This window comes from Symphalangus syndactylus, chromosome 7 (assembly GCF_028878055.3).
Source record: "Symphalangus syndactylus isolate Jambi chromosome 7, NHGRI_mSymSyn1-v2.1_pri, whole genome shotgun sequence".
In the NCBI taxonomy this organism is placed as follows: Eukaryota; Metazoa; Chordata; class Mammalia; order Primates; family Hylobatidae; genus Symphalangus; species Symphalangus syndactylus.
In genome coordinates this window covers 83937658-84009746 of record NC_072429.2, presented here as the reverse complement: position 1 = coordinate 84009746, position 72089 = coordinate 83937658, and the positions used below count along the sequence as shown (strand labels likewise).

General features: G+C 39.1%; 1 protein-coding gene and 1 long non-coding RNA gene across 3 annotated transcripts; one reads left to right on the top strand and one right to left on the bottom strand.

The window, feature by feature from the left end:
• Positions 1-41635: 41635 nt before the first annotated feature.
• On the bottom strand, positions 41636-58817 carry CA2 (carbonic anhydrase 2). 2 transcript variants are annotated; one of them, XM_055286670.2, is made up of 7 exons: positions 58555-58817; positions 57219-57416; positions 48608-48726; positions 48005-48097; positions 46594-46656; positions 45190-45345; positions 41636-41783 (listed from the first exon to the last, which is right to left on the bottom strand). In XM_055286670.2, the coding sequence occupies exons 1-7, from the start codon at positions 58586-58588 to the stop codon at positions 41664-41666; spliced, it is 783 nt and encodes a 260-aa protein (XP_055142645.1). In that variant the 5' UTR covers positions 58589-58817; the 3' UTR covers positions 41636-41663. The 2 variants fall into 2 exon arrangements, with proteins under 2 accessions (XP_055142645.1, XP_055142647.1); XM_055286672.1 differs by lacking the exons at positions 48608-48726; positions 58555-58817 and having other exon boundaries at positions 57219-57404.
• A 774-nt stretch (positions 58818-59591) lies between these two features.
• Positions 59592-66152, top strand: LOC129486568 (uncharacterized). The gene is made up of 3 exons (XR_008659020.1): positions 59592-59714; positions 59845-59910; positions 65777-66152. It is a non-coding gene; the product is annotated as an uncharacterized lncRNA (long non-coding RNA).
• Positions 66153-72089: the final 5937 nt, after the last annotated feature.

Sequence of the window (72089 nt, the reverse complement as noted above, 5' to 3'; positions counted from 1 at the left end):
GATCCATCTTGATTTAGGCAAAGCTTTACACTGTCCCATTTGGCATGTACTGGAATAATCTAGGAAAATATGCTCTCTAGAATTCCACTGACTGCAGAACGGAATGTGTTCACTGATTCATTCATTTAGTCAGTCAGTCAACAAGCATAACTTGTGCACCTATTGCATGCCAGGCACTGGGCTTGGTGCAGTTGTCTACAACTTCACCAATCCCAGAACCAAATGGAAGTTGCAAAAGAAGACAGTGAGGGATGGAAAAAATTGGGGGCAGGAGAGACGGAAGAAGAAAGAGAAGAAGAGAATGAAGAAATGACAGGAGAGAAGAGGGAAACAGAAAAATGTATCTGTTAATGACCAATTAATGTTGCTGGACAGACTTGTTTCCTGGCCAAGCCTTTGTTTAGTGAGAATGAACAGGAGAAAAGGGAGAATGGGGTGGACGCAAAATGTGAAGGGGAGGAAGACCTGCCTTAGAGGTCTCTACCACACCCATTCATTAAGTCTCAGTGTCATTCTTAATTGTCACATCAACCCACCTCCTAGATTCAGTGTCATGCCTCTTAACACTGGTTACCTTATCCCAGGTTGTTGGGAAGACAACTCTAGTGCCTTGAAACCATCAGTGATGAAACAGAAGATGTAGGCCTATCTCCTTGAGGCATAAATCTGAGCAAATATTCCAGTGATGTCAGCTAGAGTCTCTATTACTGCATGCTGTAGTCCTGTAGAGTTATTCTTTAATTCATTCACTCATGCGTTGAAGATCTACTATTTCCAGTCGCTGTTTCAGGCTATTGAAGGCAATGTTGAACAAGACTTTCCCTCTTATGAAACTTACCTACTAGCTGGGGACACATAGAATGCACAAGGAAATTAACAAGAGAATATCAGGTGGTAGGTTTTTTTTGAGCTATGCAAAGAATGGAAACATGATAACATGTTTAATAGAATGATTAGGTGGCTAATCTACCCTGGGTGTCAGAGTAGGTTTCAGTAGGTGTCAGTAGCTAGGCTCAGTCTACTAAGCAGGTGCACCCAGTGACATTTTTCTTAATGTCTGGAGGAGAAGGAGTCAGAGAATTGCATTTTAAGTGAGAAAACAACTTAGGCAAATGCCTTAAGGTGAGACTAAATCTGACTTATTCAAGAATCTTGTGGAAGACCAGTGTGACTTGAGCACAGACGGTTAGGGTACAGTGTTGTGAGATGAGGTCTGCAAGGAGGCAGAGGATGCCTCATGAAGGACATCATGGGATAGGGCAAGGGATTTGAGCTTTACTCCTAGGGTAAGAGGAGAGTATTGCAGTACACTGGCATTGTACACCTTTAGCATTGTCTGTACATACTGCAAACATACAACATGATAAAGAGGTTTGTGGGTGTTTCCGGGGTCCAAACCACCATATGAAAAATTGTTTCTATGAGAAATGCCTTCTGAATGCCAAACAAAAATTCTCACAATTTATTCAAAGCCTGATCAATTTATCATCAGTGCTGAGATCTTTTTCTAATATGGCTTTTATTCCTGATGATAAATTTGGAAAATGGAGAACTGCTGTTTGAATCTTCCAGGCCTCAAGAAGAAGGTGGCTTGTCATTTGTCTCTCTCTTCCAGTGTACAACAAGGCTTATCACTTGCAGAATCCGTTTCGGGATGGTCATTTATATTATCTACTACCGACTCCACAATTCTTAGGCCATTTAGTTTGTATTTGAAATGTTTTCTGACAAAAAATTTAATTCACAGCATCTTCTCCTTCTTGATCTTAATTAAACCAACTTTCACTTTGAATTTTTCTGTAAGCCTTTTTGACCTAAAAAATATTAGAAGTAAATCTTTACCATTTTGAAAATTTCATTAGTAAGCAAAATGTGAAATGCAATTATATGTTTAGTTATTTGTGAAAATTATTCTCTAGGGTTCAGTTATTTTATTTTGGGAAATACATTTCTTCTAGGATAAGAGATTACTCTAGTATATATCACGGGCCACATCAAATAACTTGAAACAAGTTGGAACTTAAATAAATATATAAATGTAAAATGCTCATGCACAAAAGACTTCCCTTCAAGCAAGTTACTAAGACAGAAAATGATTATGTGTTTTATTATCATCTTAAATTGAAGCTCACTGTATCCTTACTGTAAATTACTTTCTGTAGGAAGAGATTTGGGGGAGTGTCTTTAAGACCTTAGACAGAGCCTTGTAATGGAAGCTTACCATGTAAATTTCACAGACCCAAAAATCCAAAGGCTAAATAAATTGATAAAGTAATATAATAAAATTAAAATAAATTTTATTTTCCAGTTATAGATACTCACCACACAATATTATCAAAATACTTTTTTTAAACTTCATTTTATGGAAAAGTTCAAACACTTCCAAAAGTAGAAAAAATAGTATAGTGAACCCTCATTTATACACCATCCAGTTTCCATAATTATCAGCATTTTGTCCATTTCTTTTAGTAACTCCTCAACCTTTGAGAACATTATTAAGAGCTGAAAATAATTATATGCATAAATTGGTCGTTAGTTTGAAGTCAACTACAAGATCACTCTCTTTTCTAACACCGTATATCTCTTTATGGTTTTTCTATTTTTAATCATAATTATTAGATTTAGTTTTAATTTCTTAAGCAAAAATATGGTCTTTAGTGACTTCCTGTCATAGTTTTTCAGAGCATCACATCTTTCAGTGCCTCATAGGAATTCAGTAAAAAATAAGCATTAATGGTTTTGGTGTTTCACAGCCATAGTGCTTAGGTTAACAAGAGAGCAAAGGTGTGAAATAATACCTGAAAAGGACAAAACAGGAACTCCTTTTTGTTTGATAATTGTTGAGTTTAGGCCGTGATGGCGTTAATGACAGGAGAGCAATCTCACGAAATGAGAATCAATGTAAAACAATGTAATCTTCTTTTGTGCTTTTGCCTAATGAATAATCTTAGATTTGTTTCCCATACGGTAGAATCCAGTTTAATAAATCTTCACCTCTGCAGCATTATTTTATTTAGGATTTCTGTTATTTCCCCCTTGCAGCTCTGCACTGGTACATTTGTGCATACTCTCTACCTTTAGTCGGGGAAAATATTTATAAAACTCAATTTTAAACATGTCGAAATCCTGCAGAGGTTCCTCATTGACTTCAGGATAACAGCCATCATTTTAGCATGACTTAGGTGAACATTTCAAATCTGACTCCAATTTCTCTGTCTGCCATCATAGTATGTTGAACTTGTTGCATGAACTGGAATGACTGTCCAGAATGCCCCTTTCGGGTGAAAACTAATCACACCGTCTATTTATTCTTCAGATATTCCTTCATTTAGGGGCCCTGAGTTGTCATCTGTATGAAGTGCTCCCCCTCTGCTCTCACAGAACTGAGCAGGTTATGTTTGTTTGTTTGTTTGTTTGTTTGTTTGTTTGTTTGTTTTTTGAGACAGAGTCTCACTCTGTCACCAGGCTGAAGTGCAGTGGTGTGATCTCGGCTCACTACAACCTCTGTTTCCTGGGTTCAAGCAATTCTCCTACCTCAGCCTCCCGAGTAGCTGAGACTACAGGCATGCACCACCACGCCCAGCTAAATTTTTGTATTTTTAGTAGAGACGGGGTTTCACCATGTTGGCCAGCATGGTCTCGATCTCTTGACCTCGTGATCCACCCATCTCAGCCTCCCAAAGTGCTGGAATTACAGGCGTGAGCCACCGCGCCTGGCTCTGAGCAAGTTATGTTTTAAATGTCCATTTACATCCTCATTCCCAACCACATAAAATACTCCCTGAGGCCAGGGATGGTGTTGTACTCATCTTTACATCCTCAGTGTGCTTCCCATTGCTCTGCATGTACTAAATATCCAATAAAGAGTTGTTTAATAAATGGCTGAAGTAATGAATGAAAGATGCACAATTCTGCTTTTATTTAGTAAAAGCATTTTACCAAAAGGAAAATGGAAAAGTCATCATTTGGAGTGTCATTTTCTGCCATAAAAGTTATGGTGGCAAGTTACTTCTAGGCAAATATAGGATTCTAGATCTATTTCTTAAATATATCTATTCCAGATCTATAATCCTAAAATATTATTCATTGATAACAGATCCATGTTAACAATGTACCCCATCAAGATTTCAACGGTACATGTGAGTTTAATAAAAGTCCTTTGCTCTCTCATATCACATGGATTGGTGAGCCACAACCCAGAAAGCTATAGGTTCCCTAAGAGAGCTCCAAGGAAACAACAGTGAGTAAGAAGAAGTTGAGTCTATTTTTTCCCTCAAGAAAACAAGCAGACCTTTCCCAGAAACTGATAGACAAAAGTTACTTAGGTTTCTTGTGGGATTTATTGAGTTATGTTATGAGTGTGTATCATTGCAAATTTAAAACGTGTATTTTTATACACTGTCTCAAGTCCTTTCAGAAACAGACAGGAGCATAAATTTAAAATAAATAACAGTACAACTTAATCTATATATAACTACAGAATTGTTGGCACATGCTACATGATATGCTGGCATCCTTGTTTCATATTTGTAAGATTAAATTGATCAGTGTTATTACCTGCAGTATGGCTATATTGCTTTGCTTTATTTCTAAGAGATTTGAACCTTATTACTTTAAATAGAAAATGTGACTGCATCATTTAAATTGCTCTGATCGTAACCCAATGCAATGCATAACAGAAAAAAGATTTGAAAAACTGTACCCTTTTTAAGAACCCAGGGAATATGTAATTCTTTCCAATACATTTAAGAACAATTTGTCTTGAATGTTGTAATTCAAGTTACAATTTATTCTTACTCTTTCTTATATGCCTTGTACAAAAATAAAAATAAAAACAGTTTGCATCTGTCTCTAACAATGGGTGTTTATAATAAGGCTATGAAATAACTTTCAGATTTAAAGTACACAATATTTTTTTAAAGTTCTCTAATCTTTGTTTTTTGTTTTGCTGTATTTTGTTTTTGTTTGGAGACAGGGTCCTAACTCTGTTGCCCAGGCTGGAGCGCAGTGGTGTAATCACGACTCACTGCAGCAGTGACGTCCCCAGCTGAAGCGATCCTCCCACCTCAGTCTCCCGAGTGGCTGCGACTACCAACGTGGGCCACCACGCCCAGCTGATTTTTTGTACTTCTTGTAGAGAAGAAGTTTTGCTATGTTGCCCAGGCTACTCTCAAACTCCTGGGCTCAAGCCATCCTCCTACCCTGGCCTCCCAAAATGCTGGGATTACAGGCATGAGCCACCACACTTGGCTTTAATTATCCAATCTTAAGTCTATGAATAATAGGAAAAATTTTACGATTCAGATTCAGATTCCACAAACACATTGAAAAGCTACTACAGGCTGGGCACAGTGGCTCATGCCTGTAATCCCAGCACTGTGGGAAGCCGAGGTACAAGGATCACCTGAGCCTGGAAGATTGAGGCTGCAGTAAGCCATGATCCTGCCACCGCACTCTGGCCTGAGTGAAAGAGTGAGAATCTGTCTCAAAAAAAAAAAAAAAAGAAAAACCTACTACACGCCAGGCACTGCACCAAGTTCTTCCTATGGTATCTCATTTGCTCTTCATAACAATGTGGTGAGGAAGGTATTATTACCATCTCTATTTTATAGACGGGCAATTGAGACGCATGGGGTAAGATGCTTACTATCACACAGGTAGAATGGAAAACGCCCTGGAAACAGTCCAGGGCACAGTAGGCATCAGTAAATGTTTGCTAAATCTGAAAATACACTGCCTTTTAAGACAAATTTGCTGCTTTTCAGCATTCTGAGGTCCTATCACAGTGGATGAGTAAACATGAGGTTTGGCAATCATTTTGGCTTTTTGTGTATTTATTTTTATATGTGTTTTCTTTTATCTGAACAGGTTATTAAACTGTCTGCCAAATGTTTTACACTCTTTAAACATGTTTGAAGTCAACCTTTTCAAATTATATTGTATTATTAACCCACTACATTTCTCTGCCTTGTTGTTTTATAGAGTATCCAAGAAATTGAAGTAAAGTAGTTTGAGTTTATTTTGATAAATCTGGGAAAACATCCCCCTATGTTCAATCAATGTTTATATGTTCTAACATTACAATTTGGACATGAAAATGGCAAATTGCTTTAAGGTCAACCTTTACGTTTTACTAATTTCTTGTCCCCTCAGCACATTCCACAGTGCCTGTTACATCATAAATATTCAATATGTTTATTTATCAGATAAGTAAAATAATGAATGAACAACTCTTATATTGAATGCCACCTACATATAAAACAAGAAATTCTTTCCTGCAATGTTTGTTTTGGTTGCATTCAATCTGGCTATTTAAAGACAATATTCAAACTCTGCCACTTACTAGCTGTGGAAACTTGATCAAATCATAGAAAGAGGCTAAGCCCCAATTTTCTCCTCTTTAAAATGGGGACAATAAACTCTATTTGCAGAATAAATTATGAAAGTTGATAGAAGGTAGTTTTGAAGTTTGTACCTGTTGTGGATTGAATTGTACACTCCCCGCAAGAATCGTATGTTGAAGTCCTAACCTAGATTGCTTCAAAAGGTAAACTCACTCAGAGATAGGATTTTTACAGAGGTAATGAAGTTACAGTGAGACTAATATAGTGGGTCCTAATCCAAAGTGCCTTGTGTCCTTACTCAAAGGGAAGTTTGGAAACAGGCGCACACACACACACACACACACACGGACTATGCTACGTGAACATGAAGGCAGAGATTGGAGTGATGCGTCTAGATGCCAAAGAATATCAAAGATTACTCCAAAACCGCTAAAAGCTAGGGAAGAAGCATTGAACAGATTCTTCCTCACTGCCTCAAGAACAAATCAACTCTCCTGACACTGGATCTTGGACTCCTAGGCTCTAGAATTTGTCAGACAATAAGTATATTGTTTAAGCCACTTAGTTTGTCACATTTTGTTATAGAAGCTCTAGGAAAGTAATACAATGTCTGATTATGATTATTTCCTGAGTTAGGAAGTTATAATCGCCAGGTGAAGTGGCTCAAGCCTGTAATCCCAGCACTTTGGGAGGCCGAGGCGGGCGGATCACTTGAGGTCACAAGTTCGAGATCAGCCTGGCCAACATGGCGAAAACCCATCTCTACTAAAAATACAAAAATTAGCTGGGTGTGGTGGCAGGCGCCAGAAAGCCCAGCTACTGGGGAGGCTGAGGCAGGAGAATCGCTTGAGCCTGGGAGGCGGAGGTTGCGGTCAGCCGAGATCGTGCCATGGCACTCCAGCCTAGGTGATAGAGCGAGACTCAGTCTCAAAAACAAAGAAGTTAAAATCACCTTCTGGGAGGAAGGAGTTGGCATAGAGCTAAAAGCTTGAGAAGAGAGACTCATTCTACTTGTAGTTACTGGACATCTCCCATGCGTCAGCTACTATGCTTTGTCACCAGAGATAGAACCGTGACTAAGAGTCATGGCTACTACCCTCACAGAGCTGATTGCCCAGCAAAGGTTTGAAAGTGCTATGGTGTTGCCGGGCGCGGTGGCTCACGCTTGTTATCCCAGCACTTTGGGAGGCCGAGGCGGGCGGATCACGAGGTCAGGAGATCGAGACCACGGTGAAACCCCGTCTCTACTAAAAATACAAAAAATTAGCCGGGCGTGGTGGCGGGCGCCTGTAGTCCCAGCTACTCAGAGAGGCTGAGGCAGGAGAATGGCGTGAATCCGGGAGGCGGAGCTCGCAGTGAGCCGAGACTGCGCCACTGCACTCCAGCCTGGGCGACAGAGCAAGACTCCGTCTCAAAAAAAAAAAAGAAAGTGCTATGGTGGAGAACAGGTAAAAGAGGCAACTTGGGTTGAGTAAACTCATTGTTAAACCGTACCAAGTTCAAACTGTTGATAGGCACAACCTTTTATGACTTAGATTTTGCCTGCTTCTTTTACTTCATTTTCAACCTTCAATTGATTCCTTCCCCATCACTCCACATATTGTGTACATATGTGCTTGTGTACATATGTGCTTGTGCACATGCGCACACAGACACGCGCACACACACACACACACACACACAGAGGTTATGCTGCCACCACACTCACTTGCATTTCCCAAAACTCCAATATTTTTTGTCTCTCACCTTTGCACATTCCATTCTCTCTGCCTGAAAGTCCCCTCTCCCATTTTATTTACGTGGCAGGTTACCAAGTTTTCCTGTATTCTGAACTCAAGCATTATCCTCACATTTTAAATTTTCTGACCAGAGCCTGAGTTAGAGGTGTCTCTCCTGCTTCCATAACACCAGACACTCATTATTATACTGGATTGCAATTGGCTATTGGTTTGTTTGAAACCAGAGGCTGAGTGTTTTTCATCTCTCTCCTTCATGCTGAGCACAGTACCCGGAACAACATAGATATGCAAAGCACATTTCTTGAATCAAATGAATAATTAATTAATGCAGAAAAATGTCATACGCAAAGATATTCAGCAACCCATACACACATGGCGAAATACCCCTAGGGCTGATTTTTGGTATCACAGGCACCTGTTCCCTGATCCTATCTCACACTGTCCTGCAGGCTTCTGCACCCACCCTCCACATCCTCAACCACCACAAAGGTACTTCTCACCACTAGCCCAGCTTGCCATCAGGTGCTGAATGTGTGTCTCCACCCTTCACCATTCACTAGGAAAGCCTCTGGAATGCCAGCATTTATCTTTTGAAAAGTTGCCAAGCACAGCAAAAAAGCTGTGTGGTATTTTTCAACTGTGCAACTTTAACATGTCTCAAGGAGGCTCTGAAAAAGTCGTAAAGTATTAAGTCCCTCCTTAGTGATATTTCAATCCCTTTGGAAATAAGTAAATGTGTAAAAATAAAAGGAAAATAAAGTCTGTTGAAAGATTTCAACTGTTTTCTTTATTTTTAAAAATTTATTTTATTTTACTTTTAATTGACAAATAATTGTAGATATGTATGATTATAGTGTGATTGTTTTGATATATGTATATATTATACCACCACATATCTTCAGTGGTAGATACAAACAAGTGCTTCCTAAAACAGTGATGCGAGAATTAAGAACTGTAAATCCTAATTTTTTACTCTGCTTCCTCATTGGATTGTGACTTGGCTTTAATCTCTTACATTTAGAAAATTTGGATTTTCTCCTATTTATAAAGTAATTCAGGTATTTCTCCTACAATGCATGTTCACCTCTGCAAAATTGGACACTAAATATAAGAGAGCTTATAGAAAAAATAGAATTGGGGCAAATTCCTTGTAAGCTATGGAATTTTGCAACCAAGACACTAATGAGAATAATTAACACTCCTAATAGAAATACCAGCATTGTTAAATCTCTCTTTGTATTTATGTCCAATCAGTTAATCTTCGCAATTTTAACTCCTGGTTCTGGTGATTTCCCTTTGAAGGAGAGATCCTAGAGGACACGCTCTTCTAGTAGATTATTTAACAAATATTAGAAATCTTATCCAGAGTGTAACTTTTTTTTTAATAAAAGGGAAATGTCATTGCAGCTTTGTTATCTGCAATAACAGTTTACCCAAGAAGCTTGGTATAGTAGAAAGGGTAGCAATTCTTGAAGCCACTAACCTAGTCTCCAGCTGAAGTTCTGCAGATTTCCAGAGTTAATTCACAGATTGCTAAGGCTCTTTCTTTAGTTGTAAGAAAGCCTACTCTGACCACTTTAAAACATTAACCTGCTGGAAAAAAAATTATACATGAACTAAGACACAACTGCTGTGTTATGTAGACATTATTCTCCTATTATCTCCTATTTGCACGAGGGAAGCAGTATCAATGAAACAGCTTTAAAGTAGAACAGATTGTAGTTCTAAATACTTACTTGGTTTATGAACAAAACAATTAACATGGCTTAATAAGATCATGTCAGAAAACTCTTTAAATTCCATGAGACAAATCTACTATGTAGCCATCAGTATCTCTTTAGAGCCTCACAAAAAACAATTGCTACAATCACTTCCACTTTCACATTTAAAGGAAATGTATTTTTAGCTAGGGCAACTCCTACCTTGGCTAACTTCCCAGAAAGTTGTGTGTTAAATATATTGAGGCAAAAACAATGAAGACTTGGTCAATTTTTGCTGTTGAAGTTCTTTTGGGCTTTTCCAACAGATACCTTACTGACCAAATGATTTGGAGGACACAGCTCTAAATTCTGCAGCTCAAAATGCTTCCATTGTAGTCTATCATTTTATTTCCCTCTGGAATAAGGACATTTAAGTACCATTGGAAAGGAACTGTGCTGAATCTGGCATAAATATAAGTCATCTCTTTCTAAGCCTACCAACTTGACTCAAAAACTCTTGAAATACAAGCAAGAGTGATACTGAAGTGCATTGGTACAAAATGAAAAGAAGTGTTTCATTACAGCAGGGATACTTTTAATTTTGCGTTTTAGTCTGAAACTAGGTTACGCTTCTGGAAATTGGGTGATAACTTTATGTAGTATTCTCCTGTGAGGCTACTGTTTCAGAATAGGTATTTAGCATTTTTATCCTTTTGCATTGATCCTAGGTGAGTTTCTATAACATTAGATATATGTACTCACAATTCATCTACTCATAGAGTTACAGATGTGCGGAATGTTAGAATAGATTGGATCTTAGAAGTCAGTTAGATCATCTGTATCTTCCTTTCATAGGCCACAACATTGAGAGTCACACGGAAGAAATGAATCTTTGGATATTATAATATTTATTACAATATTTTCTGGGTTTTTTGAGGGGTAAGGGTGGGAAGAAATTATTATCAGCTGGCAAAAGGGAGAGTGATAATGTGTGGTTTTCTGATGTGTATATTAAAGCTTATGAATAAAACTACTAGGTATAAGAACTTACCAAACACGCGTGAACCTCAAAGGAGATGGTTGCCCATCTGGTTTCGATTTGATTAAGTTTATGTTCTATTTGACGCTTATTATGTGGAAGACACTGAGCTAAGTGGTTGGCATACAAAGATAAGCAAGAGAGGCAAGCATAATAACACTATTTCTTGAAATTAGTCTTAACTTACTTTGAGACCCTGCTCTACCACCTATTAATTTATTATTAACTTATTATTAATCTTGGGCAAATCACTTAACGCCTTAGACTTTCCATTTTATTTATCTGCAAAACTAAGATCCAGTTTGTAAAATTTGGTTTAAGGAATTAAATATCTCATATGCAGTTGACTAGCACAGTGCCAGGTATCCAAGTAGTATTTGTCTCCCCCTAGATCTAGAGCCAGAAGCCTTAACTTTAAGGAACTCATAATCCAATAGAGACATGAATAGTGCCTTACCAATGCTGAAGAACAGGCATATAATGAATATATGGGAGCACATACACAAGAGACTGTGTTTCTGATGGAGAAGGATTAAGTGTTGGAGAATAACAAAGAAGTGACAGGGAAAGAAACCAAGGGATTTCTGATATGGAAATAGGCAGGAGATGGAAATATTTGGGACAGATTCAACACTGATGGAATAAATGCTGGTAGGACACAGACTACTTATATATAGTACATCTACTTTGTTGAAAATTGGAAACTTTTAGATTAATAGAGAACAAAGAATCATGATTTGTATTATTTCATTTATGCTGATTTCATTCATTCTTTTCACAAATAGCTTCTATGTGTCAAGCACTATACTAGGCATTGGATATCCAGAGGTAAGCAAAAGAAGACAGTTCTTATTTTCTTGTAACTTACAGTACTGAAGGACAAAGAGATCACTGAATTGATAAGTGCTGATAAAATGCGAAGTGCTGTGAAAGAAATGAAGATGCTGTTATGGCCCCCTTGGTAGAACAAAAGGATTTAGATAAAAGATGCAGGAATACCTTCCTAAGCAATGATGAATCCTGAAAAGAAAGAAGTAGCTAGCTACACTGAATCAGGGAAGAAAATTCCAGGCAGAGAGACCAGCAGGAGAGATCTAGAACTGGAAATATGTGTTGGTTCCAGAATATACACACTGTATTGCTGAGAACTTCAGCACAATGCCTGGAATGTGCTAGATACTCAACACATGTTGACTAAATGAGGGAACGAATGAATAAATTCTAAAAAGACTGATTAGCTAACAAAGCTGTTGAGCAGGAAAATGACATAGTCAGATCAATACTTTAGAAAAAGCAATTCTACAGCCATCACCAACTAAGATAATTTTGCAATAGCACGAGATTAGGAAGACTGAAAGTATATCTAGGACAGTGTTTGTGAGAGACTGGGAGTGAAACAGTTGGGATGGAAATGACAAATAGTTTGATATTCCTACCAGTGAAAGGCTAGCTCGGCCATGGTGATAGTGGTAGATCATGGAGGTCCTATGTGTGTTGCTTCAGGCCCTAAACTTTATCTTGCAGAAAACAGAAAGGTTTTGAAGAGTTTTTAAGCAGGGGTGTACCTGGTTGCAATTGCATTTTAGATAGGGCATTCTGTGACATTATGGAAGATAAATTTGAAAGCTCCTCAGATGAAAGGAGGGTAAAAGGCTATTGTAATATTCCTGTGAGAAATAATGAATAAATTAGATTAGTGGGAAGTAAGCAAATGTAGGAGGCTATTGTAATATTCCAGGTGAGAGAAACAATGAGTAAATGAAAGAAAGCCGTATGTCAGATAGAAAAAAAGAGCATTGACTCAAACTACTTTGGAAGCAGAATACTCATTTTATTTTGTTTATTTTCTTATTTTTGAGACAGAGTCTCACTCTGTCACCCAGGCTGGAGTGCAGTGGTGCTATCTCAGCTCACTGCATCCTCCACCTCCCGGGTTCAAGAGATTCTCCTGCTTCAGCCTCCTGAGTAGCTGGGATTTCAGGCACCCGCCATTATGCCCAGCTAACTTTTTTATTTTTAGTAGAGACAGGGTTTCACCATGTGGGCCAGGCTGGTCTTGAACTCCTGACCTCAGGTGATCCACCTGCCTTGGCCTCCCAAAGTGCTGGGATTACAAGTGTGAGCCACTGTGCCTGGCAGAATATTCATTTTAGTGCTTAATTGGGTGTGCAGGGAGGAAGGAGTAGGAGGAGTTCAGGGCGATTCACAAGTGTATGACTGGGGTGATTGTGCCATTGAATGAGCAAGAAAACCAGGAGGAAGAGCTGGTCAGGATAGGAAAAGGTCATGACGGTGAGAGTGAGACGTACATCCTGTGGTACATCCAAGCGAAGATGCTCATTAAGCATTTGGATATTCAAGTTTATATCAAAGATGTGAGGGCAATGTTATAAAGATAGATGGATGGATAGACAGATAGATACATAGATAAGCAGATACCTAGATAGAGAGGATAGATACATACATATGATGGATGATAGACAGAGTCATCTTCATATGAGAGTTGCTTAAACCATGTGAATCACCCAGAAAGACCTGTTGAATGGAAGAGCAATGGGTAAGAACAGAACGTGGAGAAGCAAAAGCTTGAGAGGGCAGGGTTAAAGGCCCATGTATGATAGTAAGAAGGAACCAGAAAAGAAATCAGAGGATGACCAGAGTGGACAATTTTTATGATAAACAAGAAAGTTAAGAGTTTTTATTTAAGAAAAAAAAAGATGGACAATACCATCAAATGCTACAAAGTGGTCAGGTAAAATGAGGGCTGAAGATAATCCAGACATATTTGCAAGAAGAAGGACTTGGCTGGGCCTGGTGGCTCACTCCTGTAATCCCAGCACTTTGGGAGGCTAAGGCAGGAGGATCAAAAGGTCAGGAGATGGAGACCATCCTGGCTAACACAGTGAAACCCTGTCTCTACTAAAAATACAAAAAATTAGCCGGGTGTGGTGGCGGACGCCTGTAGTCCCAGCTACTCTGGAGGCTGAGGCAGGAGAATGGCATGGACCTGGGAGGCAGAGCTTGCAGTGAGCTGAGATCGTGCCACTGCACTCCAGCCTGGGCGACAGAGCGAGACTCTGTCTCAAAAAAAAAAAAAAAAAAAAAGAATAAGGACTGAACATTTTGGGGATTATGGCCAGAGTAGGATAATGGAATTGAAGATTTCTAATAGGAATTAGTCTAGTTGGTGACCAAGTCCCAGGTGAAAGTGTGACTGTATGTGGAACTGAGGAGGAGGGGCAGTCAAGATCCTTAGAGATGAGAAAGTCAGGGGACTGTGAGGGTCAGGATTTCAGGTGGGACATCTACATGACCACTGAGGTCACCGATATGTTGGCAGGACGTGAGGTACAAAAAAAGACAATTTTCCACATCCTTTATGTTTGAGAAGTGAGTAGGAAACCAACTGAAGAATTTATACTAAAGACAATGATGTTTTACACAGGGAAAAAATAAGCAATTGAGTTTTCTTAAGTCAACTGTAGTCTAAAGATACCTCCTTGCATATTTTAAGTTTGGCCTAAAGATTTCTCTGTACATTGTGAATTATAACCTAAATGAAGTTGTATACAGACTATAGTCTAGTCTTGTGCCAATCACCAAGTTTTGGCCAATCAAAGGTGGCCAACCACTCAAACCATGTTCAAATAAGGCAAATGCTGAGCTGTAACCAACCTGGCTGTTTCTGTACCTCACTTCCATTTTCTGTGCATCATTTTTCTTTTTCTGTCCATAAATCCTCCACCACCTGGCTGCGCTGGAGTCTCTGACCCTACTCTGGCTCAGGGGGCTGCCCGATCTGTGAATCATTCTTTGCTCAGTTAAACTCTCTTAAATTTAATTTGGCTAAAGTTTTTCTTTTAACAATTTTGATACAAGAACTGGGATTTAAGAGATTATTCACTCCACTTTGTAATCTCATAGTTCATGAGGCCCTCATGATATATGAGTTCAGGATCGGACTGAAAAGGAAAAATGAAAGATTGGCCATAAATAGGAGGCACAGAACAACATAGGTTGAGATTAGACAGAAGCCAAATGGTTTACATTTAAGGAGACTTATCAAGGGCTAGTGAAGAGCTTTCAGGACAGCAAGAATTAGTGAGGACAAAAAATTAAACCGTGGTCCCCACCCTCATGGAACATATACTATTGGGGATAGATGTTATCAAAGACTCGATACATGTAAGGTTATAGCCAGATAAGGGATAGGAAGGAAGTGAACATGGGATGGGAAAGCAGATTATAGGAGGGGTTGGTCTGCTTAGGGAGGTGAGGCTTCCTGAGAAGTGATAATTATGATGAGTTCTGAAGGAGCTGGTGGTCTGGGGAGAGGGCGTGCTAAGGGGAGTGAGTGGACTGGGGTAAGAGGATAGTGCGTGCAAAGGCCTGTGGTAGGAGGACCAGGAGCACTCCACGTGGGGTGGGGCACACAGCACAGTGAGCATGTGCCATGGAGAGAAAAGCTGGAGCTAATCATGCCAGGCCTTAGCAGCTTCCTGGAAGGGTGGTCTTTATTTAAGGGCATGTTTTGTCCCTGTGGCAAGAATCCCCAAACTATCCCTGTAAGGTAGATGGGGAGGCCCAAACACATCCTATTTGTTCTGATTGACAAGTAAGTTGGCAAGCACAGAGAAAAAAATTTATCATTTGCTCCAGTGAAGGCTATTGTGATGCTCACAGCTGACACTTCTTCAAAAGGATTGTAACATCTTGGGGATCTTATACAGTTGGTTCTTTGTATCCACAGGTTCCACATTGGTGGATTCAGCCAACCACAGATCTAAAATATTTTTTAAAAAGCAATAAATAATTAACAACAAAAAATAATAGAAATAAAATACAATACAATATAACCACTATTTATACAGCATATACATTGGATTAGGTATTACAAATAATCTAATCTAGAGATCATTTAAAGAATATGAAAGGATATGCATAGGTTACGTGAAAATACTACACCATTTTATTTAAGGGATGTGAGCATCCAAGGATTTTAGCATTAGTCCAGGAACCATTCTCTGCTCTGTGACTACCAACTGTACTTGTGAACAAAGCAGGCAGGTTAAAGTGTCACGTAAGCCCATCCTCCCCATGGTGCTTCCTGTCTCTCTCCCCTCCATGGGTAAAGCAGCCTCTTTTGTCTGGACAGTGGTGGAGGGGGAAAGTGAATTAGGAGATGACAGAGATGTAAGATGCCTTTTGATAGAGCAGTTTCAAGAAAATTGTGTGCATAAAAATCAAGTTGCTGTAGATAAACAAGGAAATAAAAGTGTTTAGCTAGGCCGCTATTTCCAAAAATGTCAAGAGAATGAGAGGGAGAGAGATGAAAATGAACCCTGAAGAGAAATGAGGTTAAAGGAAACATACTTGTTCATATGGCCTTTTGCAACAACTCTTTGAAGAAAAAAGTTCAAACATGCACAAAAGTAGAAACAATAGTAAAATGAACCATCCTAATTCACTCAGACTAAACAGTTATCAACAATCAGATTGCTACTTTTGCAACATTTATCTTTTCTCCTGCTCTTTGTGAAACTGCCTTTGCAAAATTATGACAGGTTGAGAAATCTGACATGGCTGACTCCATCTTGCTTCTCTCTTTTTTTTTTTTTTTAATTATACTTTAGGGTTTTAGGGTACATGTGCACAATGTGCAGGTTTGTTACATATGTATCCATGTGCCATGTTGATTTCCTGCACCCATTAACTCGTCATTTAGCATTAGGTGTATCTCCTAATGCTGTCCCTCCCCCCTCCCCCCACCCCACAACTACAGGCTGGCTGTTGTTACTTATTCCTGAACGTATGCCAAGCTAACTTTGGGGAAAATTTAGTTTATAGTTTAAATGATAATAGGCCTTCCCGAAAACTAAACTACCCTTGTTAAACTAATGAAAGGCCACAAAGTTATGAGGATGAGAGGGTCCTGAACTCTACTACAATGTAGGCACAGTTAAATAATTACCAGTCATTATTCTGGAGGTCCCAAGACTTGTGTCTTCCCCAATTACTCCTGCAGACAGCATCACTACTATAGAACCTAAGACTGGCTTTTTGAGATGTCTTTTCAGCCTTTTGCTTTTCTGACAACCAAATGGCCCCACTGGGACTCACCAGTAGTCCTGTGGCCCCACCCAGGAACCAAATCAGCGCAACTGAACAGCTTCAACTCCCTATGATTTCATCTCCTACCCAGTGAATTCCTGGCTCCCTACCCACCAAACTATCTTTGAAAAACCCCTAACCTCTGAGCCTTTGGTGAGATTGATTTGAGTAATAATTCCATCTCCCACAAGGCATGGCCAGCCTCTAGTCGATTAAACTCCTTCTTTACTGCAATGCCATGGTCTCTGTGAATTGGTTTTATTTGTGCAGCAGGCAGGAAGAAATCATCAGGAAATTATATCTTTTCTCTAAGTATTTTATGGCAAATCCCAGACATCATGAAATTTAATGTAGTCTTCATATTCTTACCTATGCTTCACTAAAAATATATTTTTTCTTATATAAATATAATGCTGTTGTTACGTCCAACCAAATTACCAATAATTCCTTGTCACAACTGATACTCAATTCATATTCAAAATTCTTTCATTGTCTCAAAAAATATCCTTTTACAACGAGCTTATTGGAATCAAGATTCAAACATGTTCCAAGTATTATATTGGATTGCTATGTCTCTTTTAGGTTTCCTGCCATCTAAAATAGCCCCTTCTTATTAGTTTTGTTGTTGTTGTTGTTGGTTTTTCATGCCTTCGATTACCTGATAAAACCAGTGAGTTTTTCTACCTCCATATTTTTTATAAATAAAAGTTAGCTTTAAAGCCTTGGCCGGGCGCGGTGGCTCAAGCCTGTAATCCCAGCACTTTGGGAGGCAGAGGCGGGCGGATCACGAGGTCAGGAGATCGAGACCACGGTGAAACCCCGTCTCTACTAAAAATACAAAAAATTAGCCGGGCGCAGTGGCGGGCGCCTGTAGTCCCAGCTACTCAGGAGGCTGAGGCAGGAGAATGGCGTGAACCTGGGAGGCGGAGCTTGCAGCGAGCCGAGATCGCGCCACTGCACTCCAGCCTGGGCGACAGAGCGAGACTCTGTCGCAAAAAAAAAAAAAAAAAAAAAAAAAAAGCCTTTATGGGTGGATTTCATTGGTTTGTTTGTTTTTAGTGATGAGGAGGGCTTAAATATGTCAAACACAGAGTGAAATAAAAAAGTCGAAGATACAAGGAAAGGCAAAATAATTTTTAGTGCAAAATGATGAAGAGGTGGAATATAAAAGTTACTTTTGGACTGAAATCAAAATTTCTTTTCCTGAAACAAGAGACAGATAAAAATGAATAAATATATTGGTAAATTTTGAAATGGTAACAGATGTGATAGTCAAAATATTGATTAATAAGCATAATAGCGATAGTCAAAATCAGCTTGGAAATGAATTGAATTATACAAATCAAGTCTTATGCAGACTGGTCCCGGTTATGAAACAGCATGCTGGCAACTTCACAGCATCCAGCTAGTTCCAGCAGATTTGGGAGGCCTGCCAGTTCCTACACACAAGTCCCTTGTAGACTAAAAGACATAGAACATTCCTCTTGTGGGCCCCTCTCACCTCTCCACACCAGAATGCCTGCCATGTTTGACATGGACATCAATCATATGAAACAGATTGATGCAAACAACCCATGTATGTAAAGGTATTGGTTCACATCAGTTACATATCAGTTCTCAGTGATGGGAAGGAACATTGATATTTGTGTCTAATGGCCTTTATTTTCTCATTGAAATAGAAAGTTAAGTTATTGGATCAAAGGGAAAGTTAGGGCACGGTTGGAATTTTTACAGGTGGGTATTTGGGGTGACTGTGGTAGTGAATGAGAAAGTATGTTAGCCAAGGATGAGGTAAAGAGTTCCTATCAAAATCAAAGACCCAGAGAGAATAATTCAGTTTTAGGTCCTGAAGGTACTTGGTTGACTGGTTATAGAGACAAAGTGAGTGAAGTTATTAACATTGGTGAAAAGATATCCAGGAATCAACAAAAACAATATGATTTGCATATATACAAATCTTACTGGTGTTGTTTTTTAAATTAGCAACTGAGGAAGAAATACAAAGCAAAAATGATTAAATATTAACAAGTGTTAGGGCCTGGCACAGTGGCTCATGCTTGTGACTCTAGCACTTTGGGAGGCAAAGGCAGGCAGATCACTCCATCACTCCAGCTCAGGAGTTCCAGACCAGCCTGGGCAACATGGCGAAACCCTGTCTCTGCAAAAAATACAAAATTAGCCAGATGTGGTGGCACACGCTGGTAGTCCCAGCTACTCAGAAGGCTGAGGTGGGAGGATCACTTGAGCCCAGGAGGCAGAAGTTGCTCTGATCTGAGATCATATCACTGCACTCCAGCCTGAGAGACAGAGCGAGACCCTGTCTAAACAAAACAAAATGAAGAAAACCAATTGTTAGTAGAAGATGATGAGAATACGGGTATTTATTATATTTTGGATACTTTTCTAGTTTTCACTATTTATAAAACCTTTAAATAATTGACAGATGAAAGCTAGATTACTAAACATACAAAGTCGAACTAAAAATCAGCTTTAATGAAAATTATTATGAATATGTACTTCTGTTTTTTAAATCAGATACTCATAATAAAAATATGAATAATTAAAGAAAGTTAGAAATTAGAGAAAAAGGAAAAAAACAGCCAAAGCATAATATTAGCACCCCAGTTTATGTATTTCTATTCTCACTTCTTAAATGGCTTTTCACTCAGTGTAGCACAAGTTTGTGTAAGTTTTTATTTTAAGAATATATAATTACAATTTCCATATTATTGCATACATTTTGTAGCAATCTTTCCTACAGTTTTGTCATAATTTTAACTATTTTTAAGGAAATAGTTAACTATTTTTAATTAAATATTGTACTTAACTATTACCCTGTTGAGATTGCTTTTAGATTTATACTTTTATAAATAAGTGAATATCTTTTTTGTTAAGTTTATTTTCTGAAAATATAGATTTTTTTGGATATTTATGAGTCAAAGGATATGAAAATTACTAAGGTCCTTCATAACAGGTTTAAAGTCTTGCTCCACAAAGCCTAATTGCTTTCTAAGAGGATTTACATTTCTATCTCAATGTATGAGACTGTCTACTTCACCATACCCAATTCAGCATTAAATAGCATTTACTACTATCTAATGGATAGCTAATTTTCTAGAAGAAAATTTACATTTTAATAATTACGATGGCTAACATTTACAGAGTACCACTCTATAAGTACAGTTAAATACTTTACAAACATTCATAAGATATGCCTTGCTACTGTCTGGATCTTACAGAGAATTAAAGCATCCAGTCAGCCAGCCAGCAATTATAAATGAAAGAAGCTCCTGCTAAGTGCCAGACACTGTTCTGCATGCTGGTAATACAAGGATCTCACATAGCACAGGTCACAGAAACAACATAAACAAAACATATAAATAAGTACAATAATATCAAATAACAGTAGGTGCTTTGCAGAAAATAAAATAGAATGATATACAGGAAAGTGATGGAGGTAGGGCACTGGGGGAACTATTTTTACTAGGATAGTAAAGGAAAATCTTAATAAAATGGCATCATTTCAGCTGAGACCTCAAATGAGAGGAAATTGCCATTTGAAAATCTCAGGGAAAATCATTCCAAGGAGAATGAATAGCAAGTGTAAAGCCCTTGAGGCTCTGGAATGCAGGGAAAGAGAGGAGGTCAAAATGTTTAAAGAGGAAGGCTCGTCAGATCACGTGGGGCCTTGGGGGCAGGGGAGAGAGTTTGGATTTCCTTACTGATTCAATGGGAAGCCACTGAAAGCTATCATGGAGGGGAGTATATGATTTGATTAGTGCTTGTTTGAGCTCTCTGCCTCCTGTGTAGAAAATAAACTTCAGAGTAGCCAGAGTAGAGGGAGAGAGACATGCTGAGATGTTATTGCAGTAGTTCGTGGAAGATATAACGATAGTTTGGATAGGGTTGCATGAAGAATGTTAGACAGAGAGAGGAATCGGATGTGATTTGCAAGTGTTTGGCTTTAGCAACTGGATGGAAGATGATGCAATTTGCTGACTTGGAGAACGTTGAGAATGAAGAAGATTGCACAGACAAGCTCAGTTGGTCTTTTTGGTCATATTAAAGTCTAAGATGCCTCTTAGACATCCCAGTGGCAAAGCTGAATAGACAATTGGACATGAGAGGCTGTGGTTCAGCAGGGAGGAAGGATACGAATGTGATAGTCTTCGACATGTAGGTGGTATTTGAAATGGAAATCCTGGATCACTCAGGTAGACAGTGTAGCTAGAGGAGGAACAACAAAGAGTAGGTGCATAGGGAACTCCATCTGTAGGAGGTCTAGCAGAGAAAGAAAAGCCAGCAAAGCAGGTAGCAAACCAGAAACTAGACATTGAAGCCACTGAAAAAACATTTAAACACAGAAAAAGGAGGAGTGATGAGCTGTATCAGTTGCATCATGATGTCAAGTAAGATTAGGACACAGAAGGGGAGAGTTTGCTTCATTTAGATCTTTGTGATTTTTGTGTGTAGGTCTTTGTGATCTTAAATTAGTGCTATTTCAATGGTCTAGTGGAGACAAAATGCTGATTGAAGTGAGCCAGGGAAAGAAGAGAATGGGGAAGTTGAGACAGCAAGTATGAACAACACTTTCGAGGAGATTTGCTGTGAACAATGACATGGATTTATAGGTGGATTGGTTGACATAACTTGTCCAGGTGTGCACAGAGGCAAGCCTTCAGATCTTTACTTGGAAGCAAAAATGTTCTGACAAGCTCTTAACCAAATATACTGTTTTGATTTGTATCTAAAGAGCACTTTCTAAAAGTATTTACTTAACTGTTTCGTTAATTTTTAGAAAACGATATTACTATAGTCATTGAGACAGTTGCCTGATGTTGAGATGCTGCCAATTCCTAGATAAGAAGTCTGGAAAAATTAGATAGCTGGGAGGGGCCCAAAGAATGCCAGAGTGTGGCGCAGATTGTTATCACTGAAGAGATCCATGTCTGTCACAGGAAGAATTAAGTGTATATTGTACAGTATTGGCATCCAATTTCCAAAAGAGAAATAATTGCCACTTCCCAACTGCATGCAATACTTTATTGTAGAAAGAGTAGAGCTAAAAGTGATTTCATCATACTTTGTATGAAGGCTTATGTATGACCAAGAAAATGATTTTTCTTCAGTTTGTATTTAAGGTCTGCCAGTTACACGTGACACAGGAAGTGAACATCACATGAAGTGGGACTGACTCAGAATAATAAAATATATGGCATCTAGGTTTGGGGATGTGATTCTTGATGTAAAACTTAAAAGGAGACTTTAAGACTGCATGTGGCTTTATTGATAACAAGAATTGAAAGGAGGAAGGGAAGGAGGGAGAGAGCAAAGGAAATTAACCAACAGTTACTGATTAGTCATGTGCCCCAGCACTATGATAAGTATTTAAAAATGCATTATCCTTTTCAGTCCTCACAAAAGACCTTTTAAAGTTACTATCTACATTTTTCAAGATGGTAAAATTGAGGCTCAGGGAGGTTAATTTCCTAAAACAACATAGGTGAATTAAAGAGCCAATGCATGGTCTAACTAAATTCTTGTTCTAGCAATTAAATATAACACCATCACACACTAGCAAAAACTTTGTCAATCATCTATGACATATTATGTTATTTCTTGTTCAAGTTTATTTTGAAAAAGCAAAATAATGGCTGGAATTCTTAGAATGCTATTCAACAATATTCCATTCAACCTTAGATGTAATTGCTTGTCATGTGCTGTTCGTGGGAACATGTCACATAAGGGAAGAGATCCTTGCACCTCTGGCTCAAAATGGGCTTGTAATTCATTCACAAAATCTTTCTGGAATACAGAAATAGAGACTGAGTACAGTTTTGCTAATAGAAGAGACATATTTAAGTGGTCTCTTGTATAGATTTTTTAAAAATTAATTAAAAAATTTCTTCTGTGTACTCCCGGAATACTAGAAATCTCCAGCGCAAAGCCCAGCACCTAATAGGTAGTGGGGATGGGAGGAAGGATCTCGGTAAATATTCATGGAAATAATGTGGTCTCTGATTATGCATATGTAGACACTTTGGATTATTTAAAGGAAATAATAAGTCAGGCCACCTTAAGAGATGAGAGGCTAAGAATTTACATAAACAAACCAGATGGAAACAAAGAGCTGTCAGAGAGACCCAGACAGCTCTGAGGACTAGTTTCTTCATCCTCCCCTCTGAGTTTTGGGGTTTTTGTCTTGAAGGCTCCCTGTGCTATGTTGTTTTCCCTTCTTTGTTAGACAATCCTCTTTGTAGCCTTCATGCTGTTTGTAAAGGAAGACCACTTGATGGGCTCACCTATTCATTGTTGTCTCTTCTGGGGAGAGATCTTGATTTCAAGTCACTTCTTGGTCCAAATTTGAGTTAGGTCTCTTCCACAATCCAGTAAGTAAGTGGTCAATGGCGCTCAGAGAATAGCAGACCACTGCTTTCCTGAAATTATTAAGAAACAACTTTAGCTGGAAGGGGGCCTGGCAAGGTGATTATGACCAATTGTGGAGGCTAATGCCACTCCATCTTGGATGCTAATCTGCCGTGTTGGCTTCTGATCAACCTCTGTTCCTGGAGGGCCTCTAAGATTTCCAGTTTATCCATTGCTTCTCATGTAAGCAGAGGTATTTACTGTAAATCTTACCCTTAGGTCAAACAACCTATCATACTTCAGCTATCATACTTCAGATGTCCTACACATCCTTTTGGAATTATCCTTTCCCTGTGGTATATAAGCCCTGGGTTGGTGGGGTAATAGCATGAGGTTCCACCATCTTGTCTCAACACCTCCTGAGATACAGACCAGACATAGCTTCTGATCGTAAGTTCCTATTAACTGTTTTTTTCTAAGAAATTGATCCGTCACTCCTCCTTTGGCCTCTCAGCTTCCTCGAGTTTTGGGGTTGGTTTGCATAGACCTGCCCAACATGGAACACCACACCATTAGTTTCTATGATCTCTAACCTAATGATCTGATTTAATTTGCATCAACAGCAAGGAGTTTGCCTAACTCTCTGCCCAAAGCCTTTTCAATAGAAGTCTAACTCATTTTTTTCCAGTCTTTGAAGAACAATGGAAAATTATATGAAGTGTTGCTTCAGAATTCTTAAAACAAAAAAAATAATATTTGAACTCCAGATGTGCCAGAGTAGTAGTTACTGAAGAAAAAAGCTTCAAAGTGATTTGTTTCTCTTATAGAATCGATGAGTTGACACAAAACTCAATTCATGCTTACTTTATACAAAAAGTACTTTTGTCACCTAAAAAGACTGTGACAGCTTTATTTTACTAAAGATTAAAGAAATTTGATGCACTGATAACAATGTCATGTTCTGACATGTATAGAAATAGCTTTGCGGCCAGGCACTGTGGTTCACGCCTGCAATCCCAGCACTTTGGGAGACTGAGGTGGGTGAATCACCTGAGGTCAGGAGTTTGAGACCAGCTTGGCCAACATGGTGAAACCCCGTCTCTACTAAAAATACAAAAATTAGCTGGTGTGGTGGCAGGCACCTGTAATCCCAACTACTTGGGAGGCGGAGATAGGAGAGTTGCTTGAACCCGGAAGGTGGAGGTTGCAGTGAGCAAAGATGGCGCCACTGCACTCCAGCCTGGGTGACAAGAGTGAAACTCCTCTCAAAAAAAAAAAAAAAAAAGAAGTAAGTTTGCTCTCATTGTAAAAGAACAAGTCTTATAACTATAACTTTATATACATAACAAACTTTATATACTATAACAAACATACAGGTGAAACACAGGACATGAACAAGACACACATTGCTTCCTGAAAAATGAGGTTTGCAACAACATACATTTGAAGACATCAGGAACATGAGTGCAGCTTGATAAGTGTTTAATATTTCTAACCTGGCACCTCCACAAATATTCTGTAAAAATTTTCGCCAATCGTGAAAGATTTACATATAATATAAACACTTGGTACATAAAATGTGCTTTTTTTCTTCTTTTAAAATTTATATTGATCTGTCACAGTAATTAAAACATGCCATATATATTTTATGATGTTTTTTTAACAGGAAGCAACAATAAAATAAAGTGTAGGCCCAATTAAGACACGTTTAGGAATCAGTGAAGAATAAAGTTTCCCTTTGTCATGTAACACAAATTTTTGGGCAGAAAGATATTTTGAATGGTGTTAAGGGTTGAATTGTGTCTCCCCCCCTCAAAATAATATAATGTTAGAGTCCTACTCATTGCTGATGGAATTAGTTAAGATGAGCTCATCTTAACTAGTGGAGTAGGGTGGGCATTCCATGGTGTAATCCAATATGACTGGTGTCTATAAAAAGAGGAAATTTGGACATAGATACACAGGGAGCATGCCCTGTGGAAATTGGTGGTATGCTGCCACAAATCAAGTAACTGCCAGAAACTAGGAGACAAGTCGGGAACAGAGCCTTCTCTAGCACTTTCACAGGCATGGCCAACACCTTCATCTTGGTCCCAGGGTCCAGAGTTGCAAGACAATAAACTATTGTTTAAGCCACTCAGTTTGTGGTACATTGTTACAGACACTCTAGCAAACTAATACATGGTCAACCACAGTTGGTAAGTGGATATAAGAATCCCCTCTCATTCAGTGAATCCATAAGAAGGTTAAGCTTATATGCTGAGGAGAAGCAGAGTTAGACAATAGCCCAAGTGCCTGTTACAATGAATTAGTGTATATAAGAGCTGAAAATCTACCTGCCTTTGAAAAAAATACAGGAACACTGACCTCATTGAGATTCCAGTCTGTAAAAATGCATAAACTGGGGTGATATGTGATTGAAACCAGGTTGCATCATGAAAGGGAAAGCACCAACAGGGAAGATGATGCCTGGACTCCAAGCTGCCCTCAGTGTGAAGGCCAAATGGGGCCCGTGCTGTGGGAGCGCTCTAGAAACAATGACGTGTGTGTGTGTGTGTGTGTGTGTGCGTGTGTGTGTGAAAGAATTGTGCCTGCCAGCATTCAGGAGCAAAGACAGTTCTAAGCCAATACATTATAATATAGATAATACAGAGAGAGACAAGAAGGGATTCTACTCACCTTTTTCTTTTTCTTTTTTTAGTTCCTTGTGTCTTTAAAAAATTTTTTTTTTATTTCTGTAGGTTTTTGAGAAACAGGTGGTATTTAGTTACATGAGTAAGTTCTTTAGTAGTGATTTGTGAGATTTTTGTGCACGCATCACCAGAACAGTATACACTGAACCTGATTTTTAGTCTTTTATTCCTCATCCTCTTCCCACCCTTTCCCCCTGAGTCCCTAAAGTCTATTGTGTCATTTTTATGCCTTTGCATTCTTATAGCTTAGCTACCACTTATGAGTGAAAACCATATGCTTGGTTTTCTATTCCTGAGATACTTCACTTAGAATAATAATCTCCTTTCCCATCCAGGTTGCTGCAAATGCCATTAATTCATTCCTTTGTATGGATGAGTAGTATTTTATCATATATATATTTATCATACACACACACACACACACACACACACCTCAATTTCTTTATCCAGTCGTTGATTGATGGGCATTTGGGTTGGTTCCACATTTTTGCAATTGTGAATTGTGCTCACCCCTTTTTCAAGAGCATCACAACTTGTGTGAGTTGAAGGAGGTATGCACTAAGCCCATGAAAGTATAAGGCTCAGCTAGAAGCCCTGGCAATGGTGACAGTGCTACCAGAGATGTAAGTGGATCCCCAGCCCCAGGACAATGGCAGATCTCCCTTTCTCTCACTGGTAGTAGGAGTGATGGGAGGAGACAGAATCAGAGACCTTTCAGGGGACTATCACCTGTGGAATTTGCCCACAAGAAATGTCTGTGACTTCCTACTTTATCAGCAGGCAGTAATAGTGAATTATGCCCAATGAATGTTTCTTGAATAGATGTATATACCTCTCAGATCTGAAGAAATCTCTGGAGAGAAAGAATCTTTCGCAGATCAAATTTTCTTGTGAGTCTATCAGGTAGAATCAGAGCATCAAAAATGTAAAACTCAATGTAAATATTTTCTGATTTGTATGCAAATTTAGATATCGCAATCTCAGTAGTCTACATGTAAAGTCAATTTCTTGTCTTCTATACAAATATAAAATTAATGATTTCAAGGACAATGGCATTTTTAGAAAACATATATTATGTTCTCATGGCTATAGCCACCATTTTGTAGTTACTCAGTAAATTTACCTGAGAGGTAGGTAAATGAAAACTAAGCAAGACATTGAATTGCTTGCTACTAGCACAGTAGAAAAGGCTATGAAAATGCTTGGGAGTGTCCCAAGAAAAGTGCTTTTTGAACTCTACAAGATCAGCTGAAAAAATAAATGGTGGAGCCTATCAGCCCCTGACAGCACTGTCTACCAAGGAAGGCATCAGATACTTGTGTCTTCACAAACTCATTCTAAGGGCTGTCATTCCACAGGGACCATTACCTGCCAAATGACTTCCATTCTGGGGTGGGTGTTCCTTGAGCTATACCCAGAAGAATCAGGCATTCCACTAGGCTTGCAGCATGACCAAAGTTTGTTCTGAAGTAAAAGAAAAATTCAACGTGGTTGTTGGAGGCAGCCATATATTCACTTATTTGGTTACACATTTCCAGAAGCCTGGAAAAAAAACCCAACTGCCACATCGTGAAGTGAATTTCTGCATGGTTGATTCAATGAACTTTTAATAACCTCAGATAGCATTTACTGGTGTTAAGAGTTTTACCTAAATTATCTTTTTTAAATCCTCAAGGCCGGGCGCGGTGGCTCACGCTTGTAATCCCAGCACTTTGGGAGGCCGAGGCGGGCGGATCACGAGGTCAGGAGATTGAGACCACGGTGAAACCCCGTCTCTACTAAAAATACAAAAAATTAGCCGGGCGTGGTGGCGGGCTCCTGTAGTCCCAGCTACTCGGAGAGGCTGAGGCAGGAGAATGGCGTGAACCCGGGAGGCGGAGCTTGCAGTGAGCCGAGATTGCGCCACTGCACTCCAGCCTGGGCGACAGGGAGAGACTCCGTCTTAAAAAAAATAAAAATAAAAAATAAAAAAATAAATCCTCAAAACAACCCTTAAGAAATAGGTACCTTTATCATTTCCGTTGAATGGATGAGGAAACTGGAGCCCAGGAAAGTGATAGTTAAGCCAGTGTTTAATCGTCAGCAGTCTGGCTGACCTCACATCTTACTGTACCTGAGTCAGCCAGAAAGAGGCCGATGTGATCCTTAAGTAAGACTGATTGGAAAATGTATCTTATTTTGAGTATATTTATAAGAGTAACCATTTATTGAGCACTTACTATGAGCCAGACTACACTGGTGCCCTTTGTGCATAATTCCATTTACTTCTCACATTGACTCTCTGAAATGTATCAGTCTCCTCATTTTATACATGAAGGAGCAGATCTGAGTCATTGAGTCATTAAGTAACATAGGTCACATAGTTAAAATACAGGCCTCTCAGTCGGATTCTAAAGACTACATTTCCCAATCTAACTTCCTTCTTTTACTAAAAAAGTTCTCATTTAATCAGTTTCTGATATTTTACCTGTTATCCCTGATTAATAATAATGCCGCATATGAAATAATTTTCCTCAAATATGATATTTGTCTTTTCATATTACATTAGACTAAGATAAGCTGAGAAATTGCTCTCAGTTCATTTCTCCACAGTGGTCAGTAAGTAAAACAAGTTAAAATGCCAATCTGAAATAGATTAATTATCTCCCTTTCGAAAAATAGAAATTAAAGCAAAAGTGAGAGAAGGGGGAGAGGGACTCCTGGCAATAGGGAGTTTGTGTCCAGTACCACCTTGCCCAGGAGCAGTGGAATAGTTCTCCAGGTTCCGCTGGGGGAAATCAAGTGTGGCTTACTTGATTCATACAAATTTTTAAAATCTAGTCTGTAATGTGTTTGGGAAGGCAATGCAATAGGAGTTAATTGGATTTTGTTTTCTGATTACATAAAAGCTTTCTACACTTTGAAATAAATGGAGAACATACTAGATATTTATCCATCTACAATTCACTCGTTCCTATACTCAGCAATATTTCACAGAATGATCAGGAAAGGCATGCATTCTTGAGGCATTATTCAAGAGGGCAGCATAGTCTTCTATATCTAGGTAAAAGAGAGGAAAGATGACACATGAAGTCACTCATAGCTGTTTACAAGCAGGAGCCTGGTTTGAGTTAGACAGATACTGAAGGCCCTTCATTTTTAGTCACTTTTGGAGCCTTACTAATCATAGTTGGGACTTTTTGAGTGCTTTTAAAGCATGACAGTTTGTCTCTTACCTGGATTAGTTCACAAAAATCTTATGTGTTAGGTAGTATTAGAATCCTCATTTACAGATGAGAAAAAAAAGAGGTTTAAAGAGATTAAATAACTGGCCCCAATTCGTACAGCTAAGAGACAAAAAGCCAGGCATTACACCTAGACAATCTAATTCCAGAACTCACTGTGGTCAACCACAGCATTTGTCACCATTAAATCCAGGTCATCTCGATGCTACATCTTATTTAAGGTCTTATCCATCTTTTAAAGTTAGATTTGTATGTATCAGTTTGTTTTGTGCAAAATATGACTGCTTTCAATTGGCAGGGAACAAATGAATAATAAAATAGTTGATAATATAAAGTAAATTACTTTATATAGCTTTATATGACTCTCTCCAGTCTCCCCGTGCACATTTGACTTTTTCAAAATTTGTGATAAAATATATTTAACAAACAATTTACCATATTAACCATTTTTAAACTTACAGTTTGGTGGTATTAAGTACATTCACATTGTTGTACAACCATCACCAACATCCATCTCCAACTTCTCATTACACTTGGATTTAAAACACATTTATCTATTCATTCAGCAGTGCTATTGAAGTCCAGCTGAACCTCTGCTCTGAGCCAGGTGCTGGACAAAGTCTGGCCCAATTCACTTTCTCAAATTCCCCTTACAGGGCTGACTGGCCCTGCCTGATGAGCCTTAATCCTTATAGTTAAGCCACCAAAACCAGTAGCAAATTGAAAGGGTGGGAATGAGGGGATGGTTTGATACAGTTAAAGAACAGGCCCTGGGCCATCAAGTGTCATCCTTCATGTGGTGCTGTAGAGAGGACGTGAACACTAAAGCTTGGGCTTGCATCTCCTTTTTGCCTCATTTGCTGTGGGATTTGGGCATATTTCCTATCCTCTTTGAGCCCCCAAGTCTCTGTTTGTAAAATGGGAATAATGTCAGATGGGTGAAGGGGCTCACGCCTATAATCCCAGCACTTCGGGAGGCCGAGGCGGGCGGATCAGCTGAAGTCAGGATTTCGAGACCAGCCTGGCCAACATGGCAAAACCCTGTCTCTACTACAAATACAAAAAATTAGCTGGGCGTGGTGGCGCGTGCCTGTAATCCCAACTACTTGGGAGGCTGAGGCAGGAGAATCGCTTGAACCCTGGAGGCTGAGGTTGCAGTGAGCCAAGATTGTGCCATTGCACGCCAGCCTGGGCAACAGGAGCAAAACTCCATCTCAAAAAAAAAAAATAAATAAGGAATAATGTTTATTTTGTTGAGAATATGACAGATAATACAAAAATGATTGCTGACAAGAAAAATAAATATTTGTAATTCTCCTGCCACCTTTATGGAGAGACCTTGAAACTGGAGGAAATTACCTTTGCTAGCCTTTAGCATGCTTAAGTGTGGTAAAGTAACAAGAGACAGCTATGTGTATGTGCACATGTGTGTGTGCGTTCACATGTGCGTGAGTTTCTTGGTGTACGTGTGAGAGTATGTGTGTATTGGGAGCGAGGAGGCAGGGAAGGTGTAACTAAATTGCTCTGTGTTAGAAATAGAGAAGAAAATGAGCCCCAAGGGAGGTTCCAGGGACAGAGAACCGCAGCCAGGGGAGATTCCGAGTCCTTGAAGGGGAAGGAGAGAGGATGGTGAATGCGGATTTGGGTGGCCATGAAATGCTGCACACTGTGTGATATAAAACCTCATTCCTTTTTCATGGCAACTGTAGTCTTCATTGTTCTGCAATACTTACATTTTCTATGTTTGGGGCTAGATGGCTAGAAGGTGATGTAGGAAGAGATGAATCAGTAAATCTTGCTTCAACATTGGCTCCTGAAGGAACCAGGTGGCTCATCAAGGTAACCATGTATAAAATATCTTACATATCATAAACACACATATTGCCAGCCTTTATCTCGCTCTGTTGCCAGGCTGGAGTGCAGTGGCGCTATCTCGGCTCACTGTAACCTCCAATTCCCTGGTTCAAGCGATTCTCCTGCCTCAGCCTCATGAGTAGCTGGGATTACAGGCACGCGCCACTATGCCCAGCTAGTTTTTTTGTATTTGTAGTAGAGATGGGGTTTCACCATGTTGGCCAGGCTGGTCTCAAACTCCTGACTTCAGGTGATGCGCCTGCCTCGGCCTCCCAAAGTGCTGGGATTACAGGCTTGAGGTACTGCGCCCGCCCCCCGTGCACACTTCTATAGGCTGAAAGGCATCACTGTGCCTGCCAGAACTTTCCAAGCATGCAGACTTGAATTCTTCAGAAAGTAGAAACACAGGTGGAGTGAAAAGAGGAAATAAATGACAGTCCAGTGACTAAGCAGTAGACGGACCCCTTCTGGAAGGGCAGGTTGCCCTCTGACAAACATGTCAGAATCATTCTTCTAAGAGAAGGTGAAAATACTTCTCTAAAAACATCAGGGACAATCTTTCTTCCAAAGACCAAAGCTATGTGGGAGAAATCTTCAGTGTCTGGGTCCTGGTTTGGAGTATGCAGGGTGCCCAGGACTGTGTTGGACTCACTCTCTCCACTTGCACCTGCAGGCCCCTGTTAGCTGAGGGCTCCTTCTGTTCCTAAACCTCTTTCCGGGCATCTCTACTTGAAAAACAGATCCTTGGTGGTGGGGGGCCATGCTGTTCTACAGAATGTAACTCCATCAGGGGTGCTGCGTCCAGCCACAAGCCAATGGTTGAGATTCTCCCACAAGTCCCACAGAGGGACCATCTCTGCCCCATCTCTGCTTCCTACACAAGGAAATTGTTCACTGTTCTATTTGTGGAACATGAACCTTTCAGTATCAGAGCCTTCAGGCTTCTTTTTTGTTTCATTCCATAAAACAAATTGTTAAAGATACCAGATGAAAAGTAGTAACGTATTTTTTGGATTAAAATGGTGGATAGGAGGCAGGACTAGCTTGCAGCTCCTGCTCAGAAGGACAGAGCAGCGTGTGGAGACTCACACTGCAGCAGGATGAGCCGCAGACAAATCTCCTCAGACACCAGATTAAAGAAGGAAGAGGTTTTTATTCGGCTGGGAGCATCGGCAGACTCACATCTTAAGAACCGAGTTCCCCAAAAAAGAAATTCTTGGCCTTTTTAAAGTCTTACAACTTTAAGGGGTCCACGCAAAAGGGTCGTGATACATCAAGCAAGCGTGGGAAACGTGACTGGGGGCTACATGCAACAGCTAACAGAACAAAAAGTTTTACAATGCTTTTTTCATACAGTGTCTGGAATTTACATATAACACAAGTAGTTTAGGTCAGGGGTTGATGTTATTATTATTACTTTTTTTAACTCCTAGGGCCAGGTGGTGGCACCCAGGTTGTCTGACTATTTATCTTACTTTTGTTTTTTTCCAACTTTTTGCTTTTTCTCTCCTCCTATCTTGTGAACTAGGCAAGGTGGGGGAAGGAGGGCAGCAGGCATAGTAGTGGTCTCCTTCCTTAACATCATGAACTTTTGCTCCAAGAACTACCGCAGGAACATACCAGGAAAGCCGAGAGAATCCACAGACCCTTTGAAGGAACTGGATCACTGCTGCAGGCTCCCTGAGATGCCAAAAAACTGTGAGTCTGCTTTCTTTCTCAACAGGGAGGCCTGTGGTCTGGAGCAAGTTCTCAGCCCTGGTCACTGGCTGCCTGAAAATAGACTCGGTGCTGCTGGGGGGTCACAGTGGGGGTGAGACTGGCCTTTAGGACTGTGGTCTGTGTGGGAGTGGAGTGAGGCCTTTGACTGACAGCTCTCCCCCACTTGCCTGGTGAATTGTATGACTCAGCAGTGGCAGCCATAATCTCTCTGGGAATATGACTCCATTGGCCTGGGAACCACACCCCCATCCCCCATAGCAGCCACAGCAAGCCCCGCCCAAGAAAAGTCTGAGCTCAGACATGCTTATCCCTGCCCCCACCTGGTGGTCTTTCTCTACCCACCCTGTTAACTGAAGACAAAGGTCATAATCTCTTGGGAGTTCTATGGCCCTGCCCATTGCTAATAAGCCTGAATACTTAACCACATGTCCCCAGGGCAAGTTTGCATCATCCCTATAGGATTGCAGCTGATGCACTCTTGAAAGTGCCACTTCTTGGCTGAAGGCCAACCAACACAAAACCAGTGCACTAAACAAAAACACAACCAGGGACCCTCGCAGAGCACTCCCTGCTACCTCCACTGGAACAGGTGCTGGTATCCATGGCTGCAAGACCTGAAGACAGATCACATCACAGGACTCTTCACAGACACTCCTCAGTGCCAGTCCAGAACCAGGTAGCTCTGCTGGGTGGCTAGACCCAGAAGAGCAAAAACAATCACTGCAGTTTGGCTCACAAGTAGCCCCATTCCTAGGGGAACAGGGAGAACACCACATCAATGAAGCACCCATGGGACAAAAGAATCTGAACAGCAGCCCTTGAATCCCAGATCTTCCCTCTGATATAGTCTACCCAAATGAGAAGGAACCAGAAAAACAATTCTGGTAATAGAACAAAAGAACAAAACAAGGATCTTTAACACCCCCAAAATATCATAGCAGATCACCAGCAGTGGATCCAAATCAAGACAAAATCTCCAAATTGCCAGAAAGAGAATTCAGAAGGTTGATTATTAAGTTAATCAAGAAGGCACCAGAGAAAGGTGAAGTCCAACTTAAAGAAATCAAAAACATGATACAGGATATGAAAAGAAAATTCTTCAGTGAAATAGATAGCATAATTAAAAAACAATCACAACTTCTGGAAATAAAGGACACACTTAGAGAAATGCAAAATGCACTGAAAAGTCTCAGCAATAGAATCGAACAAGCAGAAGAAAGAACGTCAGAGCTTGAAGACAAGGCTTTCCAATAAACCCAGTCCATCAAAGACAAAGAAAAAAAATTTTTTTAATGACAAAGCCTCCAAGAAGTTTGAGACTATGTTAAACATCCAAAACTAAGAATAATTGGTGTTCCCCAGGAAGAAGAGAAATCTAAAAGTTTGGAAAACATATTTGAGGGAAAAATTAAGGAAACCTTCCCCAGCCTTGCTAGAGATCTAGACATCCAAATACAAGAAGCCCAAAGAACACTTGGGAAATGTAACACAAAAAGATCATCACCTAGGCTCATAATCATCAGGTTACCTAAAGTCAAGACAAAGGAAGGAAACTTAAGAGCTGTGAGATAAAAGCATCAGGTTACCTATAAAGGAAAATGTCTCACGTGTCCGTGTGAAGAGACCACCAAACAGGCTTTGCGTGAGCAACATGACTGTTTATTTCACCTGGGTGCAGGCGGGCTGAGTCCGAAAAAGGAGTCAGCAAATGGTGGTGGATTATCATTAGTTCTTATAGGTTTTGGGATAGACCGTGGAGTTAAGAGCAATGTTTTGAAGGCCGGGGGTGGATCTCACAAAGTACATTCTCAAGGGTGGGGAGAATTACAAAGAACCTTCTTAAGGGTAGGGGAGATTACAAAGTACACTGCTCAGTTAGGTTGGGGCAGAAATAAATCACAATGGTGGAATGTCATCAGTTAAGGCTGTTTTACTTGTTTTATGGATCTTCAGTTGCTTCAGGCCATCTGGATGTATAAGTGCAGATCACTGGGGATATGGTGGCTTAGCTTGGGCTCAGAGACCTGACAGAAAACCTTTCAGATTAACAGCAGATCTCTCAGCAGAAACCCCACAAACTAGAAGGGATTGGGTGCTCTTTAGCCTCCTTAAACAAAACAATTATCAGTCAAGAATTTTGTATCCAGCAAAACTAATCTTCATTAATGGAGGAAAGATACAGTCTTTTCCAGACAAACAAATGCTGACAGAATTTGCCACTACCAAGCCAGCACTACAAGAACTGCTAAAAGGAGCTCTAAGTTGTGAAACAAATCCTTAAAAATACACAAAAATAGAATCTCCTTAAAGCATAAATCACACAAGACCTATATATCAATAACACCATGAAAAAAAACCAATGAGGGCAACAAATAGCATGATGACTAGAATAGTACCTCACAACTCAATCCTAACATTGAATGTAAATGTCTTAAATGCTCCACTTAAAAGATACAGAATGGTAGAATGGATGAGAAATCACCAACCAAGTTTCTCCTATCTTCAGCAGACTTACCTAACACATAAGGAGTCACATAAACTTAAGGTAAAGGGGTAGGAAAAGATATTCCATGTAAATGAATACCAAAAGCGAGCAGGAGTAGCTATTCTTATATAAGATAAAACAAACTTTAAAGCAACAGAGATAAAAAAGACAAAGAAGGGCATCATATAATGATAAAAGGACTAGTCCAACAGGAAAACATCACAATTCTAAATATATAGGCACCTAACACTGGAGCTCCAAAATTTATAAAGCAATTACTACTAGACCTAAGGAATGAGTTAGACGGCAACACAATAATAGTGGGGGACTCCACTGACAGCACTAGATAGGTCATCAAGATAGAAAGTCAACAAAGAAACAGTGAACTTAAACTATATCCTATACAAAATGGACTTAACAGATATTTAAAGAACATTCTACCCTGCAACTGCAGAATATACGTTCTATCCATCAGCACATGGAACATTCTCCAAGATAGACCAAATGATAGGCCACAAAACAAGTCTTAGTAAATTTAAGAAAATTGAAATTCTATCAAGTACTCTCTCAGACCACAGTGGAATAACAATGGAAATCAACTCCAAAAATAACCATCAAAACCACGCAAATACATGGAAATTAAATAACCTGCTCCTGAATGATTGTTCAGTCAACACGGAAATCAAGAAACTAAAAAATTCTTTGAACTCAACAAAAATAGTGACACAACCTATCAAAATCTCTGGGATGCAGCCAAAGCAGTGCTAAAAGGAAAGTTCATAGCATTAAATGCCCACATTGAAAAGTCTCAAAGAGCACAAACAGACAATCTACAGTCATACCTCATGGAATTGGAGAAACAATCCAAACCCAAACCCAGCAGAGAAAAGAAATAACCAAGATCAGAGCAGAACAAAATGAAATTGAAACAAACAAACAAACAAAATAAAATAACACAAAAGATAAATGAAACAAAAAGCTGGTTCTTTGAAAAGATAAATAAAATTGATAGACCATTAGTGAGATTAACTGAGAAAAGAAGAGTAAATCCAAATAAGCTCAATTACAAACAAAATGGCAGATATTACAACTGATACCAAAGAAATACAAAAGATTATTATTCAAGGCTACTATGAACAACTTTGCATGCGTAAACTAGAAAACCTAGAGGAGATGGATAAACAACACTCCTAGATTAAACCAGGAAGAAATGCAAACTCTGACCAGACCAATAACAAGCAGCAAGATTGTAATGGTAATAAAAAAATTGCCAACAAAAAAAAATCCAGGACCAGATGGATTTACAGCTGAATTCTACCAGACACTCATAGAAGAATTGGTACCAATCCTATTGACACTATTCCAAAAGATAAAGAGGGAATCCTCCTTAAATCATCCTATGAAGCAAGAATCATCCTAATATCAAAACCAGGGAAGGACATAACAAAAAAAGAAAACTACAGACCAATATCCCTGATGAACATAGATGCAAAAATCCTCCACGGAATACTAACAAACCAAATCCAACAGCATATCAAAAAGATAATCCACCATGATCAAGTGGGTTTCATACCAGAGATGCAGGGATGGCTTAATATACATAAGTCAATAAATGTGATACACCACATAAACAGAATTAAAAACAAAAATCAAATGATTATCTCAATAGATGCAGAAAAAGCATTTGACAAAATCCAGCATTGCTTTATTATTAAAAACCTCAGCAACATCAGAATAGAAGGGACATATCTTTAGGTAATAAAAACCATCTATGTTACACCCACAGCCAACATTACACTGAATGAGGAAAAGTTGAAAGCTTTCCCCCGAGAACTGGAACAAGACAAGGATGTCCACTTTCACCACTTCTGTTAAACTTGGTACTGGAAGTCCTCACCAGAGCAATCAGACAAGAGAAAGAAATAAAGTGCATCCTAATCGGTGAAGGGGAAGTCAAACTGTCACTGTTTGCTGATGATATGATCGTATACCTAAAAAACCCTAAAGACACTTCCAAAAAGCTGCTAGAACTGATAAAAGAATTCAGGAAAGTTTCAGGATGCAAGATTAATGTACACAAATCAGTAACTCTGCTATATACCAACAGCGACAAAGCTGAGAATCTAATTGAGATTTCTTAACCCCTTCACAATAGCTGCAAAACAAACAAATAAAAAAACAAAAACAAAACTTAGGAATATACCTAACCAAGGACATGAAAGACCTCTACAAAGAAAACTACAAAACACTGCTGAAAGAAATCATAGATGACACAAACAAATGGAAATACATCCCATGCTCATGGATGGGTAGAATCAATAGCGTGAAAATGACCATACTGCCAAAAGCAATCTACAAATTCAATGCAATTCCCATCAAAATACCAGCATCACTCTTCACAAAACTAGAAAAAAAAAAAAAAGACTTAAAATTCATATGGAACCAAAAAGGAGCCCACATAGCCAAAGCAAGACTAAGCAAAAAGAATAAATCTGGAGGCATCACATTACCTGACTTCAAACTATGCTATAAGGCCATAGTCACCAAAATAGCTAGGTACTGATATAAAAATAGGCCCATAGACCAATGGAAGTGGATAGAGAACCTAGAAATAAAGCCAAATACTTACAGCCAACTGATCTTTGACAAAGCAAACAAAAACATAAAGTGGGGAAAGGACACCCTATTCAACAAATGGTGCTGGGATAATTGGCAAGCCACATGTAAAACAATGAAAGGGGAACCTCATCTCTCACCCTATAAAAAATCAACTCGATGGATCAAATACTTAATCTAATACCTGAAACCATAAAGATTCTAGAAGATAGCATGGAAAACCCTGCTAGACATTGGCTTAGGCAAAGACTTCATGACCAAGAACCCAAAAGCAAATGCAACAAAAACAAAGATAAATAGGTAGGACTCAATTAAATTAAAAAGCTTCTGCACAGCAAAAGAAATAATCAGCAGAGTTAACAGACAACCCACAGAGTAGGAGAAAATCTTCAGAATCTATACAACTGACAAAGGACTAATATCCAGAGTCTACAAAGAACTCAGACAAATCAACAAGAAAAAACCAAATAATCCCATCAAAAAGTGGGCTAAGGACATGAGTAGACAATTCTCAAAAGAGGAGTTACAAATGGCCAGTAAGCATATGGAAAAATGCTCAGCATCACTAATTATCTAGGAATACAAATCAAAACCACAATGTAATACTGTCTCACTCCTGCAAGAATGGCCATAATCAAAAGATCAAAAAATAATAGATGTTGGCATGGCTGCAGTGAAAAGAGGACACTTTTATCCTGTTGGTGGGAATGTAAAGTAGTACAATTACTATGGATAACAGTGTGGAGATTCCTTAAAGAACTAAAAGTAGATCTACCGTTTGATCTTGCAATCACACTACTAAGTATCTACCCAGAGAAAAGTTATTACATGAAAAAGATATTTGCACATGCATGTTTATAGCAGCACAATTTGCAATTGCAAAAATATGAAACCAGACCAAATGCCCATCAATCAACAAGTGGATAAAGAAAATGTGATATATATTCCATGGTATGTGTGTCACAGAGGTTTGTATGGGTATGTGTGTCACAGAGGTATGTATGGGTATATATATATATATATCTTTATGTATATATATATATATAGTATTCCATGGTATGTGTGTCACAGAGGTATGTATGGGTGTATATATATATGTGAGCTGCAGCAGATAAAGCGGTATATATATATATATATATACACATACATATATACACACATACATATATATACACATACATATATATACACATACATATATACACATACATATATATACACGTACATATATATATATACACATACATATATATATACATACATACCTCTGTGACACACATACCATGGAAGACTACTCAGCCAAAAAAACGAATGAAATAATGGCATTAGCAGCAAACTGGATGGAATTGGAGACTATTATTCTAAGTGAAGTAACTCAGAAATGGAAAACCAAACATAATATGTTCTCACTCATATGTAGGAGCTAAGCTATGGGGACACAAAGGCGTAAGAATGATACAGTGAATTTTGTAGACTCAGGGAAAAGGGCGGGGCAGTGGTGAGGGATAAAATACTAAACGTTGGGTACAGTGTACACTGCTCAGGTGATAGATGCACCAAAATCTCAGAAATCACCACTAAAGAACTTATTCATGTCACTACCTGTTCCCCAAAAATCTATTGAAATTAAAAATTGACTTCAAACTATACTGCAAGGCTACAGTAACCAAAGCAGCATGGTACTGGTACCACAACAGAGACATAGATCAATGGAACAGAACAGAGCCCTCAGAAATAATGCCGCATATCTACAACTATCTGATCTTTGACAAACCTGACAAAAACAAGCAATGTGGAAAGGATTCCCTATTTAATAAATGGTGCTGGGAAAACTGGCTAGCCATATGTAGAAAGCTGAAACTGGATCCCTTCCTTACACCATACACAAAAATTAATTCAAGATGGATTAAAGACTTACATGTTAGACCTAAAACCATAAAAACCCTAGAAGAAAGCCTAGGCAATACCATTCAGGACATAGGCATGGGCAAGGACTTCATGCCTAAAACACCAAAAGCAGTGGCAACAAAAGCCAAAATTGACAAATGGGATCTAATTAAACTAAAGAGCTTCTGCACAGCAAAAGAAACTACCATCAGAGTGAACAGGCAACCTACAGAATGAGAGAAAATTTTTGCAATCTACTCATCTGACAAAGGGCTAATATCCAGAATCTACAATGAACTCAAACAAATTTACAAGAAAAAAACAAACAACCCCATCAAAAAGTGGGCAAAGGATATGAACAGACACTTCTCAAAAGAAGGCATTTATGCAGCCAAAAAACACATGAAAAAATGCTCATCATCACTGGCCATCAGAGAAATGCAAATCAAAACCACAATGAGATACCACCTCACACCAGTTAGAATGGCAATCATTAAAAAGTCAGGAAACAACAGGTGCTGGAGAGGATGTGGAGAAACAGGAACACTTTTATACAGTTGGTGGGACTGTAAACTAGTTCAACCATTGTGGAAGTCAGTGTGGCCATTCCTCAGGGATCTAGAACTAGAAATACCATTTGACCCAGCCATCCCATTACTGGGTATATACCCAAAGGACTATAAATCACGCTGCTGTAAAGACACATGCACACGTATGTTTATTGCGGCACTATTCACAATAGCAAAGACTTGGAACCAACCCAAATGTCCAACAACGATAGACTGGATTAAGAAAATATGGCACATATACACCATGGAACACTATGCAGCCATAAAAAATGATGAGTTCATGTCCTTTGTAGGGACATGGATGAAACTGGAAAACATCATTCTCAGCAAACTATCGCAAGGACAAAAAACCAAACACCGCATGTGCTCACTCATAGGTGGGAATTGAACAATGAGAGCACATGGACACAGGAAGGGGAACATCACACACTGGGGCCTGTCGTGGGGTGGGGGGAGGGGGGAGGGATAGCATTAGGAGATATGACTAATGCTAAATGATGAGTTAATGGGTGCAGTACACCAACATGGCACATGTATACATATGTAACAAACCTGCATGTTGTGCACATGTACCCTAAAACTTAAAGTATAATAAAAATAAATAAATAACCCAGAATAGAATTCGGAATTTTATTAGAGAATATATCTAAAATACAATATTTATTAAGTTATGATATATTGTCTGAATGGAAATATACTCTGTATCACAACTCTAATAATAATTTTTACAGATAATACTTCATTTACATCTCTGTAATTCAAAAGTCACTAAATTACAACAGAATTCATATTTAAGATAACTTCACTATAAATATATAATAATTTTTAAAGTTTTTCTTTAATATAACATCTTGAAATCATGAACATTTATTTTTTTTGGTTTACATTACATAGAATCATGACTGCTTTACCTGATTTGCCTTAACTAGCTCAATTTATCATGTGCTGTGTACTTGCACTCAACCATTCTACTCTCCTATGTTTTAAAAGCAGCATTTTAGTGAACAATTGTGAGTGCTCATTACCCTACATGCTGTGAACAAAGTCAAGATACTTTATTCTTATTTCTTATCCTATATTCTGTGTTACAGAAAAACTACTACCATAAACAAAGCACCAACCAGTCACAGCAGTTGTGTTAAGCATGACCATTGGTCTAGTCTTCACATTTTATTAGTAAGCCTATCAAGTAAGAGATGAAGCGTCTAGAAAACCAGACACAAAGCAACCAGGGTCCAAATCATCAAGGTAGATCTGTGCTTAGCTAAAGGGAAACACCCGAAGATTCATTATTTGGATACAGGCTATGGAACCATCTTATTTGAAAGAAGCTTTGATTTGCCTGTTCTTCAGTGGCTGAGCCGGGCGCCAGTTGTCCACCATCAGTTCTTCGGGTTCACCCTCCCCATTGAAGTTAAGTTTACGGAATTTCAACATCTAAAAGACACAATAAAACATTGGTAATTAATGTTTCACAATAGTATTCAGTTATACGCTTGTGTTATGTCTTTAAATACATTCCCCGGCCAGGCGCAGTGGTTCGTGCCTGTAATCCCAGCACTTTGTAAGGCTGAGGCAGGTGGATCACTTGAGGTCAGCAATTCGAGACCAGCCTGGCCAACATGGCGAAACCCTGTCTCTACAAAAAAAAAAAAAAAAAAATACAAAAAAATTAGGCAGGCATGGTGGAGCGCCTGTAATCTCAGCTACTCAGGAGGCTAAGGCACGAGAATCATTTAAACCCTGGAGGCAGAGATTGCAATGAGCTGAGATTGCGCCACTGCACTCCAGCCTAGGTGACAGAGTGACGCTCTGCCTCAAAAAACAGAAACAAAAACAAATAAAAATTACATTCCCCAACATTCAGTGCTGTGCATCAATGGCCAAAATTCAATTTGATTCCTAATAAATACATAATCACATATAGATTATGTATGTATGCTTTAATATAACAAACCAATTTATACAAAATACACAAATTCGTTGGGGTCATTTTTAAAGGAAATTTTCAGTGACCTTCTAATTTTAAAATCTATCATCAAAAGTCTATAAACTCATACCTTTAGATGCAAAATAATAACAATTTTAGTTCCAAATTAAAGCTTTGTTTTCTGCCCCAGGGAAAACAAACTGCCACATCTATACAATTAGACCAAGTGATCAGCACCTGTAAGCTCTATGGGCTGAGTGACAAGCTGGCATCTCCAAATACACAAAAACACGGAAATGAATTTGCCCAGGCTGATTTGCCTTAACAAGCTCAATTTATCTCGTGCTATGGATTTGCACTCAACCATTCTACTTTCCTGTTTTAGAAACAGCATTTTAGTGAACAATTGTGAGTGCTCATCACCCTACATAGCCCTACTGGTATTTTGCCAATATCTGCACTTAACATTAGAACCCCTTGTCACTGGTTGATTTTTATTCCCTTATAAACTTGTTTCAGTTTACTGGCTACCATTGAGATACAGGCAGCCGTTAAACAGTCTCCCACTTCTTCAAGGTTCTCAAAAAGTGCTACTTTCCTCCCTCTAATCAAGACTTGATCCAAATGAAAAAGGGTGGTTTGGACAGTAATATAGCAGCCCATGAATCAACAGCCTTTAACCTGATCTCTTTTGTCCAGTAATAGTCCCTCAATCACTCCTGTAAAGCCACCTTCCATGCACATACATTATAACATGCACAGCTATGGTTACTGAATGCAAGAGAGCATTCTAAGGATATATAGGGTTGATTCATTACAACAGAATTCCAGCAATCTGAAAGAGAGTCTGTTCATAAAGTGTAATCAGGTCAAACTTTTGATCAAACCAGTATAACCGATTTCTGCTCCTCACTGCAGCAATTAAATTACAGTCACATTAGTCAATTTGACTCATTGTTTTAGCATCACAGAGACAGAGCCTGGGTATAGAAAATAAAGGTAGCAGAATTAGCAGACCCATTTATACTGCTTACCTAAAATCCACGCCCCCCCCCCCGCCACCGTACTTCCGTATTAACAGACATCTGCCCTCTCCCTGTAAGCCTCAGTGGGGTAAGCCTGCAGGTCTTAACTAACTGTGATGATCACATTCCCAGGCTAGGGACTGAGCAAGAAACACAATTCTAGCCAGTGAGAAGTGAAAGGTTTGCTAGGGGCCATCAGGGAAAAGCTTCTCTGCTCTTAGGAAGCCAATGGAAGAGGTATTCATTTCGTCCTCAAGAAGTTGTTCCTCCTCTAGATGGGATGCTCAAAATGCTATTACAACCACCTTGAGGATGAAGTCACCAATTGGCAAGGCCAAGTCAAGGGAATCAGATAGAGGAGGACCTGCAGCCCTAGCTTCCTGAGCTGAGCATGACCCTCCCTCCAGTCTCCATGTTATAGGACAAGAAAAATAGCCCTATTGGTATTTTGCCAATATATGCAATTAACATTATTAGTTTAATACCACTTTCAACTTTAAAGAGCAAACTCAGGGTACAGGGATTAATGCAGTAGGTTCAACTGCCCTTATCTATATGTGTATTTCTGCCTGTGGGTGTGTATACACCATAAATCCATTTATTATAATGGCTGTAAATGTCAGACTGTCGCTTTAAAGTTGGATTGCTCTCAGTGAAAGAAGAAAAAAAATTCCATGTTTTAAATTATAGCGTAAACACTGCATCTACAGAAAGAAGGGCATTATAATCTTTCCTTATGCTACACTTCAAGGAGCTTACTCAAATGTGTTATTACTACAAGGTCAATCTTCAAGTGACATACAAGACAAGCATGCTATTTTTTAGGCCCACTTTGATATGCTACAAGTAATTTTCCAGTCAGATACATATTTCCTTTAAAGAAAGATATGAAGTATCTTCAGCATTCATAAGTTCATATTCTAAGGGAGGACACAGGAATAGAATCCTTGCTCCCAGACCTGATTCTGTCCCAAGGTAGCTGACTGGAAAACACTTCAATTTGCCTGCATCTCAGACTGTTGATCAATGTGATTAAGCCAGTTAAATGAGAAAGTTGGACATGATCTCTATTGCACATTGCAACGCTAAACCTCTATTATACAGCATTTTTGTAGGTTTAAATCACACTACCACTACTCACATAGTTACCATTTTCAAGACTGTTGGCTTCTAAAGCTATCCTTAAATTATTCAAGATCCATCCTCTTGTGAATCCTAAGGAATGTTCACTTTCTACATTTCAACTGGGCGCTGAGAGATAAGTCTAGGAAAAATTCATTTGTATCCACTTTTGTGGCTACTCATCAGTGACTTAGAAGCTTCACTAATCACTTGAACATCACACACTACATTGTACTGGAAATGTAAGAATACCTGCTCTAAGCCGCTAAAGCAACCTGAAGTGAGTTTTAATAGATACGTGTTCTCCAAGGGATGACTCTCACCTGTCAGGATTCAGAAATGCATTCTGATATAAATAAAATGGCAGAAAGCCCTTATGCGAGTGAGTAGTAGGCTGGGTATTCACTGATACCTACTTAACCTTGAACATGAACTCTCACTTTTCCAAGCCTTAGTTTCCTCATAACTGGCAAAAAAAAAAAAAAAAAAAAAAGGCATTTATTAGGTGACAGACATCTTTCTCATCGAATCTTTACAGTGACTATTCAGTTTTACAGACTAAACAAACTGTCTAAGTTTATAGTTAATAACAACAAAGATTTACTGAATGCTGTTTATTTGCTAAGCACCATCAAAGGCACTACTTCTACAGCAAGAAGTAGCAGGAGAAGGATTAAATCTCAGGTCTCTCTCAGTCTGGAGGCCAAGGCCTTCTGCCTTGCCTAAATGCTCCACCTGTAAACAGATCCGTCATTAGAAAACCAACCTGCTCGCTGCTGACACTGATGGGTTCCTTGAGCACAATCCAGGTCACACATTCCAGAAGAGGAGGGGTGGTCAGTGAGCCTGGGTAGGTCCAGTAATCCAAGGATTCAGGAAGGAGGCCATGAGGATCAAAGTTAGTGAAGTCAGCACTCTTGCCCTAGAACAAGGCAAATATGCAGGTTCAAACTATCACATTGACAGAGTAGGAGGAAGGTAGGAGAGCAGGAGACACAAATAGGTATACTCCTCTCTGATGGTCAAAAACACTTTTTATGAAAGAGGTCCTATATTCACTGGCAAACAAAATAAAAAGAAATTAACAGAAGACATTCAACTTGAAAATATGTGGCAAGTCTTAGCAAAAAAAAAAACTATTTTCACATGTCCATTTTTCATCTTGGCCTTTTATCTAAAGTGATCCCTTACATTCTCCATTAAGTCATTAACTGATCACACCCAGTATTTAAAGTGAGACTGCTGCCACTAAAATGAGGTGACTTCAGGTTGCAATAACAGAAATAGGGTATCCTGATGAGGAGGTGATTTTCTTACTCTAGGTCAGAATCAAATAACTACATTCTGTTTTGGACACTACACTTTTCAAGCAAACAGGAATGATTTACTGGAAGAGTGACAAGGTGGTGGCAAAGAGAGAAAACTATGTCATATGAGAATAGTTAAAGGGAACTAAAGATAATTAGCTCGTGGTAGGTGAAAAAACAAAGTAGAGAGAGAGTAGGGTTATTTGGAAGAGAGATCAGGTTTATTCTACGAATTCAAGGGGCTCAAGCCAGTGAGTGAGCATTTCAGAGGATAGATGCTGCTTCAATGTGAAGATCAGCTTTATAAAGCCAGGGCTGCCCTGGTGATAAGTTCCCCATCACCAGAAGTGACTGTAGTGTTTAAACAGATGCTCAACGACCTCAACACAACTATGCTGTAGAGAGGATTTAAATGCAGGATGGATGAATGCAAAGAGATCATAGAATAGAAATGTCCATGAAACAAGCCTTGTTTATCTTGTTCACCATTGTATCTACTAGTTTGCCAAGCGACGGGCACATAGTACATACTCAACAAATACCTGCTATATGAATGAGTGAATAATTTGACTAGAGGATCTTTGAACCTCCTGGCAGTCATAAGATTCTCTGACTCTTACATATGGATGTTCAAATGATGGGGGAGCAAGATTAAATAAATATAAGTCTTAGAATTATGCTAGCATTAGGATCAACTTTGTTGAAACATTAATTAAAATTTAAGTAATAGTCTACCTTTATTAACTGCTCATCCAAACACCACATGTCATTGAGACTGTGCAATTTGATCAAAAGAAATTTCTAAAACCGATGGAGTATTGAAAATCGGTACCCTAAGGAGGTGGCAGAAAATTCAAATTTACCTTTGTTTTAATGGAATCCAGCACATCAACAACTTTCTGAAGGCCCGATTTAGCGCTGCCAACCTAAAGAAAAACATAAAGTGCAAGATACTATCACCCAGTTGGTACTGTACCAGTTTTTATTTTTATTTGGGTAGCTCTATTAGAAAATGTCCAAATAGTGAGCCCAAATTCTCCACTTCATACATGACACCAATCAGTACTGGCTTGATGACACTGACACCTTAGACTTGCCTACTTTCACTGAATTTTCAACCTGCCTGGACTTCCACTCAGATAGCAGTCCTGAAACCACCAGCTCAACTGTCCCCAGTGACCTCTAACTGCCAAAGGATACTCCTCAAGGGCTTGCCTTGATTTCCTTGTAGGACTTTACACTATGGTCTTCCCTTCTTTTTAAAAATTATTTTCTTCTTTGGCTTTCCCTATGCCTTCCAGCATCCAAATCTCTCTTGACTCTTGCCCTTTTTTTTTTTTTTTTTTTTTAGAGTCAGGGTCTTGCTCTGTCACCCTGCCTGTAGTGCACTGGCATGATCATAGCTCACTGCAACCTCAAACCCCTAGGCTCAAGTGATTTTCCTGCCCTGGCCTCCCAAGTAGGTGGGACTACAGGTATACACCACCATGCCCAGCTAATTTTGTGTTTTTGTGTCTGTTTGTTTGTTTGTTTATGACCAGCTAATTTTTAAAAATTTTTGTAGATGTGGAATTGCGCTATGTTGCCCAGGGTGGTCTTGAGTTCCTGGCCTCAAACTATCCTCCTGCCTTGGTGCCCCAAGGTGCTGGGATTACAGGCATAAGCCACGATGCCTGGCCCCTTTTAAGTCGTTTAATTTGCATCTCTCCCTTTGTAAAGGCCTTACATTTTGCAGTTTCTCAGGATTGCTCCCTGGGTAGCTTTCTCATCTCCCTCTTCGTGCTGTTCTTGGATGATTTCATAGACACCTGTAGCTTCCACCTCAACATATGAATCAGAGCTCATAAATCTCCAGCCCAGACCTCTCTCCATTCCCCTTTACCACTGTTTAGAGGGCAGCTCAACCGGTTCTGTCCCCCTGTTGCCTGAAATTCACCGTCCTTCCCCTCTTCAGAACCTGATCTTACTTTTATCATGATATAGTACTGTCTAGCCTCAGGTTAAATGAAAAGAAAACAAACAAACACCTAGCAGTCACCCAAGTTGATCTCTTTATCTTCTTCACATTTACATCCAAACAGTACCGAATAAATACCTCACCTATTGTCTTTCTGCCCTCCATCTCCACTGCAACTAGCAGATAAACTTGAAAACATTTCAGGGACAAAGGCATTTCCTAAGCTCTTTTGTAGAATGTCCTGTATGTTACAAATGTTCTGTCTGGTCATTCTTTATTAAAAATAGGAAAAAAAAAGAATTGGGCCATCAACTAACCTTCAAAAAAATACCTAGAACGGCCAGTCCATCAGGTTGCTGCACAGCTTTCCCAAAATCCCCATATTTGGTGTTCCAGTGAACCAAGTGAAGCTAAGGCCGAACAGACAAAGCCACAGTGAGTGATTTACATAATCAAAGCCGACAGATTTTATTCAATGGTCTTTTTCTCACAGTAAAGGTTACTTAGGAAATTGAAAATATGGATGATTTTAAATCAAAACTTTCCTTTCATTTTAATTCTAATTATCCACAGTACTTGGTATAATAGCAAGTGTTTTCATCAATAACTCTAAGACAAAGAAATGAACAGTTTTGACAGAAGGCACACATTTTATTTCCAAATTTATGTTAAAGCAGAATCCTCCAATTTTAGTCTGTTTACTTTTTGCAAATGGTGGCCTTGAAGACAGTAGAGAAAGTTTTGCAGCATTAAGTATGATGTCACAATTAAAGGTTATAAAAAGCAAATGTGAACGTCTTTTGTAAAAGAAGTGGTTCACTGGGTGTGAGTTGAATTTACAAATTAAGCTTTTGAAATTAATGCTAAATATCAACTTATAAACATTTTTCCCTGGAAAGAAAAAAAAAAGTATATCTTACCTCTGCAGCATATTTCTTTTTATCCACAGTATGCTCTGAACCTTGTCCATCAAGTGAACCCCAGTGAAAGTGAAACTGAATCAATCTGTAAGTGCCATCCAGGGGTCCTCCCTTGAGCACTAAAATTAAAAACATATATATATATGTAACATATATGTATGTATCTGCATACACATATATACATATGTATACACACATATACACATACATACACACAAAAAAAACACATGTCTAAATATCACAATCTTAGTTCTGTTTTACAGTACTAAATGTTTGCCTTTAATCACACTTTATTCTGAAAATTCAATCCAGAGTCCAGTTTAGTCTATGGTGCTGAACAAAATCACTTCACCTGTTTTTATTCCTCACATGCATTGTCTGGAGAATGGATGCTTTTCACATCTTTCTTTCTGAGCATACTGATTCCTTTTTCTGGGTTTGTTTTAGAGTCATAGATTCAGGTCCAGAGAGAAAAAATTTTAAGTGAAACTAATAATCTGTGAAATATTTAGGAAGTGCCCATGCAGCTACTGGCCAATAAATTGGTCTGCTACGCACACTTGCAAACGTGAGACGCTCTCTTCTACCAAGGCCCAGTTGCTGCCATACAGCCTGCTTTGCTAACCTCTGATACCAGTTCTTACACACCCGAATTTGTGAAGTCAGTATTCCATTGATCTTAACGTTGCAAAATCCAATTATCCTTATATAGGCTTCCCAAATTCTTTAGAATTTGGACTGTCACTGCCGCTGGCTAGCTTTGTTCCCTTAATTTATTTATTTATTTATTTATTTATTTATTTATTTATTATTATTATTATTTTGAAACAGAGCTTTGCTCTGTGGCCCAGACTGGAGTGCAGTGCTGCGATCTCAGCTCACTGCAACCTCCGCCTCAAGCAGAGTTCAAGCGATTCTCGTGCCTCAGCCTCCCGAGTAGCTGGGATTACAGGCGTGCACCACCATGTCCAGTTAATTTTTGTATTTTTAGTAGAGGCAGAGTATTGCCTTGTTTCCCAGGCTGGTCTGAAACTCCTGAGCTTGAGTAATCCGTCCACCTCGGCCTCCTAAAGTGCCGGGATTACAGGCATGAGCCACCATGCCCGGCCAAAAATTTTTATTAAACCTCTTTGACCTTAATTTACTCATCTGTAAAGTGGATACACTAAATCATTTACTATTTCACTGATAATTTATGGATCATCTTCTATATGCAGTGTAATGTGCTCTATTATCTCCAAGAACTTAAAATTCTAACTTGATAACTATTCCACGATTCTACTATTCTGGCATTAATGTGAGCAAAATCAGTACTAAAAATCACATCCTTGGGCTACAAACTATCTGTACATAATTAATAAGTTGCGTCTTGACAGAGGATTAAAATAGTGTGAAATCACTCTTTCTCCCATCCACCAAGAAACTTTGTACCTAACTTTATATGTATTAATGGGATTTAACCAATAAATTCAAAAGCTTTTAAAAGTAGTTTAGTTCTACAATTTAAATTTTATTTTTCTAGTACTGGGAATTAAACATCTGTTGCTATAAGTGTATTTTGTTAGCTTTACTTTATAATTCCATAAAATAATGAGCCCAAATTTACTTTGGCATTGCAGAACAAAGGGATAACTTCTGTACAACAAGATTTGTTCATGAGCTTCACCAAAATATGCTTACATGGTAGCAACATCCATTCATCTATTCAAAGTGAAAGACTGCTTTGAAGATATTTAAGCAGTGGGGTCTTTCTATGCTTCCTGATACAACCTCTGGCTGCCAGATCTGCTTTACAATAGGCCAGGAGAAAAAAGGAAGAATGAAAACAGAAAGAATTATAAATGGTGTTATGTTAAAGATCTGCTAAGAAATATGAATTTGGATGTATTCTGACAAAGTCACATCTCTTGGAACACAAAAACAACTTATTACAACAGTTTGTTTCCGGATAATTCTATAAGGAAATATTAGCCTCTAATTCTAGACTTTTTTTAAAAGAATGAAAGAATTCCCTTTTTTCATAATAATATATAAAAATTAAATATATGTTCATGAAATAAATTAATACTGAAAAAATCCTTTATAATAACTCTTTAAAGCTAGCAACCAACTGGCTGATAATAAGAAGCAAATGTCATTTGTCACATCATTAACTCTACCAAGTGGTAAAACTAACTAACTAAAACCATACTAAGCATCTGAGATAACCAATTTTCTAAATGTATCTTCTTTCCCCCTAATGAAGAATCATAGCAGGATCTTACATTTTAAGGAGAATACAGTTTATTGCTATTTCTTATTCTTTCTCTTACAGATCTTAAAATTTCATCTTAATTTGTTTCTAAGAACATTTAGAATTAGGCAAGAGTGTGTGCAAACCTTTACTAAACAATGCTTGCTAACAGCTAACACTAAAAAAAAAAAAAGATAAAGTGCTCTGGGCTCAATGATTAAACACATTCAGTGCTAATCTATTATCACCAGATACCTGTTTTAGCCCCTGTTAAAATAAAACTTGTTGCTATGAAGATTAGAAACCCACTGTAACTAGAAAAAGTTATTAAATCCTTAAAGTTTACTTGCTACAGAAGGCAGCAATTCTGACAAACTCTTAGTATGGAGTTTAGTCAAAGAAGTCCTTCAAAAACATTGTTGTAATAAATTGCCATAAACTCAAACTTTTTATTGGAGAAACATAAAAGATAATATCTTGGTTTAAGTTAGGGACTTTATGCTATATTCTGGATCTACTTATTTATTTAAATGACTATATGCCATTTTCTAAACTGTTGCAGTTTAAAATGAAATCTATTTTCTAATGTAAAAATAATTTTTAAAAATAGCAGAAATTGCTAACTGCATATTTTTTCTCTGTAAAATCCACCCATGGCAGTGGTGCTTTAAAGAGTCAATGATTTATTGTGCCCCAGAAATGTGTTCTGTGAGGGATGGAGACATAAATACAGTTTTCTACTCTAACGTTTTTTTCAAGAACACCCCCCAATTTAATTTAAATTCAAATCGCAACACCAAGAGCTCCAGCCAATTTTAATTTTCATGATTGTCATCAATTATACGTACTCTGTATATAACACAAAACAAGCACTAAGTATAATGTTGTAGAATAATCTTTCTTCCTATACATATTATTTGAGGAAATTATATAAATTACTTTTTGAGAAAAATAAGAGATCCAGTAATATTGAAATGAATCACATTACTTATACAAATTAAAAGCCGAACATTTGATATTTTTAAATTTTTTCTCCCTAATCACTTAAACTAAATTAAGATGCACTGGAGTAACAGACTAAAGACCCTAATGAATGTCAACAGTTTCTCCTAAGTCCAAAATATAAATAAACTAGTCCCAGTAACCTTTAGTTTAAAAATAAAATTTAAATAATTTCCTACTAATGAAGCAAATGATTAATTCTACAGAAAACATGTCATTTTCAGGACCATCTTTTCTATAAATAACCTGAAAAATTTTAAATCATGCATTACTGTTTTGCCCATTGGCAGCAGCCAATAATCCTAGGGCTACGTGCCAATATAGACAAATCTGGGGGAAAAAAATACACGTATTCCATTTGTTTTAAAGCAATAAGATGTTTAGCTGTCACTTTCGCTAGAGTAAACACAGTTGCAATTCAACAGAAGTTGTGGTTTAAATTATGTGGCAATTATATAGGAGTAAAAAAAGAAGCTGTTTTGATGTGAATATAGTAACTACAGTGTTTAGAATACGTTGGTCCATTTTCTAGATATTTAAGGTTCGACTGACACCATTACTGTGTGCATGACAAGCCCTTTCATTTGTTGTTATGCTTTCTTTTAACTTAGGACTGCTGTGGAAGAAAACTTTTGGAGCTTCAAAAACAAGTCCCTAAAAGTCAAGCAGGATCCATGTATGAAGATCCATCATGTCATACAGACAATGGGGTCACTTACAAAGAGCACAGGTAAACTCATCCAGCTTCCTTTACTCTTTTCTTGAAATAACAAACAGATTTTAAAAATTCCGATTTCTAAAAAAACAGAAATGATGTAAGACTTGGATAAGAGTTGGCCAAATAATTCTGGCATTGGCTTTCAATATTTGTCCCTAACTTTGCAATAAAGCAGGAGAGTATTAAACTCATTAATAAAAGTTAATAAGTTAGCAGGAGTTAATAGTTTGACTACTATTCTTTTCTCCCAGATAAGGCCATTAATAAAACATCTCAAGCAGGGTGAGTTATTTTTTAATAAGTTTTTTAAAAACCTAAAGGGATTAGCAATTTTTCATTAACTTAAGGTGAATTTAAGGTGGCTTATTTTCAAAGGAATTTAGAAGATTGATGAGAGCTCTAACCCAAGCTTCTAGTTAAATCCTATTAACTCCACAGTTTAAAAAATTCTCTCAAGCTTAAATCAGCAATAAAGTCAACCCACTCAGTTCCTGATACCCAAGTACTTAAGTTTGGATATAAGAGAACATTTAAAGCATATTGGAAAACCTCAATCTATGAGAAGTTCTAGAAGGCTGAAATCTCATTGAGGCAAAGAAGACAGGTAAATGAACTGTATTTAAATGCAGGAAATAAGAGGTATAGGAAATCTAAAAATGTTACCACCACAAAAATAACTCCTAATATAAAAAGAGATGTTAAACTGTCGATTTTTTAAATAACTTTTTGACTTAAGTGTACAGAAAAAAATGCCAGTTTTTAAAAAACATGGTATGTACAAACTAAATGTCAAATATGGTTATCCTTCAAATATTTTTATTCAAATTCTATTTTTAAGTGATTGCTATTTAGTCCCTCCAGCAAACCAGCAAGGAGACGACTTAGCAAGTTATTTAAACTCTTCGGCTTCTGTTTCTTCATGTTTATTAAGGTGAGTTTAACAAGAGTATCTCTACTCTTTGTTTTTTTTTTTTTGTTTTTTTTTTTTTTATTATACTTTAGGGTTTTAGGGTACATGTGCACAATGTGCAGGTTTGTTACATATGTATCCATGTGCCATGTTGATTTCCTGCACCCATTAACTCGTCATTTAGCATTAGGTGTATCTCCTAATGCTGTCCCTCCCCCCTCCCCCCACCCCACAACAGTCCCCGGAGCGTGATGTTCCCCTTCCTGTGTCCATGAGTTCTCATTGTTCAATTCCCACCTATGAGTGAGAACATGCGGTGTTTGGTTTTTTATCCCTAGGATTGCTTTATTTAAAAACAAAGAAAAGTCTAAAGGGAGTTTTTCCACTTTTTCTCTGTGTGTGTGTGTGTGTGTGTGCGTGTGTGTGGTTTTTTGTTTGTTTGTTTTGAGATGGAGTCTCGTTCTGTCACCAGGCTGGAGTGCAGTGGTGCGGTCCTGGCTCACTGCGACCTCCGCCTCCCGGGATCTAGCGATTCTCCTGCCTCAGTCTCCTGAGTAGCTGGGATTACAGGCACATGCCACAATACCTAGCTCATTTTTTGTATTTTTAGTACAGATGGGGTTTCACCCTGTTGGCCAGGCTGGTCTTGAACTCCTGACCTCAAGTGATCCACCCACCTCAGTCTTCCAAAGTGCTGGGACTACAGGCGTGAGCCACCGTGCCTGGCCCCCAAATGGTATGATTTTTAAAAATTTCTTCTGTAGATGTCTTTTCCCTTAATATTGACATTTTAATATATTCTGCATCCTTGTTTAAACAAAGTAACTGAAAATGTGGAAAAGAGAGGCAAAATTACAAAGGAATCTTTCATACGCAAAGGAGGGCAAGTCCTTCCTGACCTTGCTTTTAGTATACCTTCTTGCCTTTCTGGAGCACATGCTGTGCTCTCTTAAGTCCCCTGGTATTTCCTATCTCCCTTTGCCCGGACTCTCGTCCAAGACATCAAAATCCTTCAAGCCTCCACATAAGCCTTATTTACCCTGGGAAGTCTTTCCTGTCTTATCAGTTAAACTGCTAAGCCTCCTTCACATTTCCATAGTTCCTTGGAATACTTCCTTTCCGCACTTAACAAAATGGCAGTCAGGGTCTACTATTTCTATGTCTTTCTGCTTTAGATATTTCTAGCGTGGGCTCCGGGGAACAGGAGGGGGACCAGGCCTCCACCCTGCTTTCATGTTGCTTAGCTTCCCATGCATTTAAGTGGTGTTAGTAATGACTTTTTTGTAGAACTAGGTGGATAATACACGTGTCTCTAAAGGCATGGGTGGGAGCTCCTACCTAAACCCTGTGGTTTTCATCTGTTTCACAATCTAAACATGGCCAACTTCTTTAAAAATGTAGGCATTGCTTTCCAAAAGAAATAGCTGGGAAAAATGTAGCTAGATCTAATTAGTTACTGCTTATGGAGAAATCTGTCAAAGTTGAACAGATTCATGGTAAAATATATAACTATATAATAACTTCATACATAAAATAAGTACATATTCAGTATGATAAACAGTATGCTTCAGAAAATATAAAAATAAAATTTTGAAATACCATCAAATGATGGGAACTAATCTTAAAGCTGTTAAAGAAAAGTTTATTCAGAAATCTTATCTCAGGTGCAACATCTACAGCAATGGTCTAACAGAGGTGGTTGAAGGGTTCAAGCTGTGACAACAACAGAGGCCATTTACGGAGGAACTTCTGTGCACCAGGCACTGGGCTAGGGGCTTTACATATACTGTCCCATTTCATCCTTCCACTGTGGCAGACACTATTGTTACACCAACTTTACAGTTAAAAACCACTAAAACCTAGACAGTATTACCCCCAAAGTCTCTGAGCTAGTTGTTGGCAGCACTAGAACTCAAATCCAGGTCTCTCTGACCTCAGTCTATGCTGATAGCCACCAGACCATAGGTTCAAATCCACTTTCCAGTAATACATATTACTGGAATAATTTATTTCACTATCCACTTTTTAAGGACTATAAGGAACCTCATCTGCTTTCATTTGTTGGAGATTTGTTTCTTCAGTGTTCCAAAAAAGACTTAAACTATCCAATTTCTATGTAGCATCCAACAAGATACATAATTTGGCAGACATTACATCCATTGAAAACAATGACATCATCGTGGCTCTTTAAAAATGTACAGCTACAGACTAAAGTAGCTCACTTCTTTTGGTTTGTAAATGACTAGACATGAAATGTTATAGTATTCTTTCTGTATGTGTAATACCTTGAGACCTTTGGCTTTGTCATGTTATAAATATACAGTATTCTTTACAAGAAAAAAATTGTTTAATTTAATTATATGAGCACTGTTCCTTTGGAGTGAGAGGAATGCTTGGGAAAGCAATGTAGCAGAATCACTGAACTGTCTTCAATGTATAACCTTTACGTGATTCTAATAAATCATCATACTATGCCAGAATCTGTGACTATGATTGTAAGTGTGTGCGTGTGTGTATGTATGTATGTGTGTACTGGGGAGGGGTGCACACAGGCAGGCACAGGTAGGTTGAAAACATTTCTCAGATGATCTCCACATTATCCCCCATCAATTTGTCTTCCAGAAACACCATTTCAGAAAGCCAGGTGTTTGCAAATTTTTTTAAAGTTGAAAGGAGGGAAGAATTCTTTTTTCAAAACCAAGCTGACTATATAGGATAGCTGCTGACAAAGAATAGTCAACCTGACTAAATGGTTATAATTACAGTTATATAATATATTAGTACCGTAGGTCACTACTCCAAAACTTTCTCATTTTGTTCCACCACTCCCCTCACTCCCACACCACCACCAAACAAAATGTGTTTGCAGCACCATTTCATTCAATGACCTTCAGAGAAAGCACTCAGGAAAATAGGGCACTGGCAATTAAATTAACTGCTTAGCAAAGAAGGCAGCTACTATGTCTGAATGGAATTGTTCTCTTGTTTCAAAAGAGAGAAAGATTTTTAAAAAGCAGCATTTCTTTCTTTCTTTCTTTCTTTCTTTCTTTCTTTCTTTCTTTCTTTCTTTCTTTCTTTTTTTTTTTTTTTACAGTGAGCATCCTGTAAACAGCTCTACTACAAATAAATATGGTAATTGGTTTCGTCAGTAATGGGCCAGGTATGTCCACCAACTCTAAAATATCTTCGTTTGTGAAATGAATTTCTGAGTAGATATCAAAACATGCTGCCATCTTTATCACACTAGCCCAATACTAAGAAATACTCATAAGTGAAACATTTTCCCAGAATTTCAATATTTTAAATTGGCACGTTTTTGTTACTCTTCTCGCTGCTAACTTGAAGATAAGGCTCACTAAGATATACTTTTTAATGGATACGCATCAGCTCTGCAAGACAAAATATTTTACAATCTTAAAAGTTCAATTAGTGCAAATCTCATCGTGACTGATCTTTATTGCGAGAGGACTTTGCGCCTTTTGTGATTTTTCACAGGCATATCACAGTTATTCAATGGCCTACATAGAAGCCAGGGATTTTACAGGGGAGAAACGGCCCCGGGACACTTCAAACTAATTAGCCTGCTTCTCAGAATCTGAGACCTAATGAAAATGATCAGGGTGGCATCCTTGAGTCCTGAGACAAACTGTACTATTAAGAGGGTTCCTGCCACTGTTCGTGGCTCCTTCCATTAAGCTCGGAAAACAACTACTGGCTAAAAGACACACGTTATTTTCTAAACACTGACCTGCTTTGTCCTGAGAGTCATCAAACTCCACGTTGAAAGAATGACCATTGTTGAGGATCCTCAGGGAAGTTGCTTGATCATAGGAAACAGACAGGGGCTTCAGGGAAGGGTCATACTTGGCTGTATGAGTGTCGATGTCAACAGGGGACTGGCGCTCTCCCTTGGCAATGGGGAAGTCCTTATGCCAGTGCTCAGGTCCTGGGGGAAAGAAGGCGTGTGAATCCCCCATTGTGGGAAAAGGTCCACCCAGACCCCTAGAGAAGAGCAATCATTCCGGAGCCAATCTGCTCAGTTCCAATTTTAGAAGCACCACTTAAGGATGGGGAAAATTTTGGGAAAACACGTAATCTGTGCCTCAGTTTCCACATTTGTAATATGGGATAATTAGAAATCTACCTCACAGATGTCGCTGTAAGAATTAGAATCGATATATGTAAAGCTCTTAGATCACTGAGTGCTATATAAATATTAGCTATTTTAAGGTCGTTTTACTGAAATTCAGCAACTGAAATCGAGCAGACACGAATGTCAGGGCTTGTGGTTGCGATTTTGGGATATGCAAGCTCACTTAAGACTTTCAAGGAGGTCCGGATCCTTTCCTCACTGCCCGGGCCCGGGCCCACCCCTCCTTTAACCGTCAGGGTCCCCACGACCTCGGAAGCCCCACACCCTCCAAAGATTCGATAGGTGCGCCAGACTCAGGCTTCTCTGCTCCGCTGGGTCGGAAGAACCAGATCTGAGGCCAAGATAAAACCCGATTCCTGGTGTCCGACCCCCTAACATTAGAAGTCGAGAGATCAAGGGAAAACTCGGAAATCAGAGCCATGGATTCAAACCAGCACTGGAAAATGCCCCGGGACAGTTCGTGCTGAGCGCCTTAGCCACAGGTGGTGCTAAAGCTGGAAGGGTGTGGGGGTGGAAGGTGGGGGAGGGGGGAGGGGAGTCTTTTAATTTCTCCGCGATCAACAACTAGAATTTTCCGTTACAACCCTTTCCCGCCTCCTCCTAGGTCCGGTTAAAATGATCCCCAGGTCGGGACCCGGGAGAGACTGTCCTCGGGTCCCGCGGCCATGGCTGCGCCTCCCCTCCCTCGGGCCCTGCGCGCCTCCGGCTGACGCTGGGATTCCTCGACAGTGGCCTCGCAGCTGGGGCAAGGGGGACATCCCCGGGGCCGGGGAGCCGCGAGCAGAGCGAGCGCCCGGGGCGCACCTGAGCCTCCAGCGCTCCCCGTGGCCGCAGTAAACAGCATGTGCGGGCGCTGCGGGCCCCGGGCCGGCATCCGGGCTCGGGGATCGGGGATCGGGGCGCCCCCGCGCCGGCCGCCGCCGGCACTCACCGTTGTGTTTGCCGTACCCCCAGTGATGGGACATGGTCGCGCTGGCGGTCGGGGCAGGGCAGGAATCGGCACCGATCTAGCGGCGGCGGCTCGGGCGCCTGCACTGTGTCCGCGGGTCGCGCCGGCACCAGCTTTTATAGGCTCCCGCCAACTTCGTGCTCGGGGGCGGCCCGGGGGAGGGGGCTTGGGTGGACCTAGGCGACAAGGGGAGGAGGTGACGGGCGGAGGTGATCTCTCTGCGCTCGGGGCGGGCCGGGGCGGGCGAGGCTCCGGGGGCGGGGAAAACGCCCTCTCAGCTGGCCCCCGGCGGGGCTCCGGGGCTCCTCTTCCGCCGCCCGGCTCCCCTCGGCCCGCGGCAGGGCCCCGGTGTCCTGGGCTGACAGCGAAGCTCGGAGCTCTGGGCGTGCGGTGGCTGCGGTGGCTCCTGGGCTCCTCGGTCCAACCGGGGCCGCGGAGCGTCTACGCGCACCCCATCCCCCTCCCGGCCGCGGAGTCTGGCGGCGGCGGGGGCTGCTCGGGACCCGGACCCCCGGCGACTTTCATCCCCTGTCCCCATTGTGATCTGTCTCCTGGCCCCGGAGCCCTCCCGCCCCACCCGCGCCGGGGTCTCCAGCGCGAAGGGCTCTGTCTCTGGTGTCCCCGGCCTGGGGCTGGCAAGCTGGGTTAGGAGCTATGACCTTGGGGCAAATAGGGATACAATCCTAGCGGCGCAGGGGAGCGCGCAGCGCTGAGTGCTGAGAGCCACGCGCCCTCTGCTGCACGGCCGTGGAATAAAACGAGACAGCGGCGCCACAGTCCCCTGCCCGCAGCCCACGCTTGGGCGAGCCTGGAGGATTGCATTTCCTCGTAGGCTGGCAGAGCCTTATATGAAGTGCTCATCTTCTACTTTCCTCCTCTTTAAAAAATTAACGTGGGTGAGGAGACGTCCTAGTTGAGTACATATTGATTCGAAATAACCAAAACTTTTAACAAATCACTTTTCTCAGAAGAATCTAGTAAGAGAAAGATAATTTCTTCCAAAGACATGAGAAGTTCCCTGGCTGGCCAAGAAAACTTGGCATCTGGCATACCTAGGAATCATTCAAAATAGTTTAATAGGAAGGACATTTTGAGGCCAGCCAGCATTATGACATTTGTGGGTCCTACGGCATTTCACCTTGGTGGGTACCTTTTTCATAAATACTCATTTATACCCACACTGACATAAAGATAAATATCTTAATATTACATATTTAAACATTTTCCTTAACCAAAACCTAATGTTTTTCTTTTTTGTTCTTATTTTAAAAGGAAACATTTTCCTGGGCATCTAAAAGTATTGTGGACCTGAGGCACTGTGCTTACAGGGCCTACTGGGTAAGTGAGGCTGTTTTGAGATATAGACAGAATTCATTTCCTACAAGGGACTTTGCCACAGAAAAATCCGGGGATTTGTGGGAAGGAGTTCGGTTCTGTGGTCTCTGCAATCTCTGAGGGCAATAGTATTAGAGTTACCGTTGGGGAAGCAGGACACAGTTTAATGTGATTGTGTCGGCCTTGACATCACATTACTTACATTTGAAAATATAGAGATAAATAAAAGGATAAGTTATTGGTGTACATTTTACAATATGTATCACAAGATCACTCTTTACTATTTATTTCAGTCAATTTCACCCAAACAAATATGATTCATGTTTAGACTTACTTGTTCTTGTTCTAAGATTCTAGAAAATTGTGTACTTCTGCTTATGTGGGTTTTGGGTTGATGTCACAGGGAATTCTTAGGCAAGAAAGCAGCAATAAACTTTTTAAATTTTTAGGACCATTGCAAAATGGAGTTTGTAGCAAAGAAGAACCTTTTATTTGTGCCTCTGTAGGTGCATTGTATCTGTTGGGGCGCATTGATGTAATTTTGTTTCTTTACATAATTTTCAAATATTAACTTAGTTGCTATGAGACTCTTCACTTGGCCCTGGGGATATGGCATTGATAGGTGCCAAGAATTGAGTACAAAGTTTATGAATGTAGAGTGGCTTCCCAGGATTCTGTGGAGGGAGCCAGGCAATTTGATCAGCAGGAATCCTTGTCTTTCATTTTCCGTGAAACTGGATTGTGGCTTTCCTAACAGGGATGAAGTAAGAGCATGTTTGATTCTTAAATATGTGTAAAACTTCAAACACCACCAAACTGCAGTTCACCAAATGGATTATTGTTATGGGAATTTTCCCTTATCTCTCACTTCTGGAAAGTGAATTAATTCTCAGTGGGAGCAGGCCCTCCCTACAGAGCTGCTGTTGGGGAGAGTGTCACATGTTCACCACAGGGTGGAGAGTGGTTCACCTTTGGTTACTCAGAAGCAATCTAAATTTTTTAGTAGCGTTTTTGGTATTACAGTGGTTGGCTTAGCACTGTTTTATTTTCCTGGTCAATTTTTTTTAATGAAGTTAACTTTATGCATTCATGTCTGTCAGTCCCAATCTAACTTTATTTTACTGAAGGCATTCTTCTTAGCAGGCTGTCATGATTCACTGGCTGCAAAAGACTACTCTAATACTGGATTTGTTCAAATAAAAAAAGTGCTTATCTTATTATGTACCTATGTTTCCATTAGAGGGAAGGATGGGTTCATTTCAGAATAATCCTAAGTAAAGGAACTGACAGTAGCTGAAGAAAAGTACTTTTCTTTGCCACAGAAAAAAAAAATTCATGCAGTATATCAGGAAAATGTAATATAAAAAAACTTAAAATCTGTGTTCCAATTATTGTAATAAAAAGCTTCTAACATATTCTTAGTAAAAATGTAAAAGTATTCGCTTTTTCTCAAAAAATGTAAAGATATTGTTAAAGTATTTTACGAAGTGAGATATACATTATTTATTAAATATTTAATTACAAAGCTAATAAAAAGCCAGATATTCTCATATTTGTTACCATTATAGTGTTTAAGTAAATATCTGGGGCTGGACTCAGTGGCTCACGTCTGTAATCTCAGCACTTTGGGAGGCCAAGGTGGGCGGATCTCTTGAGGTCAGGAGCTCAAGACCAGCCTGGGCAACATGGCAAAACCCCATCTCTACAAAAAATAAGAAGTTAGCCAGGCATGGTGGTGTGCCCCTGTAGTCCCAGCTGCTTACAAGGCTAAGGTGGGCAGATGGGAACCCAGGAGGTCGAGGCTGCAGTGAGCCATGATCATGTGACTGCACTCCAGACTTAGAAAGAGAGTAAGACACTCTCTCAAACAAAATAAAAATAAATAAATGTCTATGGAGGCCAAGAGCCACTTGTCTCTTGGGGCTCCCATAGGTCTTTGCATACACATCCTTCTATCCTAATATTGGTAATTCTGCATTGTAATCAGACACTGTATTGTAACCATTGGGTTATAATCCAATGCCCCAATAAGCTGTTGACTGCTCATTTGTAAAGCAGGAATAATGACACTCACCTCATTGTTGTAAGAATTCAGTCAGTGAACATAGATAAATCACCTGTCATGTGTGGGCACTCAGTAAATGATGGCTATTCAGTCCCTCCTAGACAGTGCTAAACAGTTAGAATATAATTTAAGGAATGCAAAATTAAACACCTGGGCCAGGTTCATGGGAAACATTTAAAAGGAATGAGTCTCCGCAGCAGGAGGTGTTTTTTTTTTGTTTTTTTTTTTTTTTTTTTTTGAGCGAGTGTTTGGGTCATGGAGATGTCCATTCTACCACGCTTATGTTTTTCTTCTTAAACTGTGCCCCCTGAAGTTCAGCACTGTATCACATTATTTATCTCTGTATCTTAGGCACCTAGCACCCTTTACATAGCCTGAGTCCCAAGATACATATAGTAATTACTCACATAGTACTCCTTGAAATTATAAACTTTGAAAAATCCAAGTGGAGACAATGGCAGCTTCACTTTGCAGAAGTTAGTAAATAATTTTGTTACAGATTATAGTTAGCAAATAATATTGTGCTGAAATTAGGTTGGTTTTGAATCTGGGTTAATTTACTAGCTTTGTGACTTTGGGCAAATTGCTTGATTGTGTTAAGATTCAGTTTCCTCGTCTATAAAACTAGGATAATAATAATACCTACCTCACAGAGTTGTGGTGAGGACTAAGATGATACAGTGTGTGTGAAGGATTTAACCTAGTGCCAATAATTGATCAATGTCAGTTATCATTACTACCGTTACATGTTTCTCAGCTCGTATTTTGTGCTTAATATTTTCTATGTGCTAGGTGAGCTAAACGAGATAACTTGTCCCATCATCCATTCACTCAACAAATCATTCTGAATGCTATTATGCGTCCGGCATCAGAACAGAGGCTATAGCCATAAACCAGATCAACATGACTCCTGCCCTCACAGAGTTTATATGGGGATGGATGGGGGCACTATACAATCAATGACTCAAAATAAACAACAAAAGTAAATTTCCAATACTGAAAATTAGTATGAGGAAAGTAAAACAGGAATGAGGTAAAGAATAATGAGCGAGGAAATCCTACTTTAGATGCGGTGGTTATAGAAAACCTATTGAAGGAAGTACATTTGAGGAACCACTGAAAAAAGATCTGGGGGAGGGCGTTTCAGGCAGAGGAGACAGCAAGTATAAAGGCCCTGAGAAAGGAAGTTTCTAGAACAGAAAAGCTTGTGACTGAAGCATGGTGACTGAGGAAGAAAAGACAAGTAGTGGAGTCAGAGACAGTCAGCGGCTACAGCCTGCAGAGCTTTGCAGACAATGATAGCAAGAAAGGATTTTATACTAGTTGCACAGGGAAGCCACTAGGGAGTGGCTTACGCACAGGTGTATTATGCGCTGGGAGGGTATAATACAAACCACAACAATATCTCATTGTAGAATTAAAAGAAGTTTGGAGGTTACCTGGTCCAACTATTTATTTTATAGATGAGGAGACTTGTAGAAGTCCCCAGATACAACACACTGTTGCCTAGCTCCTTGCTTTTATTCATCTGACAACTTCCTTTACAGAAAGATCCAAACTTCTTCTTCTGACTATAAAACCATTTAATCCTGTCTCTGGCTTCCCTCTTGGACTCTGAGTCTCTCAGTATCCTTCTTTGGTAAGATGGGAGGCAGCATCACATGTGGCCAAGAGCCCAGGTTTTATAGTTTGGATTCAGCTTCTAGGGCTGCTTCACTACATGATCTTATAAACTTATTTCACCTCCTCAAAGCTCAGTTTCCAAAGGTGAGATGTAGTAAGAGTACCCAGGGCTGCTGATCGTGGTAAACGGACTAGTTTGTGTGAATTGGTCACGTGAATGAACGTGATTCCTGGTATGTTGTTAGCTGCTCCATTAGGATTATTGTTATTGTAGTCAAGAACCATAGAATTGTGAAACGGGAATCGACTTTGTAATAAGACAGACCCGAGTTCATACTCTGACTCAAACACTTACTTGCTGCATCACCTTGAGCAAACTAAGCAATCCCTCTGAACTTCACGTGCTTTATTTGTAAATGGGGACTGGGCGGAAACGGGCGAAGGGAATTCTAGCCCCACAACGTGATGAGAATGAATGTCTGGAAGATGCTAGATACAACCCTGGCATATTTTCTTTGTTGAAAAAATGGTATGATTGTCATTACATATAATATTTTCCATTGTCAAATAACAGGTTGACTTTCCTAGTTCTCTAACTTGGATGAAAATTCACATGTATTTAATTAACATTACTTGAGTTCCTGATCTATAAAAATAGCTAACACTTACTGAAAACTGATTACGCAGCAACACAGTTCTGAATGCTTCACATAGTCCTTCTCTACAGCTGGTGTCACTGAGGCATAGAGGTAAGTCAGATTACCCCAGGTAACTCAGCTAGGAAGTGATGGGGCCAACTATGAAACCAAACAGTTTGAACTGTTAGCCATCTGCTATGTGGTCTCCTCGAGGGCCAGCGAAATACCTTCAAGGAGCTTATAAAGGCAACTGCCTCGTGGTGATGTAATAGCAATGCATTAAGATTATGTGAGCAGTACTCCTCTATAAAATAGAATGTTCTATCAAAATGCTGGCCATTTTTAGGGCTTCCTGCTAAACTCCTTTTAACTATTTAGGGTAGCAGGGGATAACAATAACTTTACATATAATAAACAGTTGAATTCAACTTCCCTTAGTAAATAGCTTTTCAGACTTTTAAAAATTTAGTTTCTGAGGTGTCGTTTTTTCATAATAACTAGTAACACTTAACTCTTCTATAAGTAATAGAATCTATTTAGTTTTGAAGAGTAGTGGATAAATTCCAAGCTCATTACCTAGTTTCACTTTCAACCAGAAATGGAAGAAATATTAAGCGGGACAATTACACTAAAAATATGCAAAGTATACATTTTAAGTATTTTATATTCCAGAACAGCTGCCACATGTGATACTATAATCAATCTAATAAAAATAAAAGTCCACCTCTTCTTAGAACATAGGTTCTCCACTGGAGGCAGCTTTGCTCCCCTGGGGGATGTTGACAAGGTCTGGACACATTTTTGGTTTTCACAGATGGGGGAGAGGGGAACTGTGTTCCATTGGCCTCTAGTGGATAGTGGATAGAGGCCGGGGATGTTGCTAAACATCCTACAATGCAGAGAATCACCCACTGACAACAGTGAATTTTTCTGTCCAAAACGTTAACAGTACCAAGATTTTGGAACCCTACCTTAAGAGCATACATAAGGTAATGCTTTTGTAAAAGGTCTGTGTTAGAGTTGCATATGTATCCAGCAACATGTGAGCCCTAGGACAGGGCTTTGCCCATAATACTCCCCCACTCATCTTTTGTTTATTGGATTGAGTAGAAAAGAACAAACTCCAGCCTCTACACCTTAAGATTATTGTCTATTCACTTTGCTTCAACACATTTCCAATGATGGCTTTGCACCTAAATCATAGTGGTTTGCTTAAGTTAATATTAGCTTCGCCACATGATTAAACTTCTCTTTTGCTTATAAATCACCATTTTGTATAGGGGAATTTCTGACTTCCCTTTAGTTATAAGAACAATTTAACATTTTCCATGCAAGGGGAATTGTAGGCATTACAAATACGTTTTTTCCTCCTGTTCAAGGGCAGGAGTCCTCATTCACCGGTGTCACTAACTGACAACAGTCTTAAGAGTATACAAGTGGAAAATCAGCACTTTATAATCCTATAACATATGTGGATACGCTATAGGAAACAAAGATAATTACATTTTATAACTCTGTAGTTTTCTCATTTGTGTTTATCCAGGTTGATTCTAAAGAAGAAAGAAAATCTATATGCATGAAAAGATGTCTTAAAGTTTTGAACTACTCAAAGTTAAGATTTGGGGAAATCAGAAATAGTATATAACCTAAGAAAATTGCCACTGGCTGTGAACCCCCATGGCATTTTCTTTGCACTTCTTTGCTTCTCGTTAGATTGTATGTGTTTTTACCATTTCACACAAACTTTTAAAGATTATTCCACACCCTTAGCTCTGTGCTTCTATTAGTGTCTCTATGTCTCTTCCTCTCTCTCTTCCATCTGAGTACAATGGCTAGAAAATAATACACACTTGAATGAATAAATGTCATTTAAATATTTTAATGAACAGAAGAAATAGTACAATATATTTCCCTTGACCAATGTATTGTGATTGCTTTTTTCTTTCTTTTTTTTATCTTTTGCTGTCTTTGACCAAGCCAAAAGAGTTACAACCAAATTCAAAAGGCCACCCAACCCAAGATCAAAACTGATGAGTCAAAAATGTGTGCTATTCCTCCAAGAACTCATTGACATGCCAGTCTCTGACCTCCCTAGGATGAAGCCACAGCTCCCAGTAGCTCATGAACCTAGACTGGCATTCAGTATTTTAGGAGTTTCATTGCACCATCTGTCTGTTCATCCATCCATCCCTCCATTCCTTCAACCGTGCAACAATTCACAGCAGTCTTAATGGCTCTTTTTTTAAAGATTTGTTATAGAATTATCTCCTTCTACTTCCACTCTCAGTTGATCCCCACTCGGTGAGTCAGTGAATAAGACAGTAAGCCAGCATGACTGGTGAGAAACCACAGGACAGAACAAAGTGGACCAGTTGGCAGGAGACACTGTAGCCTGTTTTGTTAGCATTCAACTCTGCATCAGCTGCCCCCCCCACATGACCCTGCACACACTTTAGGGGTGCACATGATGACTGCTCCATGACAGGAAGAAAATATGAGAAATTCTATTTATAGTTAATTTTTTAGCCTCTAAAATTTTCTACTTTGTTTATATTTTATAATATATAAAATAATAAAATACTGTGAATATATACTTTATTTTTTAAAAATGCAGTGTTGTGGGAACATGTGGAAGAACTGTGTCCCAAGGGCCTTACATCATTCAAAAAGAGTCTGGAGTCCATTGGTGACCCAAAGACCCAGGTGACCCAGAGCCGTGTTTTGCAGATCGCCTGTACCCTCAGTCCTGCTATCTGTTCCTCCTTTCCTATGGCACTGATATCACTGTTTGACATGTATTTCATGCCCAGTGTGTTGGGCACTGTGTTTGTGCCCGATAAGCCCTTTCCTTCGTATTCATAGCCATGTCTAGTATCATTTCTCTTGAGCAATGTTTGGAAGTCGCCTTTATCTTTCAATTTTTTTCTTCTCCTTGATGCTTCTAGGTAGTTCCTTAACCTGCTTTTATCTCTTCCATGTTTGACACATAAACACTTTTGAAAAGCATGAAACCTTTTCAAAAAGAACCTTTCTTATGGCTGGGCATGGTGGCTCACACCTGTAATCCCAGCACTCTGGGAGGCCAAGGTGGGCAGATAACTTGAGGTCAGAAGTTTGAGACCAGCCTGGCCAACTTGCTGAAACCCCATCTCTACTAAAAATACGAAAATTAGCCAGGCGTGGTGGCACGTGTCTGTAATCCCAGCCAAAACCCCGCCATTGATTGCACTCCAGCCTGGGTGACAGCAGAGTGATACTGTGTCTCAAAAAAAAAAAAAAAAAAAGCCTTTCTTTAGTCATCTGTGTATATTTTTAAAATTATTTACCAAATAGTGATACTTTTGCCCAGCTGAAAGCATTACCCTGAAGCTATAAACTTTCTTCTTTATGCCTTGTGGTTATTTAATAATTCCTCTGCAACTCTCCACTCCTCTTGGGGCCTAATCAATGTTTCATATCAATTAAGCTCCCAAGAATAAGAGACTTAGTACACCTCACAATCTTGACAACAGGCCCTTTGTTAGAGAAAACAAATTAAAAGGAATGAATTAGACCTTCTCAGATAAGGTGTCATTAAAATACTCTTTTAATTAAGAAATATTTGTAATAGGCTCTCTGAAATTTACATATCAAGTTACAAGTTAAGCCACAAAGTACTTATTATTCCACCCTGCCACTCCCCAACCCACCACCATCATAATTGACCGTGACTTCTAGTAATTTACTGTCTGAGGTAAAGCTTTTTTTAAAAAAATTCTCAGCTATCCTATAAAGCTCAAGGTAGTAATTATCAGTACCTGAACATTCATGGGGTGTATATGCCTATATTGTTTGTGGAGGAAATTTACCTGAAGTTGCCATCTATTTGGCTGGTGTGGAGTGGAATGTGTCAGTTGGAAATGCTTTTTGGATTTTCAAGAGCATCGTACTTTGCTAATCATGACTGTGAAACAAAGATTTGTGTTAGGAAGAGGTATCTTTATTATGTATGTGAACTTGCCATAAGCATCTCTACACAAAACTGAATGAAATGGAGAACTAAAGTCACTAATGAGAAAATTAAGGCAAACTTAGAGAAAAGAGAGAGTGGGTAAGTTCAAGTACCAGCATGAATCATGCCAATTAGTGTCATCGGAGTCTAATGCCACAGACTCATTGCTAATCTACCTCTTCAACTTGCACTTTAGAAGCATGAGTGCTAAAAGAGATAAATATGTGAGGAGAGACTCTGCTGTTATATCTCCTAAAACATGTTTCTTTTATACTAAGTGAAATTAGTTATTAAAATTAAAATTTGCAAATGATAAGCTTTGGATATATGTAAAGCTGCTTCTCTTCTTCCATGCACACTCCTTTTACAGAGAAGCCTGGGTTGCAGCAACAGACATCTGTATATTTCTGCAAGAACTCGTTGAGAAGCCAGTCTCTGGCCTTCCTAAGATGAGGCCACAGCTCCCAGTAGCTCATGGACCTAGACTGGCATTCAGTATTTTAGGAATTTCATTGCACCATCTGTCTGTTCATCCATCCATCCCTCTATCAATTTATCCATCCATCTATTCATTCCTTCAACCACGCAACAAATATCTTTGAGCTCCATTCTAGGTTCCAGATACTGTGTTAAGTGCTGGGGCTTCAATAGTGTAATGAAACCAATAAAGTCTTTACCTTCATAAAACCTCCCTGTCACCACTACTTATCACACACACACACACACACCCCAACTCTTATATTACAAACATAATTTAAAAGTGTTGTTGTTACTCCTAAAGTTCCCAGTGTGATAATCTGAGCTCCTATATATTCACTGATGTGCAGTCTTTTCAGTTCTTAGTTCTTCCCAGCACTTGGCCTTGCCCTTAAATCTGCTGTGCTTGGCTTGTACAATTTTCCTACCCTTAATTGGCCCCCTTCTTTGGGCTCCTGATCCATCTACGTGCCCCTTGTGATGCCTTAGATCTTGCTGTAAACTGATCTCACAAGAGCAGAAGTGTAAATTCTGTGAGTACAGTATTTTCAAACACTTCCATTTGTATTACAGTTCCATGGGAGCCAGGTTCCTTTCAGGGTAAGAATTCCCTTGAACAAATGCGTTTGGAACCATCCAAATTTCAAATGAGCTGAGTACATATTATAGAAATGTATGGACATGTTGGAACAGAGAATATGTACACTTAATGGCCAAAATATTTCCCTGGAATTCCAGTCTCCTCTACCTGAGAAAGATTTAAATACAAGGGAGGATCTGATTCCTGTTGACTGCACAGAGTCAATTCTAACCTGGCTAAAATTAGCTTTTAAATCACTGGGTTTTATGCTGCTGCAGCGCACATGGTCCCCTGTGATTACACCATTAGATTCGCTCTTAACTCCTGCTGATTACCTATGATTACTTACGCGGTCAAGTTGTCAAGTGGCAGAGCCTACTAAACACCTTCACATCTAAAGTAGTTCTTTAACTCTCTACTTAATTCCTTTATGCTAGATTTTATGCCTAGACTGTTTTATCTCCTTTTTTGTAGTCGAATCACCCCCAAAGTACAAGCTCTTCCCTCAGGTGTGACTTGCGCATCTCATTTAGGATTCTGATTTTATGGCATGCTCAGACAAGTCCAAAAATAATTTCATGGCAGGAAACTTTCTGTATTTACTATTAAGATAGACTTTTCCACTTCGCGCTGCACTCCAAGGGATTCTATCTTGCCAACATTTGAAAATCAATATTGAACTAAATGAATGCTATGGTTCTTCCAACTCTCCTCTGGTTTGTTTTCTGGATGTTTTGCTAACTCTGTATGCTTCTCAGGAGACGGGCAGAACTCCTGGAGCAGAAGCTTCCTCAGGAAAAGTTATTTGGTCCTCCTCTGAATCGCTGCTTCTAGTGATGTGCTGGTTTCCAATGTGACCACATCTTGTTCTGCCTGCTATATATATGGGACAAAAGTTATTGTTGTTTAAAATGCCATTTTCCCCAATAACAAGCAGAGGTGAGCCTGTTATAGAAACTCTTTTAATATTACCTGTTGTTGAGGTGTGGATTCACGATGTTACTAATAGATACCTAAAGAAAGAAACATGATTTTAGGTATTGAATAAGGCATCCGATTTTTTCTTTGTTGATGTAAAATTAATTAATAAAAGATCATCATTAACTCTTATTGCGAGTTATGTCAGAAGGACTATTCTAAGTGGTTTACAAGTAATTCTTAAAATCTCCCTGGAGGCAGGTATTACTCTCATTCCTGTTTATAGATGAGGAAACTGAGGCATAGAGAAATTAACTTGCCTGATGCCACACATTCAGCAAGTGTTGTGTGACTTCAATCTAGTCCTCCCGAAAACTGAAGAGGGCTTTCAAATGTTAATTTCCCATTATTTAAGTTTCAGTTCAATACCTACTATTCTTTTATCCCTCAGGCCTTATTTTTAGCTATAAAGACTCAAAAATATGTAAGAATCCTTCACTGTCTTTTCTTTTGCATAGATATTAATGGCTAATAGTAAACATTTGAAAAACAGAAATAGGCTGTCAAAAACAATTTTTAAAACTTATTGCTCTGCAATTAGTGTGAATAAAGAACAGCATGGCTTTTAATGTCATAGTCATTTTTGTAATTATTTTGCTGCCATCTAGTGACTCACAGGAAAGTTTTAAATGTTTTGCTGCCATCTAATGACCTAAGTGAAAATAATATTCAAACATGATTTTGCTTTCCCATTTGCATTTTAAGACTTTAAGAACTACTTTAGGGGTAGGTTTTAAACAAATCATTAAATTTGTATACCTCAAATATGAAATTTTAAAAATCTGACATTAACAATTATCATTCATTTTTCTTACCTCTTCTCACTTCTTCTTCTGCTAAAATAATATATTTTGCTCATAACTGGAGCTTGTCTTTAATATCACATAAGAAGGCATTAGAAAAGAACCTAGAATCTAATTAATTTTCTTTATGTGTTGTCTTTGATGTGGGTTTAGACCATATGTATTTCTCTTAGGCCAATATTATTTGTGCCAATTCTCATCTTAATAACTGTCATATTAATTTTTCCACGTGTATCCAAGCTTGTTAATAGCTGATCAATTTCAACTATATTTAATTACATAAATGATTATGGTTAAACGCTGAGAGCTCCAGTTTTGCATGTTCTATGTAGAATACTTCTCACTCATCTACATAAATATTCACTGACTGTACAGTTTAAAGAATTTCGGATCAATATTCCTGAAATTATTTGCCTTTTCATAAATATATCCTGCCTGCTCATTTAAAAGGCAGGTATTATATTAACAATATATTTGCACCCTTAGTCTTGGCCGGGCGCGGTGGCTCATGCCTGTAATCCTAGCACTTTGGGAGGCCGAGGTAAGCAGATCACCTGAGGTCAGGAGTTTGAGACCAGCTTGGACAACATGGTGAAACCCCATCTGTACTAAAAATACAAAAATTAGCATGGCATTGTGGTGCATGCCTGTAATCCCAGCTACGTGGGAGGCTGAGGAACAAGAATCACTTGAACCCAGGAGGCGGAAGTGGCAGTGAGCCAAGATCACACCACTGCACTCCAACCTGGGCAATAGAGTGAGACTCCATCTAAAAAAAAATATATATATATGTAAATATATATATATGTAAATATATGTGAATATATATTTGCATACTTCTAACAATGCCCTATGTTAGATAAATTCTTGTTAATTCTGCTCTATCCATAGGCTTTTAATGATATGATCATTGGAATATTATGAAACACAAATTCAAATTAATTTCTGGCCTATTTTGAAATTTTAAAATACCCACAATGATTCTACCCTGAAGAACAAAAGTTGGCAGATGCTGAAATCTTTTTAC

Bases quoted from the DNA above. Each gene is read 5' to 3' on its own strand.
- CA2 (XM_055286670.2), bottom strand. From the start codon at position 58,588: ATGTCCCATCACTGGGGGTACGGCAAACACAACG. The intron at 48,727-57,218 runs GTCAGTGTTTAG...TTTTAATTTTAG, and splicing joins TGACTCTCAGGACAAAGCAG to TGCTCAAGGGAGGACCCCTG. The intron at 41,784-45,189 runs GTTGGTTTTCTA...TGTGTCTTTTAG, and splicing joins TCAGTGTCAGCAGCGAGCAG to ATGTTGAAATTCCGTAAACT.